Here is a 72,089-nt window from a genome sequence, read left to right on the forward strand (position 1 = left end):
CAATCCTTAGGAACATATACAGTTTGTAGCGAAGCAACAAAAGCTCGAAAAGAAGGCGACAATGCCTTGTAACAAATAATTTCCTACGTCATAGTCTCATAACTATGTCGCTTTGGGGGCCCAACTTTCTTTATCCCTTTTCTTATTGCAATTAGCAAGTCTAGGCTATTATTGGACTCAGTCTGAGATTGATTCTCTTCAGCAGAATATACGCTTGTGCTTCCTTGATTTTCAGGTCCAATGGATTGCTCCCCATGCCCCTGGTCTTGTTGCTCCCCTAGTGCATCTACTTGTTTCCTTTGTACTTGTATTCTGGAGTACACAAGTGGATTCTGCAGCTATCTTTGTGGTGGAACGGGTCTAGGTGGTGTAGGTGTACCAGGAATTGCAGGAATCTCCGCAACAATAGGAATTTGTTGATGTTGATGTTGTTGTTGGTCACCACCTTGCTGCTGTTGGTCACCACCTTGCTGCTCTTGGTCACCACCTTGCGCTGCTGTTGGTCACCACCTTGCTGTTGTTGTCTCCAATCTGCTTCTCCCCTTCTTGAGCATCACCAAGATGCTCAAGCCCCTGGAACAAGCCACTAAGATCACTCTCACCGCCATAAAATGGTTCTGACTCACGAAACGTAACATCCATGCTTAAAAATGTCCTCCTATCAGTGGGACTCCAACACTTGTAACCCTTCTGTCTGGAGGAATAGCCAATAAAAATACATTTGATAGCCCGGTGATCTAGCTTGCCAACATATGGCATATGATCCCTTACAAAACATGTACAACCAACGAGTTTGGGTGGCACAACAAAGTCACTGTTATTTAGAAGGAGTTGGCAAGGAGATTGCATACCTAGAATCTTTGAAGGCATTCTGTTGATCAAATACATAGCAGTCATAACTGCCTCACTCCATAAGAATTTGGGAACATTCATGGTAAACATAGGATATCGAGCCACTTCAAGAATGTGCCTATTCTTCCGCTCAGCAACTCCATTTGGAGAGGGGTGTCAGGACATGAAGTCTGGTGCAGTATACCTTGTGAAGATAAGAAAGCAACAAAAGGTTTGTTGATATATTCAGTAACATTATCAGTTCTGATCACTTGCATCTGAACATTGAATTGGTTTTTTCACATAGACACAAAAAATCTGAAAACAAGTGAACACTTCATCTTTGTGATGCATAAGATAGATCCAAGTCAATCTGGAATAACAACCAATAAAAGTCACAAAGTACTTCATGCCACTTACTGACACAACAGGACACGTCCATATATCATAGTGCACTAACACAAATGGGGATACACTTCTGATAACTCTACTAACATAAGAGGTTCTCGTATGCTTAGCATATTCGCAAGCATCACAGCATAATTTAGTTATGTCCACTCCATCCATTACATCAGGAAAAATTCGAAACATTTTACCAAACGCCATGTGGCCCATTCGACAATGATGAACCAGTGCCATACTCTCCTTTCATCCAACAATTGCAGCAAGCACAGAACCCGCATCATGCCCCATCTTGTCACGATCTATGTGCCAAAGACCTCTATGCATGGTTGCAGTCACAATCTTCTTATTGCTCTCCCTTTCCTGAATTAAACACATATATCTATCAACTATTATACGGTAGTCCTGCTGATCAATTAAGGCACTTAGAGACAACAGATTTACTGGAAAAGCAGAAACATGTAGAACTGATGACAATTTTATGTTGGGTGTACATTGCACCGACCCCTCCCCTTTTATAGATTGTGATGTGCCATATGCTATTTGGATAGTGCCTCTATGTGTGAGAGGATACTGAGTATAAGAGTCAAACTCACTTATATTCCCAGTAACATGTTTGGATGCTCCAGAATCAAGAATACAATCTGAATTAACATTATGAGTGGCTATAGACACTCTATCAATATTACCTTCATCTTTGTAGATATAGTGAGAAAAGTTCACAAAGGTTGCTTCATTTTGTCCTTCTTCCTTTGATTGTCCCTGAGAGGTACTGGTAGTTGGCTCTGAAGCTGCTGCCATATGTGCCTTGGGTGATGTAGCGTCCTGCTGTCCACGGTCCACCACCCCTGCTATAATGATGTCCATATGGCTGTCCACCACCTCTGCCATATTGTTGTCCATATGGCTATCCACCACCTCTGCCATATTGATGTCCACCACCTCTACCATCACCTCTTCCTCTATAGCTTCCTCTGCCATGTGTGTATCCTCCGCTCCCCCTACCGGGTGTAGCAAAGGAGGTACACTAATGCTTCAAGTGTCCCTTCTATCCATAAGTATAGCAGTCTCTCATCTCCCGTCCCTCGGTTGTGTAGAAGGTCGGATGAGAGACAAAATCGCTGCCCTTTGTCATATTCGGATGCACTTCCTCTCTGGACATAGCTACAATGGCTTCTTTGAGAGATGAGATAGTGGTTTGATGCAGTAAAGCAGCACTTATCCCCTCAAAATCTTGATTAAGACCTTTCAAGAACTTCATGACCTGCTAGTGTTCAATCCAGCTCGCAGCAGCAGTCACGCATTCCCCATGGGAAAGTTCTAGAGGATCAACATGATCCAAATCTCCCGAAAGATGCTGCAACTCAGCCACATATGCCATCACGGTTTTGTTTCCTTGTTGCAAGTCATGCACTTTATCCTCAATCTTAGCAATCAACATAATGTTCCCCTTTCGAGAATAGACATTTGATGGGGTGTCCCATACCACTGAAGTCTTTGAGTGCCTCTACAGAAGCAACAATGTTAGGAACCAAAGAGTTAAGCAACCATGCCACAATCAGAGACTTTATGGCATTCCACTTCTTCCATTCAGGATTGGTCTTGTTTGCTTGTTCTGCAGCTTCACCACTCACACGTTCATCCAGCCTTTTCGAGTTCAAAATTAACAACGCCCTCCTTGACGACCAGAGATAGTTGGTCACTCCTTCCAACTTGATTTCATTCGCCGATAGTTCAAGTTTCTGACCGATGTCGGTATGGCGAACGATTGCTCCCCCTCCATCAGATCCTCCTCCATCTCCTTTGGTAGTGATAAGCCATGCTAGCTTCTCCAGAGCCTTGGCCAAATCCCCGTTGTCCCCTATGCTTGCCTTCGCTGCTGTGCTACTTACTTTCGCACCCCCAACCAGCTTGACACCAAACTAACCTCTCAGAAACACCAAAGAGCTTACCTGTAGGATGCCCTCTTCGTCTTCTTACTTCTCACCGCCTTCCCCTCCTTGCCGCCGCGGCAGCCTGCTCCCTTCCTCTTCCACCTAGCTGCCACAACAGTCTAGGCTTCCAGATCAACAGTCCTTCCTGTTGTTGCCCTCACTGCCCCTTGCTCTGATACCATGTGGGCTGAGGTGAGGGCCTAACCCGAGGTAGGGATAGATGGTGGCTGTAGAGAGGAACTCTCTCTTGTTAGGGTTACATAACTTTGAGATAGAAGCACCTTATATAGGTCAGGAACTGAGCTGGGACAGATGGGCCACAACAGAGAACAAGAAGACAACCCAACAGGTCATACAACAGATTCACCAACAGTTATTCAACATAAACTAAGAAAAGTTATTATGGCCGCTGTAGGCGAACCCATGTTATTGCTCGCTACAGGTGCTACATAGGGGGACGTCTTGTGTTGCACTTGGATGTTTCAAGTAGCAACTTTGTGCTTGCCATTGTAAAATAACCAGTTACTTAAAATTGTTTTTTAACCCCGACAGTACATTAAGACATGGTCCCTTGCACAAACATTATGTATTATTTGAACTATTCAGTGTAACTGGCAAAAAAAATAAGGCTCGTGTTGAAGTGACACATAGGCTGCATCTTATATATGAACCAGGTTATATGGTGATAAAACTAAATTCAGAGTCACACATGCCTAGTGCAGAATCTGATCAAACATTTCGTGAAGTGAGCAAGATCAAGAGCTTTGATATAAGTTCTTTCGGTCTGGATCATGAAGTAGAAGTAGCTATAAGAAGGGCATTCGTGAAACACGGGTTGTAAGTGTATATGATTAACGTAAGTTTAGCCCTATTATTACATGCCTATTTTATGTACGAAGGCTCAAGTTCTTTGTGTAACATTGTATATTTTAACTACGATAGTCAAATATGAACAATACATGCTCAGTTTCAATGAAACTCAGCTAATACTGTGACAAACTTAAGTTAGTTCTGCAATCTCTCGACAAGTTGCTTTTTTATGGTTGATGTTGATTCATAATTAGAAATTGGCATGTCAATGATTGGTTCTTTTTTTAACGAACCTCATTAATGGTTGGCTTCTAGTATTTAATATACGATGAACTATAAAAGGAAAAGTATGTAAGGGTAGATAGTAAATATGCTTTCAGTCCAGTGGCAACACCAAACATAACGATTAATAAGACATAACATGCAATTAGTTCATTAACAAGGTAGCACAACAATGGCTGCATATTTAGCTTAGGATAAGCTGATTTAGGAACACCAATGGAGCAACTAAACTAACCACTCATAAGTTTATCTTATATATTGAGCTGCTGGTCTAAGTCTTGTAGAACCTCCTCCTCATCTCCACCAATGCATCTAGTAAGATAGACGGACCAGTTTTTCTAAGATTCACATACCCTTGGGTTGCCACCACGTCATCTATATTTAAAGAAGATATACATTCAATGCAAGCATCCTTAAGAATATTGCAGTGATGCTGGTCGGCTAGAGCCAATGTAGTTGCCACATTTTGCACATCAAGATTCTCACAGAGGATGCTTTGACAGAGCAACTTTAGCCTCTCCATGGCATATCGATCAGCAGCCACAAGTAAGTGCCGAATCATTTCACTGTGATCATTTCCTTCAAGATCATCAATGATATCCAAGGAATCAGTATAGATGAAATGGAGCAGGGCCTTAAATACGTCAGGCTGCATCTCTTTGACGTGTATGAACTCCGTTCCTGTCTCCCCTATAGGCCCATAGAGCTCTGCTTTGAACACAGGCGGTCGCATGGCAAGGATGATCCTGTGTGCCGCAAATGTTTCACCTCTGACATTGAATGTGACATCCGCTGTCTCCTTCGATTCCAGTAGCTTTCCAAGATGTGTTGTTATATCGGAGAGTGGCACGTCAACTTTGGGGGGCGATCGGGTTTCAGACACCCGTGTTTCTTTCATGACAGTGACAACACATTCGATCGCCAGGTGATCGTCCAGAAGGTAAGCCGATGCTTCAAACTCACTACGGTTTTTAAACTTAGCATGTTGTGGAGCAAACCTGCTCAGATTATTTTGGTTGAACACCCTTGGCGCTGTCATGTCGATCGATGAGGAGAGCCCGGTGCTCTGGTCAACTAGCCTCAGGTCACAGGATGCGCGCACCTTGGCGTCCTTGCTTAGGAGCTCGAGATAAACAGCGATATAATCTTTGTGGTACGAGTCAAACCCATCAGGGTAGAAGCGGATCGCCCAATCATACCCCCCGACAGAAAAGACGCCGGACATGATGAACTTGCCCAAGCCGGTGCCCATATGCTTGCTGTACCGAAAGATGTTGAAGACATGGCTGCCCTGCACGTCGTCCACGGTGCAAGTTGAAGCCGTCTTTGTCGCCGGCATTTGGTAAGAGGGCAACGGACGAGCACGACAGGCGGAGGAGCGCAAAATCTCTAGGTCGGGTCGGTGGCGATGTGAACTCCGTACCCTGGTTAGGAGTTCAGACTTGTCAGATGGGACGGTGGTGGAGCGGAGGAGAGAGATAAAGAGAGGAGATGATCGAGTAAGCTAGCGATAGAACCTTCGAAAGATGATCGGAGAAGAGGCGGCTGCGTCGACTGGAGGTCGGAGGAGTCGAGGAGATGGCGTCGACGGCAGCAACTTTGCCGGATACTGGCGAGGCCTTGCGCCCTTGGCCCCTGTCGCCTTGGCGAAGGAAGAGGCGGCGGCGGCCGGTTGGTGCTTGTGGAGAGAGCAGGGGCGTATGGGGTTCGTGAAACTGAAGAAGAAATTGAATAATGGGCCGAACTAAAAACTAAGGGAAAATTTGCCACAGGACACCGTTATTTTTTGGCGTTTGCTGAAACACACCGCTTGATTGTGTCTTTGTCAGATACCATTAAAATTGTGTGGCACATTTGTCAGAACACACCACCTGGCTAAAAAAGGAAAGCTTTGCACTTTATCTTCAAAACCAGTCATCACAAGAAAAAGTGCAAAACTTTCCGTTTTTAGGCTGGTGGTGTGTTCTAGCAAATGTGTCACAAAATTATAATGGTACCTGGCAAAGACACAATCGAGCGGTGTGTTTCGGCAAACGCCAGAAAATAACGGTGTCTTGTAGCAAATTTTCCCAAAAACTAACCGCGCCTTGTGCAGCCGCTACCCCACCGACGCCCACAGGGAGAGGATCCTAGGCCAGGCCCAAAAAGCTGCATTCGTCTTTATTTCAGCATGGCCTCCGCCGTCAAAACCTATTTGACGCTCGTTGCGCCTGTTAGCGGCCCAACACGTACGCCAAATCCTTGAGCATGGGTGTCATGGAACGGCCTAGTTTGATGGCAGTCGGGAAGGAGAAGCTCCCAGACACCACGCTCCCACGCACCCATCTCGACGGAGACAGGGAAGACGTGGCTGGCCGTGACGTCCCCAGCGGAGGCGCGGCCAAGACCTCACTGCAGATGGGGGCGACCCGTCTGGCTGCAACGTCATCGCAAGAGGCGAGGTTGAAAAACTTAGGGTTTCGGGTGAGGGGCTTGCATGAGAACTTAGGGGGGTGAGGGCTCGACGGAGTTGGGGGAGCTTTAGAGGGAAGGCCGGGGTGGCGGTGGCCGCGTATTGGGCAGAGCGAGGTGGGTGCGGGCGGCAGGAGCATGCAGTTACGGTCGACGGTGGCGGGTGATGGAGGTTTGGTGGTCGCATGTGAAGAAGACGATGGCACGGTTGTGAGCTGAAGGAGATATGCCCTAGAGGCAATAATAAAGTGGTTATTATTTATATCTTTATGTTTATGATAAATGTTTATATATCATGCTAGAATTGTATTAACCGAAACATTAGTACATGTGTGATATGTAGACAAACAAGAAGTCCCTAGTATGCCTCTTAAACTAGCTTGTTGATTAATGGATGATTAGTTTCATAATCATGAACATTGGATGTTATTAATAACAAGGTTATGTCATTGTATGAATGATGTAATGGACACACCCAATTAAGCATAGCATAAGATCTCGTCATTAAGTTATTTGCTATAAGCTTTTGATACATAGTTACCTAGTCCTTATGACCATGAGATCATGTAAATCACTTATACCGGAAAGGTACTTTGATTACACCAAACACCACTGCGTAAATGGGTGGCTATAAAGGTGGGATTAAGTATCCGGAAAGTATGAGTTGAGGCATATGGATCAACAGTGGGATTTGTCCATCCCGATGACGGATAGATATACTCTGGGCCCTCTCGGTGGAATGTCGTCTAATGTCTTGCAAGCATATGAATGAGTTCATAAGAGACCACATACCACGGTACGAGTAAAGAGTACTTGTCAGGAGACGAGGTTGAACAAGGTATAGAGTGATACCGAAGATCAAACCTCGGACAAGTAAAATATCGTGAGACAAAGGGAATTGGTATTATATGTAAATGGTTCATTCGATCACTAAAGTCACCGTTGAATATGTGGGAGCCATTATGGATCTCCAGATCCCGCTATTGGTTATTGGTCGGAGTGAGTACTCAACCATGTCCGCATAGTTCTCGAACCGTAGGGTGACACACTTAAAGTTGGATGTTGAAATGGTAGTACTTGAATATGGAATGGAGTTCGAATATTTGTTCGGAGTCCCGGATGAGATCCCGGACATCACGAGGAGTTCCGGAATGGTCCGGAGAATAAGATTCATATATAGGATGTCATTTTATGTGAAATAAAATGTCGCGGAAGGTTCTATGGAAGGTTCTAGAAGGTTCTAGAAAAGTCCGGAAGAAACCACCAAGGAAGGTGGAGTCCACATGGGACTCCACCTCCATGGCCGGCCAGCCCTAGATGGGGAGGAGTCCCAAGTGGACTCCACCATAGGGGGGCCGGCCACCCCCCACATGGGAGGTGGAAATCCCACCTTTTGGTTGGGAGTCCTAGTTGGGCTAGGTTTCCCCTCTTATGGAAGGTTTTGGTTCGGGTCTTATTCGAAGACTTGGACACCAACACTTGGGGATCCACCTATATAATGAGGGGCCAAGGGAGGGGGCCGGCCACCCCAAGACCACAAGCTGGCCGCCCCCCTAGAGTGGCCGGCCACCCCCTCCCAAACCCTAGCCGCCCCCTTCTCCTCCATATAGCCCGCATAGCTTAGCGAAGCTCCGCCGGACTTCTTCACCGCCACCGACACCACGCCGTCGTGCTGTCGGATTCAAGAGGAGCTACTACTTCCGCTGCCCGCTGGAACGGGAGGTGGACGTCGTCTTCATCAACAACCGAACGTGTGACCGAGTACGGAGGTGCTGCCCGTTCGTGGCGCCGGAACCGATCGTGATCAAGATCTTCTACGCGCTTTTGCAAGCGGCAAGTGATCGTCTACCGCAGCAACAAGAGCCTCCTCTTGTAGGCTTTGGAATCTCTTCAAGGGTGAGACTCGATACCCCCTCGTTGCTACCGTCTTCTAGATTGCATCTTGGCTTGGATTGCGTGTTCGCGGTAGGAAATTTTTTGTTTTCTATGCAACGTTATCCTCCAGTGGTATCAGAGCCGTGTCTATGCATAGATGGTTGCACGAGTAGAACACAATGGTTTGTGGGCGTTGATGCTCTTGTTATCTTTAGTTTGAGTACTTTGCATCTTTATGGCATAGTGGGATGAAGCGGCTCGGACTAACTTTACATGACCGCGTTCATGAGACTTGTTCCTCGTTCGACATGCAACTTGTATTGCATAAGAGGCTTTGCGGGTGTCTGTCTCTCCTACTATAGTAAAGATTCAATTTACTCTTCTATTGAAAACATTAGTATCAACGTTGTGGTTCATGTTCGTAGGTAGATTAGATCTCTCTCGAAAACCCTAAACCACGTAAAATATGCAAACCAAATTAGAGACGTCTAACTTGTTTTTGCAGGGTTTGGTGATGTGATATGGCCATAATGTGATGATGAATATGTATGAGATGATCATTATTGTATTGTGGCAACCGGCAGGAGCCTTATGGTTGTCTTTAAATTTCATGTTGAGTAGTATTTCAAAGTAGTTGTAATAGTTGCTACATGGAGAACAATCATGAAGACGGCGCCATTGACCTTGACGCTACGCCGACGATGATGGAGATCATGCCCGAAGATGATGGAGATCATGTCCGTGCTTTGGAGATGAAGATCAAAGGCGCAAAGACAAAAGGGCCATATCATATCACATATGACGTGCATGTGATGTTAATCCTTTTATGCATCTTATTTTGCTTAGATCGCGACGGTAGCATTATAAGATGATCCCTCACTAAAATCTCAAGATAATAAAGTGTTCATCCTTAGTAGCACCGTTACCAAGTCTTGTCGTTTCGAAGCACCTCGTGATGATCGGGTGTGATAGATTCAATAAGTACATATGACGGGTGCAAGACAGTTTTGCACATGCGGATACTAAGGTGGCCTTGACGAGCCGAGCATGTACAGACATGGTCTCGGAACACGTGATACCGAAAGGTAGAGCATGAATCATATGGTTGATATGATGAACACTTTGAGTGTTCGCCATTGAAATCACACCTTTTCTCGTGATGATCGGGTTTAGGTGCGGTGGATTTGGTTCGTGTGATCACTAAGACAATGCGAGGGATATTGTTTTGAGTGGGAGTTCACTTAGGTTTTTAATTATGTTGAATTAAAATTTGAACTCAATTTGTCATAAACTTAGTCTAAACTATTGCAAATATATGTTGTAGAGATGGCGTCCCCAATCAATTTTAATCAGTTCCTAGAGAAAGAGAAACTTAAGAGCAACGGTAGCAACTTCACCGACCGGTTCCGTCATGTGAGGATCTTCCTCTGCGGCGGAAATCTGCAATTTGTGCTTGATGCACCGCTAGGTGACCCTCCTGCAGAAGATGAATCCGATGAAGTAAAAGCTGTTTACGCGACTCGGAAAACTCGGTACTCTCAAGTTCGAGTGTGCCATCTGTGCAGTCTGGAATCCGATCTTCAAAAACGTTTTGAGCACCATGATCCTCATGAGTTGATGAATGAGCTGAAAGCTATATTCGAGACTCATGCGGCCGTGGAATGCTATGAAGCATCGAAACATTTCTTCAATTTGCATGATGGAAGAAGGCAGCTCCGTTAATGAGCACATGCTCGCCATGACCGGGCATGCGAAGAAACTCGATGACTTGGGAATAGTGATTCCTAACGGACTGAGGATTAATCGTGTCCTTCAATCAAAAACACCAAGTTACAATAACTTTGTGATGAACTACAATATGCAGAAAAAGAACAATGAGTTACAAGAACTCATTGGAAAGCTAAAAGCTGCTGAGAAAGAGATCAAGAAACAGCACCAACAGTAGAGGGTCAACAAGACCACCAGTTTCACGAAACAGGTCAAGTCTAAGGGTAAATTCAAGAAGGGTGGCAAAGAAAGCTGCCACGCCTCCTATGAAACCTAAGAACGGCCCTAAGCACGATGCTGAGTGCTATTCGCAAGGAGAAGGGACACTGGAAGCGTAATTGCTCCAAGTATCTGGCTGATCTGAAGAGCGGCCTTGTCAAGAATAAGAAAGAAGGTATATCTGATATACATGTTATAGATGTTCATTTCACTGGTTCTCGTTCTAGTACCTGGGGATTTGATACTGGTTCGGTTGCTCATATTTGTAACTCGAAACAGGAACTAAAGAATAAATGACAACTGCTGAAAGATGAAGTGACGATGCGCGTTGGAAACGGATCCAAGGTCAATGTGATCGCAGTCGGCACACTTCCTCTACATCTACCTTCAGGATTAGTTTTAAGCCTAAATAATTGTTATTATGTACCTGCGTTGAGCATGAACATTATATCTGGATCTTGTTTAATGCAAGACGGTTATTCATTCAAGTCTGAGAATAATGGTTGTTCTATTTTTATGAATAATATCTTTTATGGTCGAGCACCACAAAAGAATGGCTTATTTCTGTTAGATCTCGAAAGTAGTGATACGCATATACATAACATTGATGCTAAGCGAATTAAATTGAATGATAATTCTACTTATATGTGGCACTGTCGTCTTGGTCATATTGGAGTGAAACGCATGAAGAAACTCCATACTGATGGATTACTTGAATCACTTGACTTTGAGTCACTTGATAGATGCGAAGCATGTCTAATGGGAAAAATGACAAAGACTCCATTTTCTGGTATGATGGAGCGAGCTACTGACTTATTGGAAATCATACATACCGATGTGTGCGGACCAATGAGTGTAGCGTCGCGTGGTGGTTATCGTTATGTTCTAACCTTCACAGATGATCTGAGTAGATATGGGTATATCTATTTCATGAAACATAAATCCGAAACTTTCGAGAAGTTTAAGGAATTTCAAAGTGAAGTAGAAAATCAACGTAACAAGAAGATTAAGTTTCTACGATCTGATCGTGGAGGTGAATATCTGAGTTATGAGTTTGGTATGCATTTAAAGAAATGCGGAATACTTTCACAATTGACACCGCCGGGAACACCTCAACGTAACGGTGTGTCCGAACGTCGTAATCGAACTCTCTTAGATATGGTTCGTAGTATGATGTCTCTTACTGATTTGCCGTTATCATTTTGGAGTTATGCATTAGAGACAGCCGCATTCACTTTAAATAGAGCACCATCAAAATCCGTAGAAATGACACCGTATGAATTATGGTTTAACAAGAAACCTAAGCTGTCGTTCCTGAAAGTTTGGGGTTGCGAAGCCTATGTAAAGAAGTTACAACCGGACAAGCTAGAACCCAAAGCGGAGAAATGCGTCTTCATAGGATACCCTAAGGAAACTATAGGGTACACTTTCTATCACAGATCCGAAGGCAAAATCTTTGTTGCTAAGAACGGAACCTTTCTTGAGAAAGAATTTCTCACTAAAGAAGTGACTGGAAGAAAAGTAGAACTCGATGAGATTGATGAATCTATACTCGTTGATCGAGTAGCGCGATGCGGAAGTTGTACACTGTACCGCCTACACCGGCAACGAGAGGAAGCTAATGATAATGATCATGAAACTTCGAACGAGGAAACTGCGAACCTCGCAGATCGACAAGGGAATGTGCCACTCTGATTGGTATGATCCTTGTCTAAATGTCATGATTGTGGATAACAATGATGAGGACCTGCGACGTATGAAGAAGCGATGATGAGCCCAGATTCCAACAAATGGCAAGAAGCCATGAAATCCGAAATGGGATCCATGTATGATAACAAAGTATGGACTTTGGTAGACTTACACGATAGCCGAAAGGCTGTTGAGAATAAATGGATCTTCAAGAGAAAAACAGATCTTGATGGTAATATTATCGTCTATAAAGCTCGACTTGTCGCAAAGGGTTTCAAACAAATTCAAGGAGTTGACTACGATGAGACTTTCTCACCTGTGGCGAAGCTAAAATCTGTGAGGATTTTGTTAGCAATAGCTGCATTTTTCGATTATGAGATTTGGCAGATGGATGTCAAAACGGCGTTCCTTAATGGAGACATTGAGGAAGAGTTGTATATGGTACAACCCAAAGGTTTTGTCGATCCTAAAAATGCTTACAAAGTATGCAAACTTCAGCGTTCAATCTATGGACTGAAGCAAGCATCAAGAAGTTGGAACCGACGCTTTGATAAGGTGATCAAAGACTTCGGGTTTATACAGTGTCATGGAGAGGCCTGTATTTACAAGAAAGTGAGTGGGAGCTACGTAGCATTCACGATATTATATGTAGATGACATATTATTGATCGGGAATGATATAGAACTATTAAACGATGTTAAGGGTTATTTGAATAATAGTTTTTCAATGAAAGACCTTGGTGAAGCATCATATATATTAGGCATCAAGATTTATAGAGATAGATCAAGACGCCTAATAGGGCTATCCTGAGTACATATCTGGACAAGATTCTAAAGAAGTTTAGAATGGACGAAAGTAAGAAAGGGTTCTTACCTATGTTACTGTGCAAGGTATTGAGTAAGACTCAAGGACCGGCTACGGCGGAAGAAAGAGAAAGGATGAGTAACATCCCCTATGCCTCGGCGATAGGATCTATCATGTATGCCATGCTATGTACTAGACCGGATATAGCACATCTTTGTTAGTTTGACTAGCAGATATCAAAGTGATCCAGGAATGGAACACTGGACAGCGGTCAAGAATATCCTGAAGTACTTAAAAAGAACTAAGGATATGTTTCTTTGTTATGGAGGTGACCAAGAGCTCGTTGTAAACGGTTACACCGATGCAAGTTGGAACACTGATCCTGATGACTCTAAGTCACAATGCAGGTACGTGTTTATATTGAATGGTGTTGCGATGGCTGAGCAAGCTCGAAGCGATTGCACGGTGGCGAAGTCTTCAACAGAATCGAGTACATAAGCGGCTTCGGAGGCTTCATCGAAGCGGTATGGATGAAGAGGTTCATTGTAGAGCTCGGTGTGGTTCCTAGTGCATTGGACCCATTAATCATTTCTTGTGATAACATGGGTGCCATCGCCAATGCACAAGAGCCAAGGTCACACAAGAGGCTGAAGCATATCAAGCTGCGTTACCACTCGATTCGCGAGTACATCGAAGATGGAGAAGTAAAGATTTGCAAAGTACACACTGATCTGAATATAGCAGATCCGTTGACTAAAGCTCTCCCTAGGGCAAAGCATGACCAACACGGAATGCCATGGGTGTTAGGTATATTACAATGTAATCTAGATTATTGACTCTAGTGCAAGTGGGAGACTGAAGGAGATATGCCCTAGAGGCAATAATAAAGTGGTTATTATTTATATCTTTATGTTTATGATAAATGTTTATATATCATGCTAGAATTGTATTAACCGAAACATTAGTACATGTGTGATATGTAGACAAACAAGAAGTCCCTAGTATGCCTCTTAAACTAGCTTGTTGATTAATGGATGATTAGTTTCATAATCATGAACATTGGATGTTATTAATAACAAGGTTATGTCATTGTATGAATGATGTAATGGACACACCCAATTAAGCATAGCATAAGATCTCGTCATTAAGTTATTTGCTATAAGCTTTTGATACATAGTTACCTAGTCCTTATGACCATGAGATCATGTAAATCACTTATACCGGAAAGGTACTTTGATTACACCAAACACCACTGCGTAAATGGGTGGCTATAAAGGTGGGATTAAGTATCCGGAAAGTATGAGTTGAGGCATATGGATCAACAGTGGGATTTGTCCATCCCGATGACGGATAGATATACTCTGGGCCCTCTCGGTGGAATGTCGTCTAATGTCTTGCAAGCATATGAATGAGTTCATAAGAGACCACATACCACGGTACGAGTAAAGAGTACTTGTCAGGAGACGAGGTTGAACAAGGTATAGAGTGATACCGAAGATCAAACCTCGGACAAGTAAAATATCGTGAGACAAAGGGAATTGGTATTATATGTAAATGGTTCATTCGATCACTAAAGTCATCGTTGAATATGTGGGAGCCATTATGGATCTCCAGATCCCGCTATTGGTTATTGGTCGGAGTGAGTACTCAACCATGTCCGCATAGTTCTCGAACCGTAGGGTGACACACTTAAAGTTGGATGTTGAAATGGTAGTACTTGAATATGGAATGGAGTTCGAATATTTGTTCGGAGTCCCGGATGAGATCCCGGACATCACGAGGAGTTCCGGAATGGTCCGGAGAATAAGATTCATATATAGGATGTCATTTTATGTGAAATAAAATGTCGCGGAAGGTTCTATGGAAGGTTCTAGAAGGTTCTAGAAAAGTCCAGAAGAAACCACCAAGGAAGGTGGAGTCCACATGGGACTCCACCTCCATGGCCGGCCAGCCCTAGATGGGGAGGAGTCCCAAGTGGACTCCACCATAGGGGGGCCGGCCACCCCCCACATGGGAGGTGGAAATCCCACCTTTTGGTTGGGAGTCCTAGTTGGGCTAGGTTTCCCCTCTTATGGAAGGTTTTGGTTCGGGTCTTATTCGAAGACTTGGACACCAACACTTGGGGATCCACCTATATAATGAGGGGCCAAGGGAGGGGGCCGGCCACCCCAAGACCACAAGCTGGCCGCCCCCCTAGAGTGGCCGGCCACCCCCTCCCAAACCCTAGCCGCCCCTTCTCCTCCATATAGCCCGCATAGCTTAGCAAAGCTCCGCCGGACTTCTTCACCGCCACCGACACCACGCCGTCGTGCTGTCGGATTCAAGAGGAGCTACTACTTCCGCTGCCCGCTGGAACGGGGAGGTGGACGTCGTCTTCATCAACAACCGAACGTGTGACCGAGTACGGAGGTGCTGCCCGTTCGTGGCGCCGGAACCGATCGTGATCAAGATCTTCTACGCGCTTTTGCAAGCGGCAAGTGATCGTCTACCGCAGCAACAAGAGCCTCCTCTTGTAGGCTTTGGAATCTCTTCAAGGGTGAGACTCGATACCCCCTCGTTGCTACCGTCTTCTAGATTGCATCTTGGCTTGGATTGCGTGTTCGCGGTAGGAAAATTTTTGTTTTCTATGCAACGTTATCCTCCATGAGCTTGGCACATACAATCTTGCTTCAGGCTTAGCTCCTGCAGCGAAGTAAAAATCGTTGTATAGGACAACCTGCCTCCACTGGGCCTCCTCTATTCCCCGCCGCTGTTGTCGGCATAACTGCCTGCTGCTGCTGCCACCAACGTCCAACGACGCTATCGCCTTCCTTGTTGCCCTCCCCGCTCCAGCCACGGCATGCGTCGGTCCTCCATCGCCCCTGCCTCCTTCTAAACCCCGGTGAACCATCCTCACACCCTACTACCTAAAACCCTAAGATCTCGTCGCTGGGGAGTCAATGCATCGGCGCCCCCAAGATAAGTCTATTCATCACTGCCAGTCACGTTGTCCTCGTTGTTGTCACGGTCGATTTCATCGTCTTTCTCATATCAAGTCGTCGTTGCAGTAGCTATCACGCATCGCCCCACCACACACCCCACATGGCCGCTTCAGCGCTAACGGATGTATAAGGAAATAGGATTTGCCTCGTGAAGGATTACAATGGGTAAGGTATAAATAGGATAGAGGAGTACCAGGCCTTTGAGCAACGAGCCGGCTTCTGTGGGAGTGGGACTTCAGCACATGCTTGTGGAAGGAGTCACCCCTCCCAAAATGGAACATGTTCTTGCCAAGGTTTTTTCTCGGTCGATATTTACGAAATCTCGTTGAAAACTAGTTATTCTGATTACCACAGAGAAAATTCTCTACCGAAAGAAATTTACCGGTATTGACATAATTTGGTTTAAATTTGGAAAATCCATAATTTTTGAATGAATATATAAATACAGTCGACAAATCATGGGCAATATTATGACTGATATTTCTGGTACCGATTGCCCAATGGTATGTTTCCCATACGGAGAAAATAAAACCTTGGCTCGTGCCTGCACAACCGCGCGCCGAACCGGCCGTTGCGGATGATGATAAGATACATACGTTTTTTTTTTGACAATATGATAAGATACATACGTAAGCAGCTTGTGAATGAACAAGTCAAACATACAACAGGCAGCACAATGGATACGGAAGAGGGGGCCGACGAGATAGTTCACATAGGTAATAAGCAGCTTCTGAATGAACAATAAGTCAAACATGCAACAGGCATCACAATGGATGATGGAGCCAACGAGATAGTACGTTCAGATCGGGAAGTCACTGATACATATAAAACGCAACTAATAACACAAACATTCCTAGAGAATTACCTCCTAAATTCGAAAAAAAAGAGATAAATACATCCTACCGACAAGTAGGATCACAAGGTTTTTTCTGAAAGGATAAGCAGGTGCCGTTCTTTCTTTTCTAACCCTTGATGACTTGATGCAACTGAAGCAGTTCCGCTGCTCAGGAGCACCCACTCTGCAGTCTACGCTGCCTTGCCGTTGCCGGGAGCCGCTTCTCCTTCAGCATGACAACTGCTTATCCTTTCAAGGCGGCTGAATCGGCTTCGGATACTCAGGCTCCGCTTCAAACACAAGCGTTTGGAAGCAGTCAATCGGGCCATTTCAGATGGCAAAATGTATGCCGAAAACGTGAAGACACCCTACACAGTTGACAGGAAAACCTCGATGGTACATGAACGGCACATGGCGAAATTTATTTCCATTTTATTTCAGGGGATTACACATAAGGTTTCGCCCAACTAATTTTTCTCCCTAACAGATGAGGTGTTCTTCCTCCCTACCACTGCCTTAGATCTCAAAACTAACATTAATCCCTACACCGATGTGACACACACACTACAAATCGATAATCCAACATGCTTCTCTAAATAAGATCACGCGAACGCGATCATGGCGATGACACCGGCGAGCAGACAGGTTACAAGCGAGAAGCCAGCTGCGAGGGCGCGGCTAGACGCACCACTGGGCTCGGCCAGCGGACTCGGGCCGAAACTGGTGGGCGTGGACCCGCCGGCGCTGGACCCGTACCCCGGAGATGCCGGAGCCGAGACGACTGGGCTGGAGGCGCTGCCGAAGCCGGCGGAAGGCGGAGACGCCGGAGCGGCGGCCAGCGCAGAGTGCGCCACGACGCGCACGATCATCCGCTGGCCCGCCTCGCAGTGCCCCGGCACGCCGCTGACGAAGTAGAAGAAGCCGGGACGGTCGAACGTGAACTTGGTGTCGCCGTCCGTGAACCGGCTCACGGGGGTCGTCGTGCTGCACATCTTGTAGTCGTCGTGGTTCACCAGGAACACCGAGTCGTTCGCGTACTTGAAATCTGACATGCCACCACGAACGCAGATGCATCAGTTATATATATCGCATCAATGGCGACGAAGCAAATGCTATGCATGCAAGAGTCGGAGATCGATCGGGTTAGATCTAAATGTGATAGTAACTCCTTACCCAGGACGTCGCCTACTTGGAAGCGGTTCTTCTTGGCCCAGTGGTTGTACGTCTCGGCGCCGTTGCCCGGCGGGAGCGCCCACCCCCTCACGTCGCCGACGTTGTACACCGCCGGAATCGACGACGACGGCGGCACCGAGGCCGCCAGCAGAATGCAGATCGTAGCAGCGACGACGCTGGCCATTGGAGGTTGAGTATCTAGAAACTTTGGAACTCTGTGTGACCAAACTCGAAACAAGATCGATTGGTCGACACAGGAGGAAGCTTTAGACTAGTGTGGCGTGTGTGGCAGTTGTTTAAATAGAGAGTTTGGAAGTAAGAAACGCCGGCGAAGAGGGAGAGTACGTTGGGTACGTGCGCGAGATATCGGTGGGCAGTTGCAGAAGAGACGTTGGATTCTTTTCTGCAGAGAAGAGAGGATCAGAGGAACGTTGGAAAGGAGAGGAGTTATGTTGACGAGGTCAATGATGGGCTCTATGGGCCTCAGTCACGCTCAAGGATGGCCCGGTTGGAAAGTACATAGTTTGGGATGTCAGATCTGTGCACATGTTACCCTAGAAAAAGATTTGTGCACGTGTTCCTAGGAAAGGGAAGCTCCCTATTATTTTTTGAACAAAGGAGACCACGGTGGCATTTCATTCCATTAACACGTGACAGGTACAATTTGCAAGTAAGTCCCTGGCAACACTCGTCCTAAAGAACCTAGTGTTTGAAGAAAGAACATGCACATTTACAAAAAACAACCCAAAACAAAAGCTGAAAAAGCAATCAGGTCCTCGAGCATCTCCGCCACAGATTGCCGACGTCCTCAAGGCATCACCACCGAGGAACAAGGGAAGGATGCTCGAAATTCCTCTTCCAACGAAGAACCGTCGTCGCTGGGCACCTCCAAGCCACCGGGGACGAACCACTTGGCGGCGAGGACACACCGAGGTCCAGCCACAAACGCGGTGAAAGGCCTCCACATCGGAGGTTGAATAGATGCCACCTTGCCAGCCGAAGGTTGCGGAGGCGATGATGTCGTCCGTGTGGTTGAGCTCGAAGTCGCCACGCCATCGTAGCATAGGCCAGCGCAACCTAAAGAAGATCACAACACCATCGCCTCCTCTCCCCTCACCACACGGCAGGATAGAGAAGAAGATGAAGTGGAGCTCCAACCCTACAGATCACATCCGCGATTGAACCAGAATACAACTTTATTGGAAGAGATGGTGGCCTTCTCCTCCACTACCAGCTCCGACCTGAGAAGCATGGCAGCAAGAAGCAAGAAACCTAGACCTCAGATCTGGCTGCTAAGATCTGGTCCGCAACAAACTACCGACATAAAGCCATTCTCCACAAGGGTAAGAAGAAGGAAACTGTAATAACCCAGAACATAGGAACAACGAAGGGTAGATTTAGAAATGGGATGTGCATTTCATTGCAAAACGGGGGAAATTTTCGCGCCTTATTGCAACTAAACCTAAGAGGGATCGAGGTTCTCTCTCATTTTGCAATTAGGGTTAGGCAATGTGAGTTAGAGAAATTTCGACATGATCTCTTTTGTATCTTATTGGTTTGGGGAATGAATTCATTTGACAAGTGTTAATACATTTAACAATAAGTATCACACAAAATAAATATGAATTCACAATTCAAACACAATTTATAAATTCAAATGACTTTGAATTTCAAATGGAATATCAAATACAATATTTAATTCAGGATATAAATATTACATAAATCAAATGCTCATAAACAAAAACTTGAGCTTTATTGATCATCAACACAGAATACATAGTCATTACAATATTCTTGATACAAGAATTGATGTATAATAATAAACAGAAATGAAAAAGGAAAATTACAAGGTTTTCCTAAACTAAAACCTAGACTAAATGCTTGAAGAACATCTTCTGGTCATATTCAACTTCAAACCTGCAAAACAAATCACAAGTGCTAGCCAGGATACTAAGTGTTAGAAATTCAGTTTGGACATATAGAACAACATCACAGAAATTCAGTTTGGACAGTGAACACTATCACTGCACACTTGTGCTTGTCCAAAACCTGGACAGCACAAGATAAGAGTAAGCAGACCAAACCTGAGCACCACCAGGGGCTCAAGTTTCAGCATATGAGAACTGGTGCTGATCAAGCAACAGCAAGGCAATGCAAGAGCTGAGTCATAAAGTAAACCAGGCCTGTGTGTCATGGCCAGAGTAGAAGTAGGGAGCATATAAAAGGAACACAAACCCTAGAACCATGACAGTCGACCAGATAGGATAATTCACCAGGTAAGGGTGAAGCCAGAGCAACACAAGTTCAATACACACAACCACTTATCCAACAGAGATCGTGGTGACCTAGAAGATCAACCAGAATCTGGAGGTGAAGGGCTGTGCACAAACCACAAGTCTGCAACAACGAAACATTTCATACTAGGAGCTGGAACAAGGTATACCAAGTTCCTGGACAGATCCAATGGATCTGATCCATAAAATATGCATGACATAGTCATGGGATTGAGCAGATGCTCAAAGGGGTAAATCATCACTTGGTTTTCACCAAGGATCACTGCCAGTCTAGAAGCCTGTAAGGGTACATTGCCCCTATGTGTGGTTTTGGTAATTAATGACAACCCCTATGGACTAATGTTTTCATTGAGTTTATATGAAGGAATATTCCATAGGTACTACTTGCTCTCCATGCGTTGGATTCAAGTATGGATGCCATGAAGATAAAGGTATACCTTGTGTATTGGCATCAAGATCATCGGTATGAAGATATATATGTGATATGATCAAGAAGAAGAAACAAAGATGGAGTTCTTATGTGGAACTCAATATTAGCCATGCTCTATCTTATGTGAGTATGAGAAGATACAAGGTTGAGTTGAGCAAGTTCAAGATGAGCATCTCAAGTGAATCACATGCTTGAAGCTTGCCATCCATTTGGTGATAATGAACTAGTGAAGATGTGCATCAATGGAGCTTTCCCATCATAGTGTATGGGGGAGCATTTGTGAGTCTTCACGAAGCAACATTGGTCAAGTGAGGTATTCCGGCTTGAGTGAAGCTTGAAGGTTTATCATCAAGATCAAGCGGGATGCGCAAGGCAAAGGTATGGCCTTGCTAGGTTTTCCTTTTACCGGTCTCAAGGTGGATGTTGGGAGACCGGATTATATGATAGATAGCCGCACTATTAAGAGGGGCTTTCGGTTGAGTAACTTGATCACATCGTCTTAGGGAGCTCAATCCTTTGCATACTTTGCATATCCTTATTGCTTCTTGGTGTTTCTCTATGTGAGGTTCTTGAGCTTGTTGCTAGCTTTACAACAAGCCCAAGTTCATCGAAAACGGAGTTCGCATGCATCTTCTTGCGTTTTCGAGGTTGGGTGATTTTACCGGGTATTCATGATATAAGGTTCTACCCTTTTATATATTCATGATAAAATCCCCTCCTACATTTTCTTGAGTTTGCACTCTCTATTGGATAGCATTTGTTGTTATCTTTCCAACGAAATTAGTTCATGTCAATCGGTGTTCGGGAGCAATAGTTATTAAAGAAAAGGTAAAAGAAGAAAAAGAAAAAGAAAAGAAAAAAAAAGGGAAGGCTGCCCGGTTGCCGCCCGGCCTGCCGGGCCGCACGCCGGCCCACCCGGTCCGCACCGGGCGCCAACCGGACCGGGCGGCCACCGGCCCACGCGCCGGCCAGCCCAGCTGCACCTCCGGTCCGACGGATGGCTGACCGGGCCGCCTCTCCACCGATCGGGCCTCAAGCCGCCCCATGGCCCATCCGGCCGGCCGGCCTCGCCCGCAGATCCGCAGCTGGCAGGCCTGGCCGCCACCCTCGGCCCGGCCGGATGCCCCTACGGGCCGCCTTGGTCGCCCAAGGCCCACGCGGCCGAGCTCCTCCCGCGCGGCTGAAGCTTCTCGCCGCACTTTGTCTTGTTGTTTCGCTGCGCCCGGTCAGTGGGCCGGCCTGACCGGGCAGGCCTCCGGCCTCCCCAGCCCAGGCTCCGGTCAACCGGCCTGGGAGCCGGCCTGGGCACTTTTCAGCTCGTTTTTTTATCCGATTTTCACCCGGTTTTCTCCCCAACGGTTATTTTTCTCCTTAGACTATAAATAGCCCTTCTTCCACCTTGAGCAATAACTTCTTCCCCTTTCTCTCACCTCCATTGTTGCATTTGAAGAAGTTGCTCTCTCCCTTGATTCCTCCAACCATTCTTGCTCATATTTGAGGATTTGAGAGAGGAGATCTAGATCTACACTTCCACCAAACCGTTTCTTCTCTAAGTGAGGGAATCTCTTGGGATCTAGATCTTGGAGTCTTTGGTTGACTTTCCCCCTTGTTCTTCCTCTCCAATCTCATCCTAGCATTCGTTGCTTTGGTGGGATTTGAGTGTGAAGGACTTGAACACCTCCGGTGTTCTTGCTTTGCATCATTGCATAGTGTTGAGCTCTCCACCACGATTTGTTCGAGTGAGAGACCGTGAGCTTGTTACTCTTGGAGGGTGACCTCCTAGTTGGCTTGGTTGGTGTCCCGGTGATCTCTTCGTGGAAGATTGTGAAGGGGCCCGGGCTTCTCCTTCGTGGAGCTTGTGAAGTGGTTGTGGAGCTTGCCATCTCCGGAGCGGAGGAAAAGCTAACCATAAGGAAAGGGCCATTATCCTTCGTGGGTGTGGTTCGGAGAATAGGGTGAGCCTTCGTGGCGCGGGGAATCCTTCGTGGGACCTCCACTCCTCCAAACGTGATGTACCTTGTTGCAAAGCAAGGGAACACGGGAATACATCCTCGTCTCCACGTGCCTCGGTTATTTCTATACCCGAGCTCTCTTTCCTTGTGATAGCCATCGTGCTTGAAGTACATATATCTTGCTATCACTTGTGCTACATATATCTTGTGCCTATCTTGCTTAGCTCTAGTTGCTATTGTTACACTTAGTTGAGCTTAGCATATTTAGGGTTTGTGCTTGTAAACTAAACGATAGTTTAATTCCGCATTATTACAAGACAAATCCGCAAGAGTTTGTAATTGCCTATTCACCCCCCCCCCTCTAGGCGACATCTCGATCTTTCAAAGCCACTAAAAATGGAAATCATCCAGATACAGATCTTGTGCACAGAATCTAGCAATCATGCACAGGGGCACACACTAGCAAGATCTTATGCACAGATAGCACCAGTAGATGTATTGCAATGATTAGCAGCTAATACAGACTACACAGAAAATCCTAAGCTTATAACCATCATTAAACCCTAGATTTCATCACAGGCAAGCATATTGGCATTCATATCTAGTATGATCCCCAAATATGCAAGCAAAGTTGAGTAGCCCACAAGATCCAATCAAATAGGTGAGCAACCAATCAATAGCAAGGCTACTGAGGTCACATCACACTTAGCACCATTTAATATTAAGCCAACTAAAGAACATCATCATCCAGAAATGGATTCAGATTCATTTGCTTGTTAAAGAATCATGAACAACAAATTCATATACAAGCAAGTCATTTAAATCATCACTGCATAAGCATTTCATGATGAATCAATTTAATTCAAGCATGAATATGTAACCAATTCATACTATTTATAGACAGTAGCATACTGTAAGGCAACACAGCACCAATCACTGCATCATAGCCGCTGGATCCAGTCCAGTAAGCTAGAGCAAGCAACAGCACATGTATGCAGTAGCATAGTGATGCTTGAGCATCAGTATCAACAAGGAAAATGGATTCACTTAGCCACAGAATTAATCAGCAAGCAATCACTGACATCTAATTGATCAAATGGATCAATTGAATCAAGTCAAGCCACACAGATGCATTAGCCAACAAGCAATGGATGATCCAATGGATCATTAGCTTACACAGGAAGCACAGAAGCACCTCACAAGCACCACTGGCATTCACAAGTGTCACTGATGCACAGCAGTACACCTAAACACACAAGTATAGATTGCCAGTAAGCATAGCAAGCCCATAAGCATGAACAGCATGGCATAGTAAGCTCATAAGCAAGCACAGCAGAGCATAGCAAGATCAGAGCATGCTAGGAGCAATAGATAAGCAACACAGAGCATGTATAGCAAGCAAGGCAACATTGGCCAGTACCAGGAACTGGTAATTTGGCCATAAACTTGCAGCAAATGGAAGCATAGGAAGATTAGGCAGTCATGGCAAGGCTCTGTGTGATCAAGGATCATCAGAGAGCAACAGAACATGAGGAATAAGAAGCACAGTGGCTTGGGAGGCGCACAGACATGGAGAAGAGAAGGAGGAGGAGAAGAAACTTACATGCGCCTGGTGGCAGAGGCTATGGCATGGCGAGGCAGTGCTCGCGCGGCCATAGCAGCTGCAAAGCCAGGGTAGGCGCCGGCGTTACGCCGACGAGCACGAACACCACGTAGCACAGCACCAGAGACGACGGCACAGGTACTGCGAGCAGCACCCGCGCCAGGTCGGTCTCGGAGGCGCACACGTCGACGGCGAGGACGAGGGCTCGCCGGAGATCGCCAATCGCCAGAGGCGATTTTCCACGAGATCCAGAAAGGAGGCGATTCACCAGGAGAGGAAGCAATCGAGGAAACCACGCGGACAGATCGATAGATCGTCTCGCGGCGGTTCAGATCTGGTAGGTGGCTAAGGTAGGGGAGCACGGAGATGGCCGGAGTGCGGCGGCGGCCATGGCGGCGACGCCATCGCCACGGGCATCGCGAGAGTTAGGGTTAGAGACGAGCGAGTGAGAGAGATGAGTGAGAGAGCGAGGTGGGCCGCTTCGGCGCCACCGACCCGTTATGGGACATGCCTTAGTGGGCTGTCCCATGGGCCTTAGTTAAGTGGGCTGGCCCAATAGGGGCCAGGGGTATTTTGGCCTTTTCACTATTTGGAAAAAGCCAGAATTTCACCAATTTTTAGTAAATAAAATACAACTCTAAAAATCCATTAAAAATTGGATTAATGAATGAAAAATAAATCTTAACCAGAATAAAATATGAAATAGAATTTAAGAAACATATTCAAAATTATGAATTTGAAGAATTTAAAATAATAACTTGGAAATCCAAACTATTATTTCCTTGTATTTAAAAATCAAGGAAAATCTCAAATAAGTTCAAATACTTATTTTCAAACATTTCAAAATGAAATTCTATTATTCCAAGACATTTCTATTGAGAAAGGTATTTCTCAAAGAAAAATACTCTATTCCTTTTTATTCCAAAAAACTATAGAGGTAACTCTATGATGGCAAATTATTTTTGGAATGAATAATGAATCACCAAGTAAAGTAGTTTTACTTTGAATTATATTACTTTATGTGAATTAAAATGGTTTACACTTTAAATCAATTGCAAGTTACTGCCAAAGGCACAAATCTTAACTCAACCCTAAATTGCTATAACTCAGCGGGGTAAAGGGATTCAACCTAAAATAATACATCCATGATTGCATTATTTGGATTTTATAACATTGTCCTTACCGGACAATGATGATTCTTACAGAACCCGAGGTCCAGGTTCCATCAACTGCATTGAACTGCACTATCTCGCAGTCCACAGGCAAGTTCACCCTTGCTCATGTCAACTTGATTATTTTCTACTACTTTAATGCAAAGCTATATACTTATCATTCCTGCATCGCAAACAAAATGTTACTTTCCAACTATGAATATGACTATGTGGCTGGCAATGGAACCATGGTATGTGTTGATATGGTGGAGGTTCCATTGCATGGGTTATATCACCCTAGAATTAATTACCAATGCCGTCCAGTGATTCTAGCGTCGTACAAATCGCGTTAACCATGAGATCTATAATGGCTCTGGGGAAGCCAGCCGTATCTTTTCCCTTCTGCACGCCAACGGATTGGTAGAGCCGGCGGGGTGTTGGAGGCACTGCCGTAGGTTGGGATAGCCTTTTAAATCCCCATCCATTAGTGATGATGGCTCTACGATCTATGAAGGATTGTCCAAAGTACACCGTGAGTAAAGCCGTATTATCGGGAGAAGTCTACTGGGGGTGTGCGGGTGGACAAAAGGGTGGGTTTGCAGTCGCGGAGAAGGCGGTGTGGGCTTGGATTTTCATACCTGGCCTCACACCAAAGGAAGTGTGAACGGGGGCAAGTCCCTGCGGATGGCAAAAAGGGTGGAATCTCTTATGGGAAAAGTAATGCACCTCTGCAGAGTGTATCAAATTGTGGATGTCACTCCTTGTTCCGGGAAGGGAACTGCGAACGCGGCAGGAAAGGAACTCCACGAAGTTCTGGTCAACCTGTGAAGACTGACGGGCATAGTTTTCATAATAAAAGCAACCTTTTGAAGAAATGATTTCAAAACATGCATTGACCTACGATTTCCTGATCAATGGTCATAGTTGTAGGATAACGTTGCATAGAAAGCAAAAATTTTCCTACCGCGAACACGCAATCCAAGCCAAGATGCAATCTAGAAGACGGTAGCAATGAGGGGGTATCGAGTCTCACCCTTGAAGAGATTCCAAAGCCTACAAGATGAGGCTCTTGTTGCTGCGGTAGACGTTCACTTGCCGCTTGCAAAAGCGCGTAGAAGATCTTGATCATGATCGCTTCCGGCGCCACGAACGGGCAGCACCTCCGTACTCGGTCACACGTTCGGTTGTTGATGAAGACGACGTCCACCTCCCGTTCCAGCGGGCAGCGGAAGTAGTAGCTCCTCTTGAATCCGACAGCACGACGGCGTGGTGTCGGTGGCGGTGGAGAACTCCGGCGGAGCTTCGCTAAAGCTACGCGGGAGATATGAAGGAGAGGGGGGGCGGCTAGGGTTTGGGAGGGGGTGGCCGGCCACTTCAATGGGGCGGCCAGCTTGTGGTCTTGGGGTGTCCGGCCCCCTCCCTTGGCCCCTCATTATATAGGTGGAACCCCAAGTGTTGGACTCCAAGTCTTCGAATAAGACCCGAAACCAAAACCTTCCATATGAAAAGGAAACCTACCTAGGGTGGGAATCCCACTTGGGGTGGGATTCCCCCCTTCCATATGGGGGGGTGGCCGACCCCCTAAGGGGGAGTCCACTTGGGACTCCTCCCCCACTAGGGTTGGCCGGCCATGGAGGTGGAGTCCCACCGGGACTCCACCTTCCTTGGTGGTTTCTTCCGGACTTTTCTAGAACCTTATAGAACCTTCCATAGAACCCTCCACATCATTTTAATTCACATAAAATGACATACTATATATGAATCTTATTCTCCGGACCATTCCGGAACTCCTCGTGATGTCCGGGATCTCATCCGGGACTCCGAACAAATATTCGAACTCCATTCCATATTCAAGTTCTACCATTTCAACATCCAACTTTAAGTGTGTCACCCTACGGTTCGTGAACTATGCGGACATGGTTGAGTACTCGCTCCGACCAATAACCAATAGTGGGATCTGGAGATCCATAATGGCTCCCACATATTCAACGATGACTTTAGTGATCGAATGAACCATTCACATACAATACCAATTCCCTTTGTCTCGCGATATTTTACTTGTCCGAGGTTTGATCTTCGGTATCACTCTATACCTTGTTCAACCTCGTCTCCTGACAAGTACTCTTTACTCGTACCGTGGTATGTGGTCTCTTATGAACTCATTCATATGCTTGCAAGACATTAGACGACATTCCACCGAGAGGGCCCAGAGTATATCTATCCGTCATCGGGATGGACAAATCCCACTGTTGATCCATATGCCTCAACTCATACTTTCCGGATACTTAATCCCACCTTTATGACCACCCATTTACGCAGTGGCGTTTGGTGTAATCAAAATACCTTTCCGGTATAAGTGATTTACATGATCTCATGGTCATAAGGACTAGGTAACTATGTATCGAAAGCTTATAGCAAATAACTTAATGACGAGATCTTATGCTACGCTTAATTGGGTGTGTCCATTACATCATTCATACAATGATATAACCTTGTTATTAATAACATCCAATGTTCATGATTATGAAACTAATCATCCATTAATCAACAAGCTAGTTAAGAGGCATACTAGGGACTTCTTTGTTTGTCTACATATCACACATGTACTAATGTTTCGGTTAATACAATTATAGCATGATATATAAACATTTATCATAAACATAAAGATATAAATAATAACCACTTTATTATTGCCTCTTGGGCATATCTCCTTCAGTAGCTAGTGCATCAAACACCTTTTTACTCTTTTAGAACTTGCTGAGTACCTCTGTACTCACTTTCTTTCGACACCCTTGCTAGACTGTGATCCGGAAGTGGAGGCCATCAACGATGGAGCACCAGAAGGAAGCTACGAGCTGGTCTACGAGGAACCTGATCTTACCGGCGGAGTAGAAGGAGTAGACTATGGGATAGTCTACGGACCCGATGACACCGAGGTGGAGGAGTAGTGATATACCCTAGCATCATAGAGCCGAGCAACGTAGAACTTACCTAAATAAGTTGTTGAGCTCTCTTTATATTTGGTTATGAGTTGTAATCGTACTTAAGTAGTATCTTAGGGTGTTCTCATAGGACCTGTGAGAATACCAACTTGTTAAGATCATGTTTGTAATAATATGGAGTGTTATGACCTGCAATGTTTCTGTTGTACCACTCCGAGGGATATGTAAAATTGTGAAGAAGTCCCTTCACAAAGATCATATCAACGACTTGTATACTACAACATGCAGTGGTATGCTGGGTCACCGCAGAAACCTAGACTATTATGTAGAGTGGGAGGCCAACCTCCTATCTCTCCCCCACTCCGACCGGCGATGCCGCCGAAGGAGGGATATAGAGGAGCCGAGGAGGAGAGGACGACTCTCAAGGGAAGAGATGAGAGAGAGACACACACACCACACAGGGAGAGAGAGAAGGGGGAATGAGAGCCACTTCTGGAACACCCTCGGGGAGCTCCCTATTTGGTGGATCATATTTGATGCCCCTTATGTCGCTTAGCGCGCCAACATACACCTCTTCGATGGACTTGGGGCACACGATGATGGATCTTGTCGGGATGATGAAGACAACCACGTCAACGGCTGGGAAGACCTTCTTGCCGAGGACGGTGACGACGCGGCTAGCCATGTGATACATTGGAAGAGTTTGTTACGGTAAATCCTTAAATATGTAATAATAAAATTAATATTTATTGGAACTAACCTCTATTAATAGTTACAAAAGTGGATAACTTCTTGTTTTACACTTCGACGTGTAGAAATTATTACATGGATATAGAGAGAAGACCCTTATTATGGTGAAATTTGGTTTTTTCAGAGATGTCCACAACACGACTTGAAGATGACATCAAATGGAAGGTCACAATATGAAAGTTGAGGGAACAGAAGCCCAAAAGTGGATGATGGGGTTGACTCTAAATCCTGTCATACCTGATGGATTCGACCAAACGGTCATATGGATTTGCGGGGATGAAAAATATGGCGGCCCGCTTTCAGTCCTCTCTAGTGCTTGTAGTCATTGTTTGGTGGTCCAGTGAGCTATTTGTCACTGTATCACTTTAATTCAGTTTTGATCATCTTCCAAGCTCCACTTGTTTCGATTAGAACCGGTGATTGGATAAATACTCGCCGTATTCCAACAATCACACAAACATTTGTCTTCCAAGGAATTTCACGTGGGGCCTCAGTGACCACATTTTGGCTTGTTCTTGTCGTTCCCCACCGTCCCAACATCGCCAGTTCCGATTGGATCCTCTTCATCTTGTTCATCCGCCTCCTCTCCCTCTTCATCTCCGTCTTTTCTATCCCTCCTCGTCTTCATCTTGTTCTTCATTGTTTGTGTCGTTGGCGGCCTCAGTTCTGTTATTGATCATGTCATTCATGGTAGCGCTCCCATGATGCATCTATGCATAAACATGAGGCCAGCGTAAGACTATGTTCATGATGTGCAAATTTTCCCATACTTCGTAGGCGCCACAACCACTCAACGTCTTTCTGTCATACAGGTTGTTGGCTACCCCTCCGCGGATTCTGAAATCGCATGTAGTGTCAAGCTTAAGTACCTCCTTCGGGTTGGTAGTGACGACGAGCCCTAGCCGCTATAGGGATGTTTGAGGTCGACGTCCGGGAGTTTGCGGTGGTCTTAGTCTCGTAGATGCTCGGGGAAGACAAGACGTTTGTGTTGAATCCACCATGCTCGCTCTCGGTGTACTCGGGGGGTGAACCTTGACAACAACGACGTATTGGCATTTTTGTGGAAGTAGGCCGGGTAAGACGACGACACACTCCTCGAACGGGCCACCAACGTGATGCACCCTTGGATTCCACCGACGTGAGGAGCGGCGGTGCTCAGGCCGAACCCTTGGTTTATGGTTAGGCTCGTGGCCGCCATGGTCGCCGCCTTCTTCATGCTAGACTTGATGCGCCGCCCTAGGTGTTCCTGCATGGAGAACCTTCCTAGATGCGGGCGACGTCCCAATCTTCTCTTGTCGTCCCTCCAGCTCCATCTTTGGTATCCGCTTCTTGTAGGCTCGGATGAAGGGCCTGCTTTTGGAGCTTTTCTGCAGCATGACAACGATAAAGAGGTGTGCGTCGACGATGACGGACTGGACTAGCCGGGAAAGAGTAGTGATTTGGTTAGAGAAATGAAATAGAAAGAGAAAAGGGAATGGAAAATACAGTTTGGCTATGCTAATGACGAGCATGACCCACCCATCAGTACCCTACTTGCCGTCTGTGTCTAGCACACACAACACGCTCATCATACACATTATTAAACCGTGGCAAACAGAAAGTTCATTTAGGGCAGGTGGCTAAACATTACTTCCTCCGTTTCGATGAATAATGCATCCCTGTTTGTCGTGTTTTTCTCTTTGATCAAGAACTAATCAAAATACATAATGATTTTTAGTATAAAATTAGCATCATTAGAAATTATTTTTCTGTATGAATCCAAATACACTAATTAGTAATTACGTACAATATAATTAAGATTATATGCTTTATTTTTTGATTAAAATTTGTTTTAGAATGTGTGTGCGTTATTCATTAAAACGGAGGTATAGTATTTTGTATGCGAAGAGTTTTTTTTGTATTTAGATAATTGTATCCGAAGCGTTCAATAACCCTTTTTGGGCACGGGATGCTCTGAGTTGAGCTGGTATCTACGCCGACTCGGAACATGTTAACCTCCTGAAGAGGCGTATTCAAAGAAGTACGTCAGGCAGCATTAGATTACGGCCATATTGTGCTAGCGTTCAGATTGCACCGAGAAACCCAAACCCTTCTCTGAAACACAGGACTGCTCCGGTTTTCGGCGGCGGCGGCGGCGGCGGCGGCGCGTTGAGATGGCTGACGGCACGGAGAGCGAGCAGGCCGCGGTTGTGGTGAACGGGAATCCTCCGCAGCTGACGAAGAGCGCAAGGAAGAAGCTGCTGAAGCAGGAGCGGCAGGCGGCGCGGAAGGCCGAACGGAAGGTGGCCGAGAAGGCGCGCCGGCGCGCCGACATAGAGAGGCGGAGGCGCGAGTGGGAGGATTCGCTGGCCGCGGCGCCATCGGCGGAGGCGCGCGAAGAGATGCTGGCGGCACGCAGGGAGACACGGCTCGAGCGGGTGGGGAAGCACGTGGAGGAGCGCGGCGCGCGTGCTGAGAGGCTCCGGCGTGCTGCCGAGGGCGCCGGGCAGAAGGTGGTGCTCGACCTCGAGTTCGCCGACCTTATGCGGCCCAACGAGATTCACAGCCTCACCCAGCAGGTGAAATTCCCCTTTTCTTTCTTCTCGCCTTTTTCTCGCTATACTGTTTTTGAACTTTGAACGCATACCAAGTAGGCTCGATGGTTGGAATAAGGGGAACTAAAACGGAATCGTGTGATTCTTGATGATTAAGCTAGCTCGTATGTCGCCAATGCATGAGCAGAGTCTCTGGTATTGTCTATATAATTGGTGAACTGAATGTGGTATTTAGATCAACACTATGCGAGGTTGTATTTGTTGAATGCTGTAGCAAAAGATTGAGTGGCCCTTTCATTATAATTTTGATTGGTGGGATGATTATATGTATCAGAACTCAGAAGGAATGAATGATGTTGATAATCGGGTTGTTAGGGAAACGCATAGGATGGAACATTTATTTGTGGTGACACGACCTATTTCTACAGATGATTATTTTTCTTCAAGAACTTGTCAATTTGTGCTGTACTGCTATCAAATGTTAATCATGGATGTACCCAATTCTCTCTTGTCTATCTGAAACATCTAAAGCAATGCTCTGATATTGAATCAAAATTCACTAGTATCAGCATCAGGAAAAAAAAGAGTATAGCATATTCATTATTGTGGACTTAAATATATCTAAATGCCTATGCCTACCATGATATTTTCTACTTCAATGAATGTCTAGTCTGAGTAAACGTCGCAACCATCGACTAACACAAGCTACAGATCATGTACTGCTATGCAGTGAATGGAAGATCAGCAACCCCAGCTCATCTATGGTTGACAGGGTGCAGCGGAGAAATGGGGACCCAGGTTCAAAGGATCCCTGGTTTTGATAAGTGGATCATAGAAAAAGAGTCCAAGTCCTATCTTGAAGCATTTGCAGATTGTAAGGAAAATCTTGTGTATCTTACAGCGGATGCTGAGACTGTGCTTGATGATCTAGACAGGTCAAAAATATATATTATTGGTGGTCTGGTGGACCGGAACAGATGCAAGGGCATAACACAGAAAAAGGCAGTTGATCAGGGCATTCAGTCCGCCAAGCTCCCCATTGGAAATTATTTGAAGATGTCAAGTTCTCAGGTGCGCATATGCATGCCCCTCTATTTTTTTGTTAGCTTGCCCAGTTGATACCATAGACTTTGTTGCCTCTGTGAATTGTTGATTTATTGTGTTTCTATTTCGAATTTGATGTTATATACCTCGGATATGTGTTGACCCTTGACATGCCAAGATGTGTAGATGTTGTCATGATGTATTTTTCAGATAATATGGACAATTTAATTATCATGACTCATCATTCCTCAAACCTGAAGAGCATTTTAGAAAGGGGAAATATACCACACATTTTTTTGCTGATTTTCTACAAAGTACTAGTTTTCACATCAATGTACAACCTCTGTTCACTAATATAACACATTTAAGCAAGCTAAATTAGCTTGCTACAATGTCTTATATTAGTGAACGGAGGGAGTAGCAATTATAAGAGCCCTGTGTATTTTGTGCTGCTACTTAATTTTAACTATGACCACATGGTCTCTATCGTTTCATGGGTGCACCTAGGTGCCAGTTTTTACTTTTTTATTTACACTACTACGTGAAAACAATTGCTACACTATATCTGGCTTAAAGTCTTGGCTTCAGATGATTTGGGAAAGCTATGTTCAGAATCGAAGCTTACTGACTTCCCTTGTGCGTTGCTCATGCAGGTTCTTACCGTCAACCAAGTGTTTGAGATCATGCAAAAGTTTGTGGAAACAAAGGACTGGAAGACTGCATTCTTTCATGTGATCCCACCGAGGAAACGAGGAGAAGCTGGAGCTGCAGACGACGAGGCCGAAGCAAGCCTGGGCGATGGTGCTGCACTTGAAGGGACTACAAACAGAGATCATCCCGAGGGAGACCTTGAGAAGTCCTCTGATGAGGAAGCAGATGATGATGATGCTGGTGATGAAGAAGATGGCGTTGCTAAGAAAAGGCACTGTGTTAGAAGTGAAAATGGGAAGTGTTAGTACCACTCTTCCGGAGCTGTGGTGGACTATGTTATCTTCCGGGAAGAGAGAGCGAAAGAGCAATCCGCTGCGCTGGCGACTGAAGATGACATATGTCTAGGCTTATCGTTATATTAGTTTTGCAGTACTGCTTCGTTTACTCTGGTTTGTGTTTTTGGGAGTGCTCTCTGTTCTCTGCTCTCGTAGTACTCCTATTTCTATTGCTTTATCAGCACTACTACCTGTACTTTGGGGCGGAGGGAGTAATGAGCTATGCTAAACGTGACTCTGCACAAATAGAACTACAGATAAATAGAGTGCTCTCTTGTCATCCTTTCCTGTTTTGCACAAATGAACCCCTAGGGGTCAGCCCACGGATAGGAATGAGGCTGTATCCTCTGTAATGACCTATTTCAGACACAATTAATCCGTTAGGGTCAGCCCACGGGTAGGAATGAGGTTGTGTCCTCTCCGGTCTGTTTGAGCCCCGCAAGCCCAACGAGTAGGTGGCCCTCCTTTTCCCATTTCAGCCAATTGGTCAACATATCTTCTCTTTCTTAATAGATGGTCTCATTTTGCTGGTCTCACAGTGAGCCACGTCACCTGATTAAGAATCTTCATCTTTCCCTCATTTTCCCCGACATAAAGCGTCTTCATTCTTTACTTTCATCTAAAAACAGTCCAACAGGTTGTTCTGTAACTCCCCAATAACTCTCCCATATTTACTGACCCTGTTCCTCTCCTGCCCACTACTACTCAAAGAAGGAAACTGATTTCCCCACCGAAGAACTGAAGAAGTAACCGATGAAGAGTTGCCCTGCAATTTAAATAGTGCAGCTGCTCCTTTCCTATCCTCCCGCACTTGGTTCTCGCGCCCTTTAGAGCTGCTCCATTTCTGTGTTGAAGCTTGAGATACAGCAGATTTTGCCGCCCATGCCCCTGCTCGAGATTCAGCAGATTTCACCCAGAGACACCACGCCGTTCTTGATTGGAGGGAAATGAAGTCTCTGCTGTCACTCATCGATCCATGGTATCGAGCGGGCAGGCCGTGACGCATTGCAGCCCTCGCCATACACGCGATCCATTTTAGTCCACTATTTATACCAGGTTCGTAATGATTCCCACTGCCCAATGTTTACTGTCCAATTATTGTCCAATTATTATCCTGCATGCTGATTATTTTCCATTGCTTTCTTGATTGTGTTCAGGGATGAGTAAATCAGGCCATCAGGGTCGCCATGATTCTAGATGTGCTGCTCTGCACATCTCACATATGTACAGTGGCCAGCTTTTCTTACCTTCCTACTTCCTAGCTAACATACTTGATTCCATTTATTAAGAAAGGTTACTATCTCTTTCGGACTCAACTGAGTCAGCAACGACTATAAATTCCTAGCCCTACAGATGCCATAATAAACAGGATATGTTTCTTTTCTCCAATCCCCGTTTCTCAATATTTCTCTCTACTAATTTCATCTATCTGCATATTTGTTTGTTCAAAAAAGGGTCTATATTCACAGTAAAAGAACTTAATAAAGAATTTGTTCCCTAAAGATGTTACATATGGATGGCGCTCCGCCGCTCCGGCAGAGGCAACAATACAACATGGATGTGCATCTATTTAGGGAGAAACATCACTTCATGTTTCTTCAATTAATTTAGCAAATGATGTATGATGTTGTTTATTCATTTCTTTATGCGAACTTGCAAGATTAATAGCCAGGTATTTTTTTTAGCTAGAAGGCTGATTTGCCCTATCCCTCTGTTTTCGTTTATTTGTAATTTTGTGTACAAAGATTAAGAATTTACAAGATTAATTTGCAGAATATATTCCTCCGGATTGAGTTCTTGAGATGGACTCCAAAACTAGAGTGAGATTCACTACAAGACCGTCGGTACGTATATTTCTCCCTAATTCTCAAAAAAGAAGTTTATTTCTCCTTGTGGCTTTGTTTGTTTAAGTTCAATTGTGAAAACAGAAAGTTTTTTGCATGGGTTCCTATATCAATGCTCCCCCTTAAGAGCTCATTCTTCTCCATTTTGGGAATATATTGGGTCATGGCAAACTTCATTTTTTTTTATTGTGAAAACTGAGAGTATTTTAGATGGGCTCATGTATCAGAAAAAGTCCTCCTTCAGAGCTTATTCTTCTCCAATATTGTGTACCAGTTTGGGATACCGCAAACTTTTTAAAATTGAAAAACAGTTAGCGTGCTCATTTACATCGTGAGGCGAGGCAGCTGAAGGTTTCTTATACATTCGAAAAGCCATAGATCCACATATTGCAGAATTTGGATCCTTTGGGCTGTAAACTTTTACTGGTGAAAACTGCTCCAAGAACTCAGTATTCACCTGCCGGCAGTTGTTACTACTGGACTTCAGCATACAATATCATAACAAAATACTATTTCCGCACCCAAGTTTTTGCCTATTCATCAAGAAACTTACAATTACATGGAGAATGGGAACGGATATGCCATGTTCAAATTAAACCAACGGTATGACTCGAGTGCATTCAATTCATTCCATAAAATCATTGTCTGGTATACTTCCAGGTATAACTTCGGTATACATTTCTCTTCTTCCTATTTTCATGCAGGAATGGTCTTCGGCACAAAAGGGTTGCTCGCTCAGATGCATTTTAATAGCTAAACTGTAAAATAAACTAGAATGTATAGTGCACTTTATGAGCCGGTGTCCATGTAGCCTTGGTTTGTCCATTTTATCTCCTTTTGAGCTTGGAGCCCATCTTAAGTTGTAGGCCGCAACCTGTACCAGATGCATTCTTTACTGAATTGAATTTCCATTTTTGTCTGAACATAATGAATTGTTTGTTCTCACAATTGTTATCTTCATTATATTGTACAAAAATTCATCTGCATAGTTTATGTCAATTGTTTCTACATGAAATTATATATAGTGATTTTGCATCACGTCGTTCCTCTATTATGCCCGCTGCAACACGCGGGGTATCATCTAGTGAATGAAATAGTAGCACCGCAAACTGAATAAATAGCTAATAAATTACCACTAATTAGGGAATCATATAGTTCACACGCTATAGTACTGAATCAAAGTGCAAAAGGACACATGTTTCATACTGAATAGACAAAGTAAGATAGAGATGTAAAATCAGGCATCGCGTTGGCGGATGATCGTTTGATTCTTATTGAACCAAACATAGTTTGCCGGGTCCATGATGCTCAAGTCCGCGAACATGACATGGTTCTCCTTGGTGAAATTTGGCCTTGGCCTCAATGGCTAGTCTCTTTAATTTCAAGTGCTCTCTTTTGGAGGTCCATACAGCTAGAACATGTGACATCTTTCTCCCATCGCTTGTCATTCCGCTTGGCATTTGCCTCCTCCTTCTCGGTCATCAACCCCTATATATCGCACTCAATGCAAGTACGGAAGCATCATGTTTGAGATCCGCCTTGGTGTCCTTGTGCCCCCTTGGCCGAGGTAAACAACCATCATTGCTTGGGCCACCCTTTTCAAGATCAGTGAACGATGATACATTGCGTCCCTTATGCCTGAGAGCCTTTTCGTATGTACCATAACAAAATTCACACTTGGGACATTCCTTGATCTCCATCCATCGATGAATTTGGGAGGGAGGGAACTTTCTACGCTCATGAAAGTACTTTGTAACCTTCTGCGGCTAAGGTTGCTGCAGCAACGCCGACGAATTCAACGGGAAGAGTGGCGAGAGTGGGAGTGTGCCACCGGCAGGATGGACCTGGGAGGACAAGAGAGGGACTCGCTTAGACGCCGGTGCGACCACATTCCAAACCTAAATTTGGGTTGTCCATGTATGTCGAGCCCATAGGTTAGGCATTTTGTTCCTCCCGCTAAAAAAGGTTATTTTGTGTCCACCTATCTAGGCAGACGAAGATATATAGCATTTTTTTTTTTTTGAGATGGAAGACATATAGCATTGATCCGTTTAATTAGGTCAGGCCGCTTGTTTAGTTTAGAAACAAGTCATCCCTATACAAATGTACAACTGCCCGGTACTCATCACTGTGAACTCGAGGGTGTGAGTTCAGTTCTTGGGAGGGAAAACATATGCTCGTCGGAAGTTTTTAGCAAAGCAGTAGTACACGTGACAGGGGGAAGTAGACGCTAGACAGGTGAATGAAACGAGGGCAGTGGTACGTGCGCATGGGCATGGACGGGCGAGATGGTACGCAGAGGACGCTGCATGCCTGCATGCATGGCTACAGGGGATTCAGGTCCGGCCGGGTACCTATTTCGTCACGCGGTCAGGAGTCGCAGCAGCAAGAAACCAAAGAAGATCCGGCCTGAGCTCACACGGTCGTGCGTACAGTAGGCCGGTCAGCTCCATAGGGAAGGAGCTGGCGACTGGCGAGGGAGCTCACAAAACTAGGCCGGGCTGCGCACTGCGGTTCCCGAAGCCGGCATGCACTGGAGCAGGGGAAACGAAACGAGACCCTGATTGCAGTTTACTGAGACATGCAGCGGCCGCAGCAGCATATTTTTTCAACAACAGCAGCAGCATATTTTAACCTGGCGGAACCAGAATCGAAGCCGAACCTGCTCGTGCCCGGCACTTGTCGTGCGCCTCAGCCCGATGCGGATAACACGATCGACGTGCTACGCGCCTAGTACGCCACAACCGTACGTATACACGTACTGGTACTGTACAATCATTTCAATCATAATTTTTAAAACACTTGGCGACTAGGGTTTCCCTTGCACTGCCACCCCCTCCTGTTCCCCTCCTCTTGCTGCCACCTGAGAAGGGCTCCAGACAAGCCCACGTGTCATGTCGGTGAATATGGCGGTGGCCTCATGCAGAGAGGCAACCTTGACCGTGTGCCTGATGGCGTGCGCATATGATGCTGATCGGCGTCCTTGACGCGCGAGCTACAGGGCGACGACAGACGTGGGTCGTGCGTGGACTGCTTCGTCTGCTCATGCTAGACCCCAAAGGTCAGATCTTAACCTTTTACTTGGCTCTTTCCTCTCCGCCAGTCATCATCCTTAGTGCGCACGCAGACGATGGTTGGGAAACTGGTGGGGTGAACCGAGTTCGGGATAAATCCTTGACCACAGTGGGGGCGATGCTTTGGGTGTCTTTTGCATCCATGGAGACACTACTGAGGTCCCACCTCCCCAACCCTACCCCCATCTCGGGTGAAAGCTCAAAATCTACTTCAGATTGGATGGGAGCGGCGCCGTGGACGCTATTCCCTCCTTGGAGGCACCATATGTGGTTTAGTAGTGTAGCCAGTGATTGGTGGGAGTCAATTCAACGGTGTCTCTTCGATTAGGGTTCCCACTATTGGTTCCTGTGAGTTGGGAGGGGATATGATTCCCCTTCCCAGTGACATCACCATTGTAACGAGGAAAGATCCCTGGGCTCATTTTTGCGTTCATTACCGTCATAACGTGCTCTTGCCATCTTTGCTCTACGACCCTGCATCTTCGTGTTCAGTGGCTACTCACAAGTTTACCCTTTTCCGTCCTGATCATCCTTTGTGTGAAGCTTTAAGCTGCACTGGTGTACTCAACGCAACAAGGAGGTTTGCGCGGTCTGGTCTTCTTTGGTGGCCTCTTGGAATGCACTTCTATTTGTTCTAGGGTGAACATCTCCTTCATTTGAGCCCCCTTTGAACCAAGGCTTGAGAGTAAGGTCCCTCTTCGGCAATGGAGGAGGATGGTGCTTTCCAATAATCACATGAAACTGATCATTTAGCGCTGCTCTCATATCGACTAGCTGACGTACGTGCTGCAGTTGTTTGCTTCTCTTGGCGTTCAAGCGAGTAGCTAGGACTTCGTTTGCATCAGGCTGAGCTTTTTTGTTTTCTGTGTCTGCTTGAGTAATGAGTTGTGTTCTAAGCGGTTAACAACATCCTTGTACTCAGACATCAATGCCTTCAGTTGAAAACCATAATCCAACTGCTAATCTTGCATTGCCATGAAACTAATCGATTGCAATGAACTCTTGCATCTATCTTCGGTTACAAGATAGTTCTCGCTACTCGGTGGTCGCATGACTAAGATAAGAAAATAGTGCGCTTGCTAGTTGCTACATGGAAAAAGTAAAACTGGGTGCTGGAAATAACGTCGTCGCCACGCGAACGTAGCAAAATTAAGCACACTAGAGAAGTAGTAGACACCAGCAAGCCGAGCGCAAAGCTACTGCGCGATCTGTGCGACAAGGATCGGTGTAACCACTACTTGTATCCGAACGGCTGCTGGTGCTCGTAGTTGGAAGCAGGCGGCGTGCTTGCACCACCGTTGCCGTTGCCGCTGCTGCCACTCCCGTCGCCGTTTCCCCCGTTCCCGGGCGCGTACATTCCTCCGTAGTACGCGGCCATCCCTTGCTCGCCGCTGTACATCTCGTACTGCGCGTACTGGCCGTGGTGCGGCGGCATGAGGAACGGATGATGGTGCGGCGTCGGTGGCGGCACGGTGCCCCCGTACATGGCCGCGCCGGCGTGCATCTGCATATCGTGGTGAGGCACCATGGACGACACGCCCCCACGGGACTTGAGCATCATCGGCGGCATACCGCCGTGGCCGTGGTGGTGCTCGCCTCGTGCGCCGATGCCGAGGGCGCCGGCGCCGCGCGCCTCGCCCTCGAACTCGCGGAAGCGGTGGAGGTAGACGCTGAGCGGGTCGACGTAGTCGTCGAAGCCGAGGCGGCTCATGGCCCAGAGCACGTCCTCGGCGGTGATGGTCTTGCGCTGCTCGCGCTGGCACCGCTCGTTGGCCTCCCCGGTGATGAAGCTGATGTACTCGGACACGCACTCCTGGATCGTCTCCTTGGCGTCGTCCGAGATCTTGGCGTGCGGCGGCAGCACGCGCCGCATGATGCGGATCACGTTCGCGATCGGCATCAGCCGGTCCTGCTCGCGTATCATCGCGGCCGGCGCCCCAGCAGGCGCCCCGCCGCCGTTGCCGGCCGTCACCGCGCCGCCGTTCGCCGTGCCGGGGAAACCCATATCCATCTGCGGCTAGCCGGCCTGATCGAGCTAGGGTTGCTCCTCGAGACCGTGTGATGGACAGTTGTGCACACAAACTGTCGCTTGCTATCTTCTGTCGCCGGAGTATGTGTCGTGTGCACTTTGTGATGTGCGAGGATACGTTAAATAGGAAGCTACGAGGTGCGTACGTTTGACCAGAGGAGCTACCTCCATGGCATGGCTAAAAAGAGGGGTCTGTGCGCCGCGAGGCGTCGCGGCGTGTGTGCGTGACAAGTGGCAGCGGCTTCCCTGTGATTGAATTACTGCTCCATCTGTGCACTGGTGATGCCGTGCGTGACCATGGCATGCATGCTGTGCATTGAGCCGTGGAATCGCGTTAATTATTCAAACAGAGCCGGTGGCCAACCAGGTAGCTTTGCTATTTCCCAACACACGGGCGCCCAATTAAAGATGCAACCGGGCCTACCCTCTTTTATGCAAATAATGAGATAATTTATATACAAAATATTGATGTCATCATAATTCATTTTGTTGAACTGAAAGAGGGTAAACGGTATACTTCCTCCATATCAATTTATTAGCATATAACACATTTTGAGAAAAAAATTAACTGCTAATTTGATCAACAAAATATAAGATATATATACCAAAAAAGTTATACCATTGAAAACTTCTTTTGAATACAAATCAAATTGTATAATTTTTATGGTACATATCTCATATTTTATTGACTAAATTAATGGTTTAATTATTTTCTCAAAGTGTCTAATACCCTAATAAACCTATATGAATTGAAAGTAGTACGAGTATCCTGATCCAGAATTCTGAGGAGGACATCAAGAACCTCAAATTCTTGTTGATGTGTTTCGAGGACATGTCAGGCCTTAAGATCAATTTTCACAAAAGTGAAGTCATTGTGATGGGTCAACCTTTAGAGGAACAAGTCCGGATCGCCAACCTGCTGAACTGTAAGGGAGGGTCCTTGATACGCGTACAGCACGCGTCCGTTGGGAACCACAAGAGAAATGTGTGATGCGTACAGCGGCAAGTTTTCCCTCAGTAAGAAACCAAGGTTTATCGAACTAGTAGGAGCCAAGAAGCACGTTGAAGGTTGATGGCGGTGGAGTGTAGTGCGGCGCAACATCAGGGATTCCGGCGCCAACGTGGAACCTGCACAACACAACCAAATTACTTTGCCCCAACGTGACAGTGAGGTTGTCAATCTCACCGGCTTGCTGTAACAAAGGATTAGATGTATATTATGGATGATGATGTTTGCAGAGAACAGTAAAACAAGTATTGCAGTTGATTGTATTCGATGTAAAAGAATGGACCGGGGTCCACAATTCTCTAGTGGTGTCTCTCCCATAAGATAAATAGCATGTTGGGTGAACAAATTATAGTTGGGCAATTGACAAATAAAGAGGGCATGACCATGCACATACATGTTATGATGAGTAGTGTGAGATTTAATTGGACATTACGACAAAGTACATAGACCGCTATCCAGCATGCATCTATGCCTAAAAAGTCCATCTTCAGGTTATCATCCGAACCCCCTCCAGTATTAAGTTGCAAACAACAGACAATTGCATTAAGTATGGTGCGTAATGTAATCAACAAATACATCATTAGACATAGCATTGATGTTTTATCCCTAGTGGCAACAGCACATCCACAACCTTAGGGGTTGCTGTCACTCCCCCAGATTTAATGGAGACATGAACCAACTATCGAGCATAAATACTCCCTCTTGGAGTTACAAGTATCAACTTGGCCAGAGCCTCTACTAGCAACGGAGAGCATGCAAGATCATAAACAACACATAGATAATAGATTGATAATCAACATAACATAGCATTCACTATTCATCGGATCCCAACAAACGCAACATGTAGCATTACAAATAGATGATCTTGATCATGTTAGGCAGCTCACAAGATCCAACAATGATAGCACAATTAGGAGAAGACAACCATCTAGCTACTGCTATGGACCCATAGTCCAGGGGTGAACTACTCACACATCACTCCGGAGGCGACCATGGCGGTGAAGAGTCCTCCGGGAGATGATTCCCCTCTCCGGCAGGGTGCCGGAGGCGATCTCATGAATCCCCCGAGATGAGATTGGCGGCGGCGGCGTCTCTGGAAGGTTTTCCGTATCGTGGAAAAATAGGCCCCTGGGCGCTGATTTCGTCCAATTCCGAGAATATTTCCTTACTAGGATTTCTGAAACCAAAAACAGCAGAAAACAGCAACTGACTCTTCGGCATCTCGTTAATAGGTTAGTGCCGGAAAATGCATAAATATGACATAAAGTATGTATAAAACATGTGAGTATCATCATAAAAGTAGCATGGAACATAAGAAATTATCGATACGTTGGAGACGTATCAGTCCTTCCCGTTCATTTACCTGGGCCTCCCGATCTCGGACCGAAAGCTGTCGACCGAACAGTGGTTGTTTCTAGTCCGCAAGCTTAGCGTCAAGATAGAGCCTTGGCTTGGCAAGCTTCTTACCTCGGGTGGTAGGCTAACGTTGTCCAATGCCTGTCTCGATAACCTACCCATTTTTGCCATGGGCCTTTTTCAACTTCAAGACGTGATTCATGCTAAGTTTGACTCCCTTCGATCTAGATTTTTTTGGGAGGGCTCAGGGCCGAAAAGGAAGTATCATATGGTAAACTGGCCTATGGTATGTAGACCTAAGACCATGGGTGGTCTAGGGCTGCTTAACATGAAGAAGACGAACATCGCCTTGCTAACCAAGTGGATATGGAGGCTATACCAAGATGAAGACAACATCTGGTCCAGGGTGATAAGAGCGAAATATCCTGATGCCAACAACTTGCTCCAAGGGTCGGGGCAAGGGGGCTCACAAGTATGGAAAAACCTACATAAAATCAAGCATTACTTTGCTATGGGAGCTAAATTTTTGGTTAGAGACGGGGGTCACACGCGGTTCTGGCTTGATTGGTGGATCGGGGACGCCCCTCTGCAAGCTTTGTTTCCTTCCTTGTTTTCCATTTGTGACTCACCGGAGGCCCTTGTTTCTCAAGTCTGCCAACCGGATGCTCTGGTCGTTCGCTTCGGCCGCTCCTTGGACCAAGTGGGCCTAGCTCAATGGCAAGAACTTGTGTCCATGCTTGATGAAGTCAACCTGAACACGGGCGCTGATCAGGTCACCTAGCACCTCGAGGCCTCTGGCGTTTTCTCGGTCAAATCAATGTATGCCAAACTGTCGCAGGGGGCAACCGTGGCACATTACAAGGATTTTGGGCAGCGGTAGCGGTGCCGCTTAAGATCAATTTTTTTCCTGGCAATTGATCCTTGATAAGCTCCCCTGCAGCCTACAGATTGCTTCGAGACATGGCCTGGCGAACGGGTGTTGTGCCCTCTGTGGCAATCCCGAGAACGCGGCGCACATTTTCTTCCAATGTTCCCTCGCATCGTTTGCTTGGAGTGTGCTGCACCAACTGCTGGGTTGCAATTGGCGTCGTGCAAATTTTGCCCTGTTTCACCACATAGTGTCTAGTTTGTCGGGGTCCCCTAGGAGGTTACTTTGGTTGCTCTTCCTTGCTCAGTCTTGGGCGCTATGGCATATACGCAATAAGCTTACCTTTGAAATAAAGTTCCCTAACCATCCTGCTGATATCATCTATAAAATGACTATTTTTTTTTTGCAGCTGTGGAGTATACACAAGAGTAGGGACCAGGAGAGTCTGTGCTGGATGATCAATGAACTTCGCGAGCTATATTTCTCCGCAAGATCAAGCCCCTGAAGCCTTCTGCCTTTGGACTCTCTTTTAACGGAAAATTTCCATCCAGACCATTCTCATGTTAGAATTTCTTTTCCTATGATTCAGACACGTATACTAATCTTGCAAAGTTCTATAGCTTTCTATGTTGTATGATTTAAGATAACATGTCATTCCAATCCTATGTTTTTTCTATTCCCACATTGTATGAATCTTGCAAATCAAAGAGGCCCTGACCAATAAGAAAAATAAACACTCAACTTGTACTCGCTAGACACACCCAAACTCGAATCAAGGAATAAATGCATGCAGCTGGTGTGGCAAACATGCTGCCAAGCATGCATGCGTCCGTGCTGTGCTGGGTGCTTACTGCATGCGCATGCTCACGGTGGCAGAGCCAAAAGACTACGTACTGATAAAATGGTCAGATCGTGCATAAATTGTCCTGGCGTACACAAGACACAGGAGATGACTCGATCGTCGGTACATGGCGACGCGAGCTGCACTATTGACTTCTTTTCAAGTACACGAGGACACAAACCTATTTTTCTTAGTTCTTATGTACCATGCAGAAACATACATACCGAGTACAAGGGAATTTTCTAACCACACTAGAAAATGTTACGTGTATGCATACTCGTAGTTTGTACTTAATCTCTGTATGGTGAACATTTGAACATTATATGTAGTAGCATAAACCAATTTATCATAAATACAAGTGGAAGTGAGCTACCTTCAGTCAGTGATTACATTTAAACCGTATATGTGCAATGTATACTTTAAATAATACCTCATACGAATTATGTACTCCCCCCCTTTCAAATTACCATGTGATTCATTCAGTTGCAATCTTCATCTTTGACCTTGATGTAGGTGTAGATGCATATTGTTACCGTATTTTAGTTTGCTGATATGAACAACCTTGATGCTAGGATGCGTGTGGAAAAACATGTGTATTAGATAAAGTGAAACTTGTATTATGCTCTAGCTCGGTGAGAGCTCGCTTGGACTGCTATGGTATTTACATTGCGGATAAAACCTCACTAGGGATAAACATAGAACAAAGTGCTTGCTACTCTCTCATAGTACGAGTGAGCTTTACAATATTTTCATTCTCAACTTCATGTCAATAATCTTAAGGCAATATTAGGTGTTGTAATTGATTCTGAGCATGTGAACATACCCCTCGCTTATGGAGTACTCCATAGAATAGCCCACCATCTCTATATTAGGTTGTGATGGATATATGCATATAAATGCAATCAATGACTAGACAATTGTATTTATCATTTTATATTTTCTCTTATTTTGTGCCACCATGGTTTCTATAAAGTGATCAAGTGAACCCAGAAACCGATCCATTTATTAATCCCTTTTCATACAAGAAACATGGCTTCACTAGTTTCCTCGCTATACCCAGTTATACAATTAGTTAGTCTAAAATACAAAATACCACTCTTATTGTTTTTTAGTTGTCTAATTAATTTTATCTCACATGCGTTGTACTTGAGTCATACTTCTGTGAAGTTGGAGAATGGAGACAAGAAGACAATTCCTAGAGCTTTTATACGTTTCTTGATGAGAGCACACACATAACCTTTTCGAATTTGATATGAATACCCAGACATCCTTGTGGGGAAATGTCCACTTACTCCAACTCTACACATGGAGTCTCAAAGAGTTGATAGATCTCACTCCTAGCAATAACACTTTTTTGGCTGGAGCCACAACCATCCTGTGTTATGGTTAGTGGGTCTCTATGTGGATGGTGGCCCATAACTCGGGAAAATCCTTGTTCGACAATGTCGTTGTTGGTGACGTCGACGCTCTTGAGAGTTTCTTCCCTTCTTGGAGTCCTCATCGAGTGCCCCTTCATCCTTGGCTCTAAGAGAAAACTCTCGGTCCACCCCTACCCTCCCAAATGGGGCAGCGGCGGCACCTTTGCATTGTTCCATTTTGGAGGCGCAGATTTTTGGAGCCTTTGGTCACTTTCAAGGGGCATAGTGGATGTAGTTCGTGGGCAACGACAATACTTCTCATTGATTAGCGGGGCTCGGCGGTGGTCGTGATCGGAGTCTCTTCTTATATGATGTTATATCTTCCATTTGCACTCGAGTGGTGAACGATCCATTGTCTGATGATTTGTGTACCCTACAAACTAGTACAAGAGGGCAGTGGCCCTCTTTGGCAATGGATGGATAGTACTGTGAGAAGTTCGGTTCTTATTAGAAGTAGATGAATGCCTCTTATTCCTTTGGTGAGGATTCTTCCACCCCCCAGCATTGCATCCACGTCTCCTTGATAAATGCACATCTTGGTGTTTGAAGGCCTCGTTGATTAGCGGGCTCGGCGGTGGTCGAGATTTGTTGTTGTTGTTGTTGTTGTTGTTGTTGTTGTTGTTGCTGTTGTTGTTGCTGTTGCTTTATTGCTTTGTTGCGTTCTTTATTCTTTATTCTTTATTCTTGTTGTTGTTCTTTATTCTTTGTTCTGCTTTCTTTATTCTTCTTCTTTATTCTTTCTTCTTCTTCTTCTTCTTTGTTCTTCTTATTCTTTATTCTGTTGCTTTATTCTTTATTCTTCTTGTTGTTGTTGTTGTTGTTGTTGTTGTTGTTGTTGTTGTTGTTGTTGTTGTTGTTGTTGTTGTTGTTGTTGTTGTTGTTGTTGTTGTTGTTATATGTTTATTTCTTCTGTTACTTAACCTATAATTAGTACCATTAAATACTACAACTCCTATCAAATAATTAATTGGGGACCTTAATTATTTGGAGGCACTAGGCCATCGCACATTCTGCACACCCTTCTGATACGGGCATGCTGATCAGGTAAGTGGGGCCAGTCTCCTGATGTGCGTAGGGCATGCTTCTCGTGGCGGAGCTTGATGGAGAGCTCCATGATTGGCGCCAGGATACCTCACCCTCTAGAGCAGTGTGGACTCGCTGGTGCTTGTGTATCAGATTCCAGATGAAGGAGGAAGGGAGAGATGGAGATCTGCGATAGTGCTATTGTGACTTGGGAGAAAGCAAAGACGAATATGGAGCACTTTATTGGAGGGGAAGGGATGTAACGAATTGATGGAACGGGGAAAGGAAACAATATGGGTGAACTATATTTAATGAGCAACAACAATGCGTTTTACTGCCAATTGAAAGGGTACTTTTGCTTCCTGAGTTGGCAAAGTTGATGACACATGGTAGTCTAGGATTGCCCAGGAATGCTCGATGAGGTAGATAGCTTGCATGTTGAGATAATTAACCTTTAGTGAGTTGCTCCTATTTAGATATTAGCTTGCATGAATGATTATATGACGTAGTTTGTAAACTTGTTAGCATGTTCACAAGATCAACTCGATTAGATGAATCATGTCGCTCATGATTTTTATATTTGTATTTTTTCGTTGAAAGAAACGATGGGAAACCCCTACAATATAAATAGAAACTGCATGATTCATTTTCCTCTAGATCCTTCAGGAATGACGAGGTAGAGTAGGCACAAGAAAATTTTGGGATAGACGAACTCAAGAGTGCAAGTTCCGACATATTGAGAGATCCCACAGCGAAATCTTGTTCGCTCCAATCAAGGGTCCACAATCCACCACGATTTTGATCCTCTTTCTAGAAAGGTATGCCGATATCCCCTTCCCCGGCTTGATGATGTGTTATCCACATTCAATGATGATAATCCAATATTTTGATGAATTTTGGTGAATTAGTTGGTGCAGGTGCAAATGATCGCAATACATACCCCTCCATTACCCTCTGGTTCTACATAATCATTGGAGGAAAAAGTACTTGCGTTCTAGCTGATCGAATGTGGTTCTATGTACAAGGGTGACCATTGAGATCTCCTCAACCTTCCGTGAGGCTCTCCTGCATTTTCCAAGAGTTTTTGGCCATGGTTGCAGTGGTAATATGGAGATATTGTTTGGCCGAATCAACCACCCATATCAAGGCATGTGATGGATTAGGGTTTAGGGTTTAAATTTTTTATGCCCGCCGATAATGGTAACTCTCAAACTACAACGACTGTTATCTCTAATGGACCAAAATGACATTTTTTATGATAAATTATTGTTTGATGAGTCATGTGATAAATATTTATTTTATTGTGAATCATATGATAAATGGGCCAAAAGAACATTTTGGTAGTTATATTTTATTCTTGCATGCTCCTAGCTATACTGTATAGGAGAATTATTATATGTTATGGATCATCTTTGTGATTTACAATTGACTTGTGCACACAAGAGGATTCTAGTGGCGATTACATTATTAAGTTTTCTTCTATACCTTGTGGGATCATGACACTTATATATGGTTCAACTTTAAAATAAATAAAAAATGGGATGCTTAGAAAATAAGAAAATGAGGAAGATGAGCATCATAGAAGTAGGGTCGACCTATAATATTTTGTCCATGCCCACTGAACCTATGCAACTATCACATACTTGATATTGTTTCCCCAAAAACTAAAGAAATTTCATTCTATTTTGTTTTCTATTATCAGTGAAAAATGTTCCAAAAAGTCAGCTTTATCATAAGATGTTTATCAATTGGTAGCTTGTTTGTAAGAATTTGCACCATAGTTGGTAAAGTGGGATTTTTAGCATCTTACTAGAATACCAAAAAAATCTAAAAAATTACAGTGTGAAAATATGTGTATTTACTGATCTAAAATCTTCACATTTTTCGAACAAGTGCAATTTCTCTTTCAAAATCAAGTTTCTGCCAACTGTGCTAAAAACAAAATTTAAAGTGAACTTTCTTTCATTCTACGGTTTATCCAATTTGAAGTGTTGAAAAGGGACAAAGATTTATTTTATATGTTAGCTATTGTACACTTAATGATCCTTCATTATAAACTATGTTAAGGACTTGTCACTTCAATTATTATCTTTTGTTTTGTAGAACTAACCATTTTGTAGGCAAGAAATATTTCATGGAGGTAAATCTTCCTAAGAGTTTAGTAAAACATGGAGAGTATGGGGATAATAAGAGGAAACGAACTATCAAAACCATAAATTTGAGGATGTCATCCCTACCGGATCGTACCACAACTATCTCTGGTTCGATTACGTTGAACCTATGTTATTTTTTTACCACCATATATTGTGGGATTTATGGAACTTTGATTTCCATTTTTAAATAATGGGGTTTCCTACTTGTTATTTTAGTTTGAGTCATCCTCTGCTGGTTGATGTTTTTGTTTCTTCTCTGAATTTTCAAATGAAGTGCTAAGACTTACCTCTCGGATTTATTCGATGCTTTTATCAGCTTAAATATGTTTTCTTGGACTATTTTTGTCATTGTACACTGATTCATTTTCGTCTGTCTCTAGGAACATAGAAAAATATCAGTAGGTCCGCTATTTGATATATTATATTTTGGTAAATTAGGATTCTTTGTGTAGACCTAAATATTTTATAGGATTTTTTCTTCTAAATACTAGGACCTTGAACATTTCTATGATGCCCAAGCACCTTTTAAATATTAAGAATGTCGCTGATTCTATCTGTAGGGGCTCTCATTTGAAACAAATGAATGGGCTCCAAAAATATCAAAGGTGTTTGCACCCGAGGAAACCCAATCTTATAGAGGTTTGGAGAAAGCCTATGTGTAACAGAGGACTGGAACTACCGAGAAAATCCTCCATGGGAACAAAATCTATTTTGGCATGATTCGTGGAAGGGGGCGTGCCTTTACAAACTAAGTGGAAATCTATGTTTTTCATTTATAATTGACCTGCCATTTTGGTTGTGAAGGTTTTAGTGGGGTGATGGAAATTTTTGGCTTATGTAGAACCCTTAATGGGAATGATATTATGGCTTTAACTCTTTGTTCTTGGATATGCGCAATTTCTAGTTAACTGCTTAGAGGGATCAAATCATGTGGTTGTTGGATAAAAAGGGTATTTACATAATTTTTTTCTTCTATGAATGCTTAACTTTTAAGGTGGCAATGGACATACAATTCAGGATTTATGGGATGCTAAGTGTCCTTTTGATAAAATTTTCACCTAGCAAGTTCTAAATGAAAAATTCCTTCAACACAATTAGTAGTTGATTTCTCAACAATGATCAGGAGATGCTAAACGCAAGCTTTGTGGTAGTGATGAAATAACTATCCACATTTTCACCCATCATGTGGTAAAATTTGCCTTGACTGGTTTCGGAGATATGCTCGGTTAGTATCATGTGTTGTTGAATATAAATGATTTTCTTTCTGGCCGGATCGAAAATCAAGTTGTCTAGACATTTTTTTGTGTGGGTTTTGCGGTTGTTTTCTAAGGGCTGTGGATATCACAATTGGCATGATTGTTTAGAGCAATTTCCTAAAGACCCCAATCATGTTCTATTTGAAATTGCCTTATGCTTTCAACTCTCGGATAAGATGGAATATTACGCAATGAGGACAACTGCCTGTTGGAGGATGTACTCTGCTGTCTAATCTGGCAATCATGGCGTCCCGTAAGCAACACATGCAGATCTAACTCTCTGTATATGTTTCTTACTAGCAATCTACTATTTCTTTGGTGGCATTTATTGCTTATCTCATGTAATGGATAGTTCCATTAGGGCTCAAAGGAGGTTATGTTTTATGAGTGATGAAGGCTCGTGTTTGCTTTATCCGGCTAAATTGGAATTTGAACCCCTATCCTTTTTTTTCTTAATTTTACCCTTTTGTGAGACAGTTTGGCCTTCTCAAATCTAGGAAATGAAAGTTATTTTTTTTGTCAAGAAAAATAGTAGCTCCTAAAATATAGAGATTTTTAACTTTTGAGTTCTAGGCGCGTGCATATTTTTAGCAATAATATGAAATAATTAATTTGAATAAATTATGCAAATTAAAATACTCCCTATGTCCATAAAAGAAATACATCCTTTTATGGGCAGATGTAGTATCAAAGTTACAATGGTTATTGGTTACAACCATCTCTTAATTGGATCATTTTTTTCATTTCAAAAGTTGTTTATTTTTAAAATAGTGTGGATCTTGGGAACTAAAATTTGTTAAAATTATAAGAACATATGTTGTCCGTATATTTCTAAAATTCTGAGAGAATGTGCAAGGTATTAATTGCAAAATTCCGTAGGAGGGAAGGGATAGTGGTACAAATACATGATCGTCATCTTCGCACATGCACTTGTTTTGGAAGCAGAAAGGTGCATCGATGAGAAGTAGGTAAAATTGGAAGTAACATGCATGTGCTATTACAACAAAGCTCGGAAATAGGTACTGAGTTTGTTTGCGTTCGAAATAAGGAGCTCGGGCCCTGATTTGGTTATTAAGGTTGATGTATTTCTAGAAAAATGTAAAAACATATATTTATAGAAATTTACGAATAAGGAATATTTTGGAAACCATTTCCATGTTTATAACATAGTTTATTTCAAGATAGAGGGAAAATAAGGTTGATGTATTTTGGAAACCATTTCCATGTTTATAACATAATAAGGTTGATGTATTTTGGAAACCATTTCCATGTTTATAACGTAGCCCTTATATCTCATAAGATATCGAGAATATTTCACAATCTTTACTGAACATGTTGATTTGCAGCCAAGTAACTATATGTGGTAAATTTATGTTTCCCACCAGTGTGAGGTATTGCACAGTTAAAAAGTTTTAACTTCGGGGTTTTAACATAAAGCCACACACCCAATGATAGGAAAAGTCGCTCATGAAATGGTTTCATGCTGATGCATTTGGAAAAATTGAATTCTTTGTGAATAATGTTCTGAAACATAATGGACATGAGTACAAGCACGGCAAAATGAAGCTTGTTTGATTTGTGTTACCAGTCATTGGACATCATAGACGAGTACACATGGTTTTCTTATAGTATTTGGTGGAGTTAATGATGTCAAATTCATACCATTGCGTGTGGTCCACTAATTTTGACCCATTCTGCGCGCTCATATAGCATATCTTTTATGAATCATCCGAATATATATGACAAACTAGAAGGATGCACTCCTATGTATAGGAAGCAATGACAATAAAGAAACCATCATGTCAGAGCTGGCCATACAACATATAAACCACAAAGCTAGCAGCTACAATGATGATAACAAGACATTTTATTTGCTCTTAGGCTACAAGGATTCACTGCTAGGTCTTTTATTTCCTTATATTTGTATCAGCTCCGAATTGAGGAAACATAACTCGTATTCGAGTAACATCCACTCGATCCGTATCAACATTCATATTCGTTTTAAAAGGATGAAAACGGATATGAGAATGGCACTATTCAATCCGCATCCGATTCGGTTTCACCCCTAGCTGGACCACATATGACCTTTGTATTCCACAACATCAATTGCAAATCTAACATTTATTCGCCATCTAGCATAGGCATTTTATTTCGAGCAAAGATATATTTTAGTTTCACACACATGTCACACACATCACTGTATCATATCATCATGCACGTTGGGCATGCTCTTAGTGCTAAGGGCCGCAACACTACCATTGCTGTTACTGTTTCACCGACGGGCCGGGGTGTCCGGTGGCGCTTCCTCTAGCCGCGCCTGCGTGCTTGCACCACGTCGTTCATGGCGCCGGGGGCGAGGACGCCATTGAAATCGCGCGACTCGTCCATACTCTGCCCTCACACGGCTGCCACGCTCCACCATCAACCAGCGGGGGGCCGTGTTCACGTTTCTGACCCTGTCGATGGCCCGCGTCATGTCATTCGGAGTGACGACCCGGCGCCCGCTGCTGACACACTCGTTCGCGGCTTGGCAGATAAGCTCGAATGCCAGGTCTAGGATGCACTCGTTCACGGTGCCCCGGACGCACTCCGGGCTGCGAGGATCCGTGCACTCAGGGACTTGAACTGGGAGGTGCTGGAGTGGCAAAACCAAGTCTGGCGAGTCTGCTATGTCAGCTCCCTGCTCCTCATCAGCCTCCGTGGCGTTGCACGCACCTGAAAATTAGATGTACACGGTACATGCAGCTTAAATAATGAAAGATCGATCTGTTTGCATTATTGAAGTACTCGATCACAACTAGGGGAATATCCATCCATTCACCACCTACCTACGCACGTACACACGATGACACGGTCTACTAAAACACAAGGCGAAATCCGAAACAAACAATTTTTGTGGTAGAGACAATATGGTGCTACATACTTTCAACTGTATACTGATGAACATACACAAATACATGTCTTAGATTTGGACAAATTATTAGGATCGAACAATCTCATGGAGAGGAGCATACCATAGCTTTCTTCTCTCGGATTAGTGGCCATTCCTCTTTTGGCGTCTCTCGGTGTGTGCCAGCCGATGCAAGGCGGCTATGCCGGCTAAGGGCAAAGAATCAGAGATGGGAGAAGGAAAAGCCTGTTCTTTACTCTCAGAATGCTCCCAATAAAAGTGATGTGTCCATGTATTTATAAGGAAAAGGGGTAGGTGTAGTCACCGAAGGATTAAATCTGCATATTATTTTTTGAGAATGAATTTCACATAATTATATGAATAGATAATGACTAGTTATATTTTAAAGATTTTGTGCATTTATTAATATTAATATTGGATATCAAATCTGCCCCAAGATTAATTTCAAGCATGAATGGGTGGTAGAATTCAATAACATAGCAACAAATAATTATATCACAAGATATATCAGAGATTTAAAAACATTAATTACATATATTAAATTGGCAGGCTAAAAATTGCAGCAAAGTTAAGTCTCCCCGCAGTGGTTAATCATGGGAACTTTCAATTTCAGAGTATTAGACGGATGCGTATTTGTCTATAATGATAGGAAATGCAATTATCAATTGGAGAAGTCTGGTTGATTCGATCGTGATAGGTTCTTGTTACTTACATGATCAATCACTTGGTTGGAATAGACTACCGTTTTTCTAAAATCAATTCAGACTTGGCACTAGTATTTTACCAAAATAAAAGGACATTTTAAGAAAAGTCCAAGCAAAAGTGCAAAGAATTGTAAAACTTTTCAGGGAATGAAGAGAGATGCACTATGCATTATTGATGTCCTACTGCATACGAAATGCAAACTAGAAGGATGAAAATATAAGATGGGAAATTTTATTCAAGTTAGGGGTTAAATTTATCCTGGGTTGTGGTGAGAGAATTGCTTCGGGTCCGATTGGTGTCTTGGGGAGAGTCCCCTACACGATCTCTACCCCCTCCTTTTCAATATTTCATCCAACCCTGACATTTCTGTAGGGTAAGCCCAACGCGCGATGGTTGGTTGTCATACTTTTGCCGCACCTTTCGGGATGAAGAATGGGATCAATTGGGGTAGCTATGGAATGAACTCAAAGAAGTTGAACGTAATTATGATGGGGATTCGGTGCGTGAGCGTTGGAGCACTCAGGCCAATTCTCGGTGGCTTCTCTCTATTGGAAGATGTCCTCATGAAATAGTTTCTTATTAGCAAAGATAATTTGGCCGGCTAAGCTACCGCTTAAAATTAAAATATTTACCTAGCAATTAATAAAATACTGTTTACCATCCGTGGAAAAAAATTGTTAATACAATGGGCTAGGGCCGTTAAACGGGATGTGCTCCTTGTCTAGCTAGCTAGAAAATGGCGATCGTATCTTCATTAATTGCATCTTGGCAAAATTTTGTTGAGTGGTATCCGAGACGTTTTTGAGGTTCACTGGAATCCTTCCTGTTTTGCTGATTTGTTGCCTGATATTTCAAGGGATGAAAGGAAAAGCTAGATCTTTTATTTGGTTCTTATTTGCTGTCAAGTGCTAGGATCTTTGGAATGTCCCTAACAAATTTACAACTGAGGCTGCATTCTCTAGCCACCGCGCTGATTGTGTTTTTAAAACCTCCATTTTTATGCAGCTCTGCGCCCAACCTTGAAAGCTAAGGATGGCCCTATGGTGGATTACATGGTCTCAACGTTTCGACACCTCTACGGTCTTAGCTCAAAAGCTACGACAATGCAATGGCAATACTCCAACTTGTCCTCAGTAACTTTGTATTGGTTTGTAGCTGGTGTTGTGTTGGCCTGTATAGAACTACTATTATGTTTGGGTGGTTCTCGGATCCTTCTAAGAACTTGGTTAACAACTTTATTAAGTTAAATCAGGGCATTTTATGCCTTTTTTACAATGTTTAAAATAGTTTGCTAAAGAATTGGAGATTGCATTCTACAAGTGCAATTCGTGCTATATCATGCTAATAGCATGCTACATTTTAAATAGAGTTTTAAAAAACCAGATATGGCCTAAAGTTATAGTATTTCAGCAAGGATAAAGGATATAGTTCAAAAACCATTTGTCCAATTGTATAAAAATCTTAACATCGACATCCCACGGAGCAACAACATAGCATAACTTACTTAATAAGAATCATTGACATTAGGGATGTCATCTTCCGATTCACAAGATAAACCAGTAGATTGTTGTTCATCACCATGACAATCATGAAGCAACTTCTTCTTCTTGCTAAGAAGGAAAACTTAGACCTTTGGAGCAATAGGCTGGAGAAAAAAGCGGGCTAACACATTTTAGCGTGATATATATAACATGCTATTGCCCAAATAGCGCCATGGTGAGTAGAATTACTAGAATTGAGCGCGGGCTCTCAATATATGCTATAGCGCACTATTAGCACCGAATAGCGCACTATTTTTTCCATGCTTCTATATCTAAAAAAGTGGTAATTAGTTTACCACATCAACATGTAGCAACATGAATGAATTGTTTGAACCTTAGAAGTAAATATAGAAGAGTTTGTATGTGTTGAAGACCAGGATGTTGGTGGGATCTTTTTTTAGTTCCATGATTGATGTATTTGTATATACATATAATAACAAATGTATGTTCCATGATTGAGAATAGCTATTCTCGAACCACTTATGAACTTTCAAGTGTTTCCTAGTGAACTTCTTGACGGAACACCAGAATTGTATGTTCGTGCGGACAATATTTTAATGTTGATTTTTGAATCGCTTAACGGAATGATGCATATAATATACCGTTAGATTCGTATTGAAATTTCACAACTTTTTCGTGTTCACTGTTTTTCCAAATTTGTTTATTTTAAAACTAATTGTAAATATACAAAACAATATTTTTGTGGATTTCTTTTCGTGCAGATTTGGGGGTCTAACTTTCAAATGGCTTACCCGATTGATGCATATATACCGCCGTAAAGATGTTAACTAGCCACACCTTTTTCATGTATAACATTTTTTCATATTCTTTACAGTTTAAGAGCAGATTTGGAAATACGTGATTTCGTTTTCTAAATTTCTCGTTTTCTCGTACTGTTTTTTAGGGATTATTTCCAAACAACTTGTCGGAATGTTGCAAATGACATTGCATTGAAAAGATATTGATTAGGCGCATCTTTTCCATGTTGAACTTTTTTCCAAATTCTAAACGATTTAAGTTTAATTTCGGAAATACACAAAAGTAGAGATAACGCCGACAAGATGACATTTTGGAATTGGCTCATCTAGATTGATTACGTGTGGCATTGCAGGGTGTTAGAGTATTAATACATTAGTATTAGTGCTAATTGTACGTAGCGCCGGTCAATTTGCGGAATAAGAGGTCATACGGTGATTTCTATACGTATGATTTCCTCCCAGAAAAATAGAATCCATGAGTTGCTCGATTATGGAAGTGAATCTCCGGATATCTTTTAGTGAACTTCCGATCGTGGTATAGAAGTTACATACATTCTCAAAATGAACTTCTGACATGTTTAAAGTGAACTTTCACACTCCAAACAAAGTGAAGTTTGACAAAAGCAAATTCCAGCATGTTCATGGTGAACTTCCTCCACTTACAAAGTTAAGATTGACAAAAATAAATTTCTAGCTTGTTTAAAGTGAACTATGGCTTGGTAGAAAATGAACTTCCACTTTTTCGGAGAAATGTACAACGCGTAAATATATTAACTTCCACTTTGGTAGAATTGTACATCCAAAAAGAACTACAGGCGGAGTGAATTTCCTCTTGGAGATGAAGTGAACATATACAAGATAAAACTGTAAACGATGTAGTTTCCTAAACTTGAGATGCAACCAGATATTCAATGACTACAGATTATAATTCAGAATAACTCTGCCGAGGCTTGTCTCTAAACTTCACACATGCTGGTCTCTTCATGAACTCCATGACTCTATTTGTCTGAACTTCACGACCAACTGTGTGCCACAGAGTAGGTGTCGTGCACCTTTATAAGATAGAGTGGAGAAATCACACCAAGCCATTAACCTATTTTTATCCATGCAATTTGCAATACATCGCCCCAAAACAAGCTAAGACAAGTATTAATTGCAGAACTAAGAATCGATGGTTCAGAGGACACGCATGTGAATCAGCGGCTAAACATCGGTGTAGTGTAGTTTTACTCCCCGACGGCATGCACATGACTGCCAGGGTATGCGCGCGTGGACTTCCCGGCCACACAAAACGGACTGCCGAGGGAGGCACAATGAACTCTTGTGGTGCTCTACTTGCAGTTAAAGCTGTAGAACAACAACACACTGCAATATGTAACAAGAATTACTTCTAATTAGCAATTGCTAGCGCTGAAAAATAGTAAAAAATGATAGATAAGAGACATGCGGCAATAATACAAATGGCCATTGATACGTCTCCGACGTATCGATAATTTTTTGTGTTCCATGCCACATTATTGATGATATCTACATGTTTTATGCACACTTTATGTCATATTCGTGCATTTTCTGGAACTAACTTATTAACAAGATGCCGAAGTGCCAGTTGCTGTTTTCTGCTGTTTTTGGTTTCAGAAATCCTAGTAACGAAATATTCTCGGAATTGGACGAAATCAACGCCCAGGTTCCTATTTTGCCCGGAAGCATCCAGAACACACGAGAACCGCCAGAGAGGGGGCACAGGGCCACCAAACCCTAGGCCGGCGCGGCCAAGGGGGGGCCCGCGCCCCCCTATAGTGTGGCCCCCCTAGAAGTCCACCGACCTTGCCCTTCCGCCTATTTAAAGCCTCCGTCGCGAAAACCCTGATACGTTCGACGAAACCAGAGAAAACCTTCCAGAGCCGCCGCCATCGCGAAGCCAAGATCTGGGGGACAGGAGTCTCTGTTCCGGCACGCCGCCGGGACGGGGAAGTGCCCCCGGAAGGCTTCTCCATCGACACCGCTGCCATCTCCACCGCCATCTTCATCACCGCTGCTGCTCCCATGAGGAGGGAGTAGTTCTCCATCGAGGCTCGGGGCTGTACCGGTAGCTATGTGGTTAATCTCTCTCCTATGTACTTCAATACAATGATCTCATGAGCTGCTTTACATGATTGAGATCCATATGATGAGCTTTGTATCGCTACTAGTTGTGTGCTACTCATGTGATGTTATTAAAGTAGTCTATTCCTCCTGCATGGTGTAAAGGTGACTAGTGTGTGCACCATGTGGTTCTTGTCATAGGCTATGATCATGATCTCTTGTAGATTGTGGAGTTAATTATCATTATGATAGTATTGATGTGATCTATTCCTCCTTCATAGTGTAATGTGGACAGTGTGTGCACTATGTTAGTTCTTGGTTTATTTTGCAATGATCTATTATGCTCTAAGGTTATTTAAATATGAACATTGAATTGTGGAGCTTGTTAACTCCGGCATTGAGGGTTCGTGTAATCCTACGCAATGTGTTCATCATCCAACAAAAGAGTGTATGTAGCACATATGAGAAAGAGTTATTTATTATGCGATCAATGTTGAGAGTGTCCACTAGTGAAAGTGTAATCCCTAGGCCTTGTTCCTAAATACTGCTATCGCTGCTTGTTTACTGTTTTACTGCGTTACTACTGCTGCGTTACTACTGCTTGTTTACTGTCCTGGGCAAAGCACTTTTCTGGTGCCGTTGCTACTGCTTATTCATACCACCTGTATTTCACTATCTCTTCGCCGAACTAGTGCACCTATTAGGTGTGTTGGGGACACAAGAGACTTCTTGCTTTGTGGTTGCAGGGTTGCATGAGAGGGATATCTTTGACCTCTTCCTCCCTGAGTTCGATAAACCTTGGGTGATCCACTTAAGGGAAAACTTGCTGCTGTTCTACAAACCTCTGCTCTTGGAGGCCCAACACTGTCTACAGGAAAAGGAGGGGGCGTAGACATCAAGCTATTTTCTGGCGCCGTTGCCGGGGAGGAAAGGTAAAAGGCACTCATACTCCGGTTCCAGGTAACAGTACTTTTCTGGCGCCGTTGTGTTTGTGCTCGAAGCTATTTCCTTTAGATCCTGCAATTGCATCTTTTTGTCTCTTGTTTTACACTAGTTAGGCATAATGGAAAACAACAAAAATATGAGAGATCTTTATGAACTTTATCTTGAATTGGGACATGATGTGTTTGAAGAGAGAATTAAAAAACCCATGGAACTTTATATGCATGCTAATGGGAATGTTATTAATATGAATGCTTTGAACACTATTGTTGCTAATGCTATGGAAAATTTTAAGCTTGGGGAAGCTGGTTTTGATGAGCATGATCTTTTTAGCCCCCCAAGCATTGAGGAGAAAATTTACTTTGATGATACTTTGCCTCCTATTTATGATGATTATAATGATATTGGTCTTTTAGTACCGCCTGTTATGGAGGATAAATTTGATTATGATTACAATATGCCTCCTATATTTGATGATGAGAATAATAATGATAGCTACTTTGTTGAATCTGCTCCCACTACAACTAATAAAATTGACTATGCTTATGTTGGGAGTAGCAATAATTTTATGCATGAGACTCATGATAAGAATGCTTTATGTGATTATATTGTTGAGTTTACTTATGATGCTACTGAAAGTTATTATGAGAGAGGAAAATATGGTTGTAGAAATTTTCATGTTACTAAAATACCTCTCTATGTGCTGAAATTTTTGAAGCTACACTTGTTTTATCTTTCTATGCTTGTTGCATTATGCTTCTTGAACTTGTTTATTTACAAGATTCCTATGCATAGGAAGCATGTTAGACTTAAATGTGTTTTGAATTTGCCTCTTGATGCTCTCTTTTACTTCAACTACTATTTCTTGCGAGTGCATCATTAAAACTGCTGAGCCCATCTTAATGGCTATAAAGAAAGAACTTCTTGGGAGATAACCCATGTGTTATTTTGCTACAGTACTTTGTTTTTATTTTGTGTCTTGAAAGTTGTTTACTACTATAGCAACCTCTCCTTATCTTAGTTTTGTGTTTTGTTGTGCCAAGTGAAGCCTCTAATCGAAGGTTGATACTAGATTTGGATTTCTGCGCAGAAACAGATTTCTATCTGTCACGAATCTGGGCTGTTTTCTCTGTAGGTAACTCAGAAAAATATGCCAATTTACATGCCTGTTCCTCAGATATGTACGCAACTTTTATTAGTTTTGAGTTTTCTGATCTGAGCAACGGAAGTATTTATTAAAAATTCGTCTTTACGGACTGTTCTGTTTTGACAGATTCTGCCTTTTATTTCGCATTGCTTCTTTCGCTGTGTTGGGTGGATTTCTTTGTTCCATTACCTTCCAGTAGCTTTGAGCAATGTCCAGAGGTGTTAAGAATGATTGTGTCACCTCTGAACATGTGAGTTTTTGATTATGTACTAACCCCTCTAATGAAGTTTATGAGAAGTTTGGTGTGAAGGAAGTTTTCAAGGGTCAAGAGAGGAGGATGATATACTATGATCAAGAAGAGTGAAAGCTCTAAGCTTGGGGATGCCCCGGTGGTTCATCCCTGCATATTTCAAGAAGACTCAAGCGTCTAAGCTTGGGGATGCCCAAGGCATCCCCTTCTTCATCGACAACATTATCAGGTTCCTCCCCTGAAACTATATTTTTATTCCATCACATCTTATGTGCTTTTCTTGGAGCGTCGGTTTGTTTTTGTTTTTGTTTTGTTTGAATAAAATGGATCCTAGCATTCCTTGTGTGGGAGAGAGACACGCTCCGCTGTAGCATATGGACAAATATGTCCTTAGGCTCTACTCATAGTATTCATGGCGAAGTTTCTTTTTCGTTAAATTGTTATATGGTTGGAATTCGAAAATGCTACATGTAGTAATTGCTATAATGTCTTGGGTAATGTGATACTTGGCAATTGTTGTGCTCATGTTTAAGCTCTTGCATCATATGCTTTGCACCCATTAATGAAGAAATACATAGAGCATGCTAAAATTTGGTTTGCATATTTGGTCTCTCTAGAGTCTAGATAATTTCTAGTAAAGAGTTTGAACAACAAGGAAGACGGTGTAGAGTCTTATAATGTTTACAATATGTATTTTATGTGAGTTTTGCTGCACCGGTTCATCCTTGTGTTTGTTTCAAATAACCTTGCTAGCCTAAACCTTGTATCGAGAGGAAATACTTCTCATGCATCCAAAATACTTGAGCCAACCACTATGCCATTTGTGTCCACCATACCTACCTACTACATGGTATTTCTCCGCCATTCCAAAGTAAATTGCTTGAGTGCTACCTTTAAAATTCCATCATTCACCTTTGCAATATATAGCTCATGGGACAAATAGCTTAAAAACTATTGTGGTATTGAATATGTACTTATGCACTTTATCTCTTATTAAGTTGCTTGTTGTGCGATAACCATGTTTCTGGGGACGCCATCAACTATTCTTTGTTGAATATCATGTGAGTTGCTATGCATGTTCGTCTTGTCTGAAGTAAGAGAGATCTACCACCTTATGGTTAAGCATGCATATTGTTAGAGAAGAACATTGGGCCGCTAACTAAAGCCATGATCCATGGTGGAAGTTTCAGTTTTGGACATATATCCTCAATCTCATATGAGAAAATTATTAATTGTTGTTACATGCTTATGCATAAAAGAGGAGTCCATTATCTGTTGTCTATGTTGTCCCGGTATGGATGTCTAAGTTGAGAATAATCAATAGCGAGAAATCCAATGCGAGCTTTCTCCTTAGACCTTTGTACAGGCGGCATAGAGGTACCCCTTTGTGACACTTGGTTAAAACATGTGCATTGCGATGATCCGGTAGTCCAAGCTAATTAGGACAAGGTGCGGGCACTATTAGTATACTATGCATGAGGCTTGCAACTTGTAAGATATAATTTACATGATACATATGCTTTATTACTACCGTTGACAAAATTGTTTCATGTTTTCAAAATCAAAGCTCTAGCACAAATATAGCAATCGATGCTTTTCCTCTATGGAGGACCATTCTTTTAGTTTCATTGTTGAGTCAGTTCACCTATTTCTCTCCACCTCAAGAAGCAAACACTTGTGTGAACTGTGCATTGATTCCTACATACTTGCATATTGCACTTATTATATTACTCTATGTTGACAATATCCATGAGATATACATGTTACAAGTTGAAAGCAACCGCTGAAACTTAATCTTCCATTGTGTTGTTTCAATGCCTTTACTTTGAATTATTGCTTTATGAGTTAACTTTTATGCAAGACTTATTGATGCTTGTCTCGAAGTACTATTCATGAAAAGTCTTTGCTTTATGATTCAGTTGTTTACTCATGTCATTACCATTGTCTTGGATTGCTGCATTCATTACATATGTTTACAATATGATCAAGGTTATGATGGCATGTCACTCCAGAAATTATCTTTGTTATCGTTTACCTGCTCGGGACGAGCAGAACTAAGCTTGGGGATGCTGATACATCTCCGACGTATCGATAATTTCTTGTGTTCCATGCCACATTATTGATGATATCTACATGTTTTATGCACACTTTATGTCATATTCGTGCATTTTCTGGAACTAACCTATTAACAAGATGCCGAAGTGCCAGTTGCTGTTTTCTGCTGTTTTTGGTTTCAGAAATCCTAGTAACGAAATATTCTCGGAATTGGACGAAATCAACGCCCAGGTTCCTATTTTGCCCGGAAGCATCCAGAACACACGAGAACCGCCAGAGAGGGGGTACAGGGCCACCAAACCCTAGGCCGGCGCGGCCAAGGGGGGGCCCGTGCCCCCCTATAGTGTGGGCCCCCCAGAAGTCCACCGACCTTGCCCTTCCGCCTATTTAAAGCCTCCATCGCGAAAACCCTGATACGTTCGACGAAACCAGAGAAAACCTTCCAGAGCCGCCGCCATCGCGAAGCCAAGATCTGGGGGATAGGAGTCTCTGTTTCGGCATGCCGCCGGGACGGGGAAGTGCCCCCGAAAGGCTTCTCCATCGACACCGCTGCCATCTCCACCGCCATCTTCATCACCGCTGCTGCTCCCATGAGGAGGGAGTAGTTCTCCATCGAGGCTCGGGGCTGTACCGGTAGCTATGTGGTTAATCTCTCTCCTATGTACTTCAATACAATGATCTCATGAGCTGCTTTACATGATTGAGATCCATATGATGAGCTTTGTATCGCTACTAGTTGTGTGCTACTCATGTGATGTTATTAAAGTAGTCTATTCCTCCTGCATGGTGTAAAGGTGACTAGTGTGTGCACCATGTGGTTCTTGTCATAGGCTATGATCATGATCTCTTGTAGATTGTGGAGTTAATTATCATTATGATAGTATTGATGTGATCTATTCCTCCTTCATAGTGTAATGTGGACAGTGTGTGCACTATGTTAGTTCTTGGTTTATTTTGCAATGATCTATTATGCTCTAAGGTTATTTAAATATGAACATTGAATTGTGGAGCTTGTTAACTCCGGCATTGAGGGTTCGTGTAATCCTACGCAATGTGTTCATCATCCAACAAAAGAGTGTATGTAGCACATATGAGAAAGAGTTATTTATTATGCGATCAATGTTGAGAGTGTCCACTAGTGAAAGTGTAATCCCTAGGCCTTGTTCCTAAATACTGCTATCGCTGCTTGTTTACTGTCTTACTGCGTTACTACTGCTGCGTTACTACTGCTTATTTACTGTCCTGGGCAAAGCACTTTTCTGGTGCCGTTGCTACTGCTTACTCATACACAACCAAGGAGGAAGGTTATATATACAAAGAGTCACAGGCCAGGTGCTATGGCTGCAGCTCTGCTCTCCAAAAGGATTCATGCCATCTGTACTGAGACCAAACCGTAAGTTCCTTGCATCCTGTGCAAAGTTTGGGAACTCTCTATCGATTTTTCTCCATTGGGAGCCATCAGCAGGGTGCCTCAACATCACGTCTTTCTTACGGTCTTCTTTGTGCCATCGCAACAACCTAGCATGCTCTTTATTTCTGAACAAGCGTTTCAGCCGTGGTATTATAGGAGCATACCACATAACCTTGGCAGGAACCCTCTTCTGGGGCGCTCGCCCTCAACATCACCAGGGTCATCTCGTCGATCTTATACCGCAATGCGGTGCACACCGGACATGCATCCAAATTCTCGTACTCATCGCGGTAGAGGATGCAGATCATTAATGCATGCATGTATCTTTTGCACATCTAATCCTAGAGAGCGAGACAATCTTCTTCGCTTAAATGCGTACTGGCGGGCAATTCGTTACCCCTTGGAAGCTTCCTCTTAATTATTGTCAGCAACTTTCCAAATCCTGAGTCAGTGATACCGTTCTCTGCCTTCCATTGCAACAATTCCAGTGTGCTGCCTAGCTTTTTATGGCCATCTTCGCAAGTTGGGTATAACAATTTGTTGTGATCTTCTATCATCTTGTCGAAGGCCAACCTTTCCTTTTCAGTTTCACATTCTCTCCTTGCATCAGCAATGGCCCGGCCAAGATCATCATCAGCAGGCTCATCTGGTGCCTCTTGATCTTCTACTTCATTGTCTTCATTGCCTTCTGCAGTATCATCGTATTCAGGGAAATTGGGATAACCGTCATCATCCTCTTCCTCTTCGTCATTGTCTTCCATCATAACCCCTCTTTCTCCGTGCTTGGTCCAACAATAGTAACTGGGCATGAAACCGGATCACAGAAGGTGGCTGTGAATGAGACTCGAGTGAGCGTAATTTACGGTATTCTTGCAGTCCACACATGGACAATACATGAAGCCACCATGTTTGTTTGCCTCCGCCACGACCATAAAATTATCCAGGCCCGCAGTGAACTCGTCAAACCGTCGGTCAATGTACATCCATTGCCGATTCATCTGCATGATATAATTAAGCTGATCAAAACCATTACAGAACATCACGATGTATATATACACATGCATTTTATCAATTGCAGATGAAAAGGATAAAGTTGTTAACCTCGATGAAGAAGAAAAAAGCAAGTTAAGTGTGGCTTGATTTGTGTAAACTCAAGTGGCAAATCCTCTTAAGCATTTCATCGAACACCTCTTGTGCATGTGAAGAAGAGAGGAAAGCAATACACCCCTCTTGTGAAGATAGTGAAAAAATGGCTAAGTGTGGCTCACACTTGGGCAGGGGCAAGGTTATATAGCCAGAGGGGGGCCTTTGGACCCGGTTTGTCATACAAACCGGGACTAAAGGGTTCCCCAGACTGACACGGCCTGCCGCGCCCTGCGGTGGACCCTTTAGTCCCGGTTTGTATGACAAACCGGGTCCAAAGACCGCTACAGGACAGGCGCCCGGCGGTGGGGTCGTCTGGGCGAAAGCGAACCGGGTCCAATGGGGGCATTGGACCCGGTTTGGTTCAGCAGTGGGACATTTGCTTGGGACCAAAGGCCTCTTCTCCACTAGTGCCACCTGTATTTCACTATCTCTTCGCCGAACTAGTGCACCTATTAGGTGTGTTGGGGACAGAAGAGACTTCTTGCTTTGTGGTTGCAGGGTTGCATGAGAGGGATATCTTTGACCTCTTCCTCCCTGAGTTCGATAAACCTTGGGTGATCCACTTAAGGGAAAACTTGCTGCTGTTCTACAAACCTCTGCTCTTGGAGGCCCAACACTGTCTACAGGAAAAGGAGGGGGCGTAGACATCAGCCATTCATCAGTTCTCAAAATACCACATGCATGGCTATATTATTTGTTTACAAAGAGGGATCAATACTAGACTTGAAAATAGAATAGGAGCAGATGGTACTGCACTGCAAACTCCCCAAAATTACGCAGCAGATAGCCGAAGAGGCGCAGTTAACATACCTGAAGATAGAACTGCACATGCTCGCTGTGGAGAGCGACGTGAACTACCGCGACGGGGCATGTGAACTCATGTGGTGACGCTTGTCCCGTGGCGGCTTTGGCTATGCGGGGGAGTCGGAGTTCATGGTGGTGCTGCCAGGAGTATACACATGAACTAGCAGCAGTTATTTTGCATAGAAAATGGCTGTCTATAGGTAATGAATTGGACTAAAGGAACAAACTCGATTAATTAGGATGTTGGCGTAGCTACTGAACCATCTAATGTTATTTATGCACCTGTACAATGCATATCTTTAAGCTACCAAAAAAAGGTTGATAAATGCTACAAAAAATTAGCTAACGCATCATTCGTTTCCCAATATTTCAAACATCCTTTTTTTTGTTAGGAATCATGACATGTCAACTGCCACTCTACTTGAAAAAAAAGTCATCCAGAATCAGTGTTTACTGTCTTTCAGAAATTGGAGGTTGCAACATAAAAATACTTCACACTTCATATGTTTCAAATGGTGAATAAATCTAAAAGAAATTCGGTCATATATTTATATTGTCTTCTAGCATAATAATAGTTTGTAAGAGCGAGCAACTTTGCACAGATTACCACCGCTTCCATAATAAATGAGATTTCCACTTTCATCAGCAAATGCTACTGTGTTGACCTCGGGCTGAAATATAAAATAATTCAGAGTGGAAGCAAGCAAGGATTCTATTATACTGGATTCTTTTTACAATTTCTGAAACAAACTTCAGTTTTTATGCCTAGTGAACTTCATTTTATTTGCAGAGTGAACTTCACTTTTAGACCTAATGAACTCACCGTGATCCTTAAGTTTGTTTCATAGATTAATAAAATGAACTTTCTCAATCTATATATAATGCACTTTCATCTATGAAACAAATAATGAACTTTAGTATTTGTTTCATAGATGAATAAAATGAACTTTTACACCTAATGAACTCACTGTGATCCCACGTTACCTTGAGAAGGCGACGCTTGCACGAGCACGCCGTACAGCGACGGTAGAAGAAGGAACTGCAGCAGCGGCGCCCATGTTGTGTATCATCAACCTCTTGCAATTCAGAACCCATCCTCATACAGGTTCAACTGTGGGATGTGGACAGTCAACTCCCAGATAGGCCGCGAGTCCAGCGCTAGTACTGGAAGCGCAAGGTATGCATCGAGCAGCAGCACTGTGCTTAGCATTGGCAAGAAAGAAGATGGATCCGATGCATGGATATAGTAGTGAAGACGATGCACCTGCACTTCACAAATACGAGGGGTGAACTTCTTTAAATCGGGAATTAAACTTCAGAAATTACTCTTGTGTGCTGCAATTATCCGAACTTCACCAAACAGGATGCTACTACTCCCAACACATAAGTTAAAAAAATCTAACACAACTATAAACAACGATAGCAAGAAACAAGATTCTCGAAATCAAAAAGTGAACTTGCAAAAATGATATACCATGGAATATGAAAATTCTGCAAATTAAGTTGGTTTCTACGCCTGCAACTCGCAATGTTTCTTTGTACAGAACTTCCTATGTCAACGAAGTGAACGTCCTGAAAAAAATATAAATTTCTCAAGAAAAAATGAACCTTGCAACCCCCAAAAAAATAGTTTTAGCACCTACAGCAAGAAAACCTACCGCTGGAAAGGCCTCGCGTTGCTATAGCAACTCCTTCGGCATTCTCCGCTCGATAACACCAAGATCTAGATGAGTATACACCACCAAACTACTCTTGTCGAATAACTGATCCGCGCCAAACCGTGTGAGGTTAACTCCCAGGATGCTCACAGTGGAATTCCCATCTCAACACGGTGGTTACTGCAGGGAGGTGCTAGCCAACATGCAGGCGCAAGCATAACAACAGATCACAATCTAAGAAAAACTTAAACATCAAACAATCTCTTACTAAACTTTGGACGATGCGTACTCCCCTAAAAAATTAAAGTGGTTTCCCAGTGACACACACATCATAGGAGTACAAAGGAGGGAGCTTACTTGTGACAAACAACAACAAACTGAACCGACCCACGACAAATTGTGAATTGCACAAGTGTCAGATGTGAACTGCATCACAATCACTAGATAGAGATGGCATCCTGGTCATGGTAAACCTGCCAATAATTAATAAGCATAGAACAACTTTTTCAACAATGTTAGACTGTAAGTCATTATGCTTTGTTTGCTACTTTGTTTGCTGCACTAAATCAAAATACAAAAAATTAGTTGCTAGTTTTACTTTATTTGCTATCTTGTTTGCTATATTAAAAACACAAAAAAAAATTAGTTACTTGCATTTACTTTACTTATTTCAACATGTTTCCTTTTAATTTTACCGTAAAAAACATGCCGGTAGGACGTGGGTCTATAATTGGGAGAAATAATATAGAAGAATTTTTCAATCATGTTAGTACCGTTGAAGATTTTGAAGATAGACACTTGGTAGAACTTGCTCCTACTTATGAAATTGCTGCTGCTGCTTTAGTTCACATGTTGGAAACTAAATTTGTTAATCTCAATCCTATAATCCAACACATGTTTCTTACACTCGGTGATATGGAAGAAGGGGAAAAGAAAGATTTTGTTTTAGAAACCCTTCTTAGAGAATTTTGTGGTATATCAAGAGAGGCTAGAAAGGTCTTTATTAAATATAAGATGCTTGGTTCTTATACCAAATCTGTTAGTCTCCTTGAAAAGATGGACATGGAGAGAATAAGGTACACTAATAATATTAATGATGGTGGGGAGATCAAAGCACCAATACCATGTAAGCTCCTAGCGATGAATGACGCACTAGAAAATAACTATGCTTGGCTTGTTCCTGAAAATTTGTTCGATGAGAGTAGCAAGCCCAAGACTAATGAAAAGGGAGCCGCTAAAACTTATGTATCCAATATACTATGCATGGTTGAGAAAACTCCAAACCCCGCTGTAGATGCACCATCCTTCGATAATACTTAATACACACTTTCTGCGCCTAGCTGAAAGGCGTTAAAGAAAAGTGCTTATGGGAGACAACCCATGTTTTTTACTACAATACTTTGTTTTTATTTTGAGTCTTGGAAGTTGTTTACTACTGTAGCAACCTCTCCTTATCTTAGTTTAGTGTTTTGTTGTGCCAAGTAAAGTCGTTGATAGTAAGGTTCATACTAGATTTGGATTACTGCGCAGAAACAGATTTCTTTGCTGTCACGAATCTGGGCACAATTCTCTGTAGGTAACTCAGAAAATTATGCCAATTTACGTGAGTGACCTCAGATATGTACGCAACTTTCATTCAATTTTTAAGCATTTTCATTTGAGCAAGTCTGGTGCCTCAATGAAATTCGTCTTTACGAACTGTTCTGTTTTGACAGATTCTGCCTTTTATTTTCCATTGCCTGTTTTGATATGTTCGATGGATATTTCGATTCCATTGACTTTCAGTAGCTTTTTGCAATGTCCAGAAGTGTTAAGAATGATTATGTCACCTCTGAACATGTATATTTTGATTATGCACTAACCCTCTAATGAGTTGTTTTGAGTTTGGTGTGGAGGAAGTTTTCAAGGATCAAGAGAGGGAGATGATACAACATGATCAAGGAGAGTGAAAGCTCTAAGCTTGGGGATGCCCCGGTGGTTCACCCCTGCATATATCAAGAAGACTCAAGCGTCTAAGCTTGGGGTTGCCCAAGGCATCCCCTTCAACATCGACAACATTATCAGGTTCCTCCCCTGAAACTATATTTTTATTCCGTCACATCTTATGTGCTTTGCTTGGAGCGTCGGTTTGTTTTTGTTTTTGTTTTGTTTGAATAAAATGGATCCTAGCATTCTTTGTGTGGGAGAGAGACACGCTCCGCTGTAGCATATGGATAAATATGTCCTTAGGCTTTACTCATAATATTCATGGCGAAGTTTTTTCTTCGTTAAATTGTTATATGGTTGGAATTGGAAAATGATACATGTGGTAATTGCTATAATGTCTTGGATAATGTGATACTTGGCAATTGTTGTGCTCATGTTTAAGCTCTTGCATCATATGCTTTGCACCTATTAATGAAGAAATACATAGAGCATGCTAAAATTTGGTTTGCATATTTGGTCTCTCTAAGGTCCAGATAATTTCTAGTATTGAGTTTGAACAACAAGGAAGACGGTGTAGAGTCTTATAATGTTTACAATATGTCTTTTATGTGAGTTTTGCTGCACCGCTTCATCCTTGTGTTTGTTTCAAATAACCTTGCTAGCCTAAACCTTGTATCGAGAGGGAATACTTCTCATGCATCCAAATACTTGAGCCAACCACTATGCCATTTGTGTCCACCATACCTACCTACTACATGGTATTTCTACGCCATTCCAAAGTAAATTGCTTGAGTGCTACCTTTAAACAATTCAAAATTTATTACCTCTGATTTGTGTCAATGTTTTATAGCTCATGAGGAAGTATGTGGTGTTTATCTTTCAATCTTGTTGGGCAACTTTCACCAATGGACTAGTGGCTTCATCCGCTTATCCAATAATTTTGCAAAAAGAGCTGACAATGGGATTCCCAGTCCCAAATTAATTAATAAAAATAGACACTCCTCCATGGTATGTGATTGTTGGACGGCACCCGAAGGATTCGGTTAGCCATGGCTTGAGAAAGCAAAGGTTGGAAGGAGTGCCACACAAAAATAAAATAAAATGGGAGCCGCTCTTTGAAGGTTTGTCTGGCAAGGGGGTTAGAGTGCCCACTACCATTCGTTGACAACAACAAACACCTCTCAAAATTTTACTTTTATGCTCTCTACATGTTTTCAAAATCAAAGCTCTAGCACAAATATAGCAATCGATGCTTTCCTCTTTGAAGGACCATTCTTTTACTTTTATGTTGAGTCAGTTCACCTATTTCTCTCCACCTCAAGAAGCAAACACTTGTGTGAACTGTGCATTGATTCCTACATACTTGCATATTGCACTTGTTATATTACTTTGCATTGACAATATCCATGAGATATACATGTTATAAGTTGAAAGCAACCGCTGAAACTTCATTTTCCTTTGTGTTGCTTCAATACCTCTACTATGAATTATTGCTTTATGAGTTAACTCTTATGCAAGACTTATTGATGCTTGTCTTGAAGTACTATTCATGAAAAGTCTTTGCTTTATGATTCATTTGTTTACTCATGTCATTTACATTGTTTTGATCGCTGCATTCATTACATATGCTTACAATAGTATGATCAAGGTTATGATGGCATGTCACTCCAGAAATTATCTTTTTTATCGTTTACCTGCTCGGGACGAGCAGAAACTAAGCTTGGGGATGCTGATACGTCTCCGACGTATCGATAATTTCTTATGTTCCATGCCACATTATTGATGATATCTACATGTTTTATGCATACTTTATGTCATATTTATGCATTTTCTGGAACTAACCTATTAACAAGATGCCGAAGAGCCGATTCTTTGTTTTCTGCTGTTTTTGGTTTCAGAAATCCTAGTAAGGAAATATTCTCGGAATTGGACGAAATCAACGCCCAGGGGCCTATTTTGCCCCGAAGCTTCCAGAAGACCGGAGAGTCAACGAAGTGGGGCCACGAGGTGGCCATGAGGTAGGGCGGCGCGGCCCAGGTCTTGGCCGCGCCGGCCTGTCTCCTGGGCCCCTCGTGACGCCCCTTGACCTGCCCTTCCGCCTACAAATAGCCTTCGTCGCGAAACCCCCAGTGCCGAGAGCCAC

At 43.4% G+C, this 72,089-nt stretch overlaps 4 protein-coding genes across 4 annotated transcripts; 1 reads left to right on the forward strand and 3 right to left on the reverse strand.

The window, feature by feature from the left end:
* Nucleotides 1-4,530: 4,530 nt before the first annotated feature.
* On the reverse strand, nucleotides 4,531-5,598 carry LOC127309366 (BTB/POZ and MATH domain-containing protein 1-like). The gene has a single exon (XM_051340241.2). The coding sequence runs from the start codon at nucleotides 5,596-5,598 to the stop codon at nucleotides 4,531-4,533; it is 1,068 nt and encodes a 355-aa protein (XP_051196201.1).
* An 11,676-nt stretch (nucleotides 5,599-17,274) lies between these two features.
* On the reverse strand, nucleotides 17,275-18,449 carry LOC127309365 (early nodulin-like protein 6). The gene is made up of 2 exons (XM_051340240.1): nucleotides 18,054-18,449; nucleotides 17,275-17,925 (listed from the first exon to the last, which is right to left on the reverse strand). The coding sequence occupies exons 1-2, from the start codon at nucleotides 18,235-18,237 to the stop codon at nucleotides 17,483-17,485; spliced, it is 627 nt and encodes a 208-aa protein (XP_051196200.1). The 5' UTR covers nucleotides 18,238-18,449; the 3' UTR covers nucleotides 17,275-17,482.
* Nucleotides 18,450-31,231: 12,782 nt separating this feature from the next.
* Nucleotides 31,232-34,021, forward strand: LOC127306341 (uncharacterized). Its single transcript, XM_051336953.2, has 3 exons — nucleotides 31,232-31,733; nucleotides 32,421-32,780; nucleotides 33,407-34,021. Exons 1-3 carry the CDS (start codon nucleotides 31,329-31,331, stop codon nucleotides 33,707-33,709), a joined length of 1,068 nt encoding a protein of 355 aa, XP_051192913.1. The 5' UTR covers nucleotides 31,232-31,328; the 3' UTR covers nucleotides 33,710-34,021.
* A 5,686-nt stretch (nucleotides 34,022-39,707) lies between these two features.
* LOC127309364 (uncharacterized) lies at nucleotides 39,708-40,766 on the reverse strand. The gene has a single exon (XM_051340239.2). The coding sequence runs from the start codon at nucleotides 40,666-40,668 to the stop codon at nucleotides 39,892-39,894; it is 777 nt and encodes a 258-aa protein (XP_051196199.1). The 5' UTR covers nucleotides 40,669-40,766; the 3' UTR covers nucleotides 39,708-39,891.
* Nucleotides 40,767-72,089: the final 31,323 nt, after the last annotated feature.

This window comes from Lolium perenne, chromosome 6 (assembly GCF_019359855.2).
Source record: "Lolium perenne isolate Kyuss_39 chromosome 6, Kyuss_2.0, whole genome shotgun sequence".
NCBI lineage: Eukaryota > Viridiplantae > Streptophyta > Magnoliopsida > Poales > Poaceae > Lolium > Lolium perenne.

Coding starts and splice junctions, on each gene's coding strand:
- LOC127309364 (XM_051340239.2), bottom strand. CDS start 40,668: ATGGATATGGGTTTCCCCGGCACGGCGAACGGCGGCGCGGTGACGGCC.
- LOC127309366 (XM_051340241.2), bottom strand. CDS start 5,598: ATGCCGGCGACAAAGACGGCTTCAACTTGCACCGTGGACGACGTGCAG.
- LOC127306341 (XM_051336953.2), top strand. CDS start 31,329: ATGGCTGACGGCACGGAGAGCGAGCAGGCCGCGGTTGTGGTGAACGGG. Junction 31,734..32,420: donor TTCACAGCCTCACCCAGCAG/GTGAAATTCCCC, acceptor CACAAGCTACAG/ATCATGTACTGCTATGCAGT. Junction 32,781..33,406: donor TGAAGATGTCAAGTTCTCAG/GTGCGCATATGC, acceptor TTGCTCATGCAG/GTTCTTACCGTCAACCAAGT.
- LOC127309365 (XM_051340240.1), bottom strand. CDS start 18,237: ATGGCCAGCGTCGTCGCTGCTACGATCTGCATTCTGCTGGCGGCCTCG. Junction 17,926..18,053: donor CCAAGTAGGCGACGTCCTGG/GTAAGGAGTTAC, acceptor GTGGCATGTCAG/ATTTCAAGTACGCGAACGAC.